The 72,089-nt window shown below is 33.2% G+C and overlaps 1 pseudogene; it reads right to left on the reverse strand.

Moving 5' to 3' along the window:
- Positions 1–25,876: 25,876 nt before the first annotated feature.
- On the reverse strand, positions 25,877–26,795 carry LOC147800834 (small subunit ribosomal RNA; annotated as a pseudogene; the record flags this gene model as incomplete).
- Between the last annotated feature and the right edge of the window lie 45,294 nt (positions 26,796–72,089).

The raw sequence follows: 72,089 nt of genomic DNA on the forward strand, positions 1-72,089 counted from the left end.
CTAAGTACCGAAATCGACAGAATTTTTCTAAGTACCGAAATCATCAGAATTTTTCTAAGTACCGTAAAGGTCAGAAATTTTCTAAGTACCGAAAAGGTCAGAAATTTTCCAAGTACCGAAAAGGTCAGAAATTTTCTAAGTACCGAAATCGTCAGAATTTTTCTAAGTACTTAGAAACCTTCTGACTACTAAGTACTAAGTACTGACTTCTTAGTACTAAGTACCTTCTCGGTACTTAGAAATATTCAGAGGATTTCGGTACTTAGAAAATTTCTGACCTTTTCGGAACTTAGAAACTTTCTGACGTTTTCGGTACTTAGAAAAATTCAGACGATTTCGGTACTTAGAATATTTCTGAAGTTATCGGTACTTAAAAATTTCGGACCTTTTCGATACTTAGAAAATTTCTGACGATTTCGGTACTTAGAAAAATTCTGTTGATTTCGTTACTTAGAAAATTTTTGTCGTTTTCGGTACTTAAAAAAATTCTGCCGATTTCGATACTTATTAAACATTCAGAAGTTTTCGGTACTTAGAAAAATTCTGTCGATTTCGGTACTTAGAAAAATTCTGTTGATTTTGGTACTTAGAAAATTTCTGACGATTTCGGTACTTAGAAAAATTCTGAAAATTTCGGTACTTAGAAAATTTCTGACCTTTTCGGTATTTTGAAAATTTCAGACGCTTTCAGTACTTAAAAAAATTCAGACGATTTCGATACTTAGAAAAATTCTGTTGTATTTGGTACTTAGAAAAATTCCGTCGATTTCGGTACTTTGAAAAGACTCAAAAGTTTTCGGTACTTAGAAAATTTGTGACGTTTTCAGTACTTAGAAAAATTCTGATGATTTCAGTACTTAGAAAAATTCTGACGATTTCGGTACTTAAAAAAATTCTGCCGATTTCGATACTTATTAAACATTCAGAAGTTTTCGGTACTTAGAAAAATTCTGCCGATTTCGGTACTTAGAAAAATTCTGTTGATTTCGGTACTTAGAAAAATTCTGTCGATTTCGGTACTTAGAAAAATTCTGTTGATTTTGGTACTTAGAAAATTTCTGACGTTTTCGGTACTTAGAAAAATTCTGCCGATTTCGGTACTTAGAAAAATTCTGTTGATTTCGGTACTTAGAAAAATTCTGTCGATTTCGGTACTTAGAAAAATTCTGTTGATTTTGGTACTTAGAAAATTTCTGACCTTTTCGGTACTTAGAAAATATCTGACGTTTTCGGTACTTAGAAAAATTCTGTCGATTTCGGTACTTTGAAAACATTCAGAAGTCTTCGGTACTTAGAAAATTTCTGACGTTTTCGGTACTTAGAAAAATTCCGACGATTTCGGTACTTAGAAAAATTCTGAAAATTTCGATACTTAGAAAATTTCTGACCTTTTCGGAACTTAGAAACTTTCTGACGTTTTCGGTACTTAGAAAAATTCAGACGATTTCGGTACTCAGAATATTTCTGAAGTTATCGGTACTTAGAAAATTTCGGACCTTTTCGATACTTAGAAAATTTCTGTCGATTTCGGTACTTAGAAAAATTCTGTTGATTTTTATACTTAGAAAATTTCTGACCTTTTCGGTACTTAGAAAATTTCTGACGTTCTCGGTACTTAGAAAAATTCTTACGATTTCGATACTTATTAAACATTCAGAAGTTTTCGGTACTTAGAAAAATTCTGCCGATTTCGTTACTTATTAAACATTCAGAAGTTTTTGGTACTTAGAAAAATTCTGCCGATTTCGGTACTTAGAAAAATTCTGTTGATTTCGGTACTTAGAAAAATTCTGTCGATTTCGGTACTTAGAAAAATTCTGTTGATTTTGGTACTTAGAAAATTTCTGACCTTTTCGGCACTTAGAAAATATCTGACGTTTTCGGTACTTAGAAAAATTCCGACGATTTCGGTACTTAGAAAAATTCTGAAAATTTCGGTACTTAGAAAATTTCTGACCTTCTCGGTACTTAGAAATATTCAGAGGATTTCGGTACTTAGAATATTTCTGACGTTATCGGTACTTAAAAAAATTCTGCCGATTTCGATACTTATTAAACATTCAGAAGTTTTCGGTACTTAGAAAAATTCTGTTGATTTCTGTACTTAGAAAAATTCTGTCGATTTCGGTACTTCGAAAAATTCTGTTGATTTTGGTACTTAGAAAATTTCTGAACTTTTCGGTACTTAGAAAATATCTGACGTTTTCGATACTTAGAAAATTTCTGACGTTTTCGGTACTTAGAAAAATTCTGTTGATTTTGGTACTTAGAAAATTTCTGACCTTTTCGGTACTTAGAAAATATCTGACGTTTTCGATACTTAGAAAATTTCTGACGTTTTCGGTACTTAGAAAAATTCTGCCGATTTCGGTACTTAGAAAAATTCTGTCGATTTCGGTACTTAGAAAACATTCAGAAGTCTTCGGTACTTAGAAAATTTCTGACGTTCTCGGTACTTAGAAAAATTCTGCCGATTTCGTTACTTATTAAACATTCAGAAGTTTTTGGTACTTAGAAAAATTCTGCCGATTTCGGTACTTAGAAAAATTCTGTTGATTTCGGTACTTAGAAAAATTCTGTCGATTTCGGTACTTAGAAAAATTCTGTTGATTTTGGTACTTAGAAAATTTCTGACCTTTTGGGAACTTAGAAACTTTCTGACGTTTTCGGTACTTAGAAAAATTCCGACGATTTCGGTACTTAGAAAAATTCTGAAAATTTCGATACTTAGAAAATTTCTGACCTTTTCGGAACTTAGAAACTTTCTGACGTTTTCGGTACTTAGAAAAATTCAGACGATTTCGGTACTCAGAATATTTCTGAAGTTATCGGTGCTTAGAAAATTTCGGACCTTTTCGATACTTAGAAAATTTCTGACGATTTCGGTACTTAGAAAAATTCTGTTGATTTCGTTACTTGGAAAATTTTTGTCGTTTTCGGTGCTTAGAAAAATTCTGATGATTTCGATACTTAGAAAAGACTCGGAAGTTTTCGGTACTTAGAAAATTTCTGTTGTTTTCGGTACTTAGACAAATTCAGACGATTTCGGTACTTAGAATATTTCTGACGTTATCGGTACTTAAAAAAATTCTGCCGATTTCGATACTTATTAAACATTCAGAAGTTTTCGGTACTTAGAAAAATTCTGTTGATTTTGGTACTTAGAAAATTTCTGACCTTTTCGGTACTTAGAAAATATCAGACGTTTTCGGTACTTAGAAAAATTCTGTTGATTTCGGTACTTAGAAAAATTCTGTCGATTTCGGTACTTAGAAAAATTCTGTTGATTTTTATACTTAGAAAATTTCTGACCCTTTCGGTACTTAGAAAATATCTGACGTTTTCGGTACTTAGAAAAATTCTGTCGATTTCGGTACTTAGAAAACATTCAGAAGTCTTCGGTACTTAGAAAATTTCTGACGTTCTCGGTACTTAGAAAAATTCTTACGATTTCGATAGTTATTAAACATTCAGAAGTTTTCGGTACTTAGAAAAATTCTGCCGATTTCGTTACTTATTAAACATTCAGAAGTTTTTGGTACTTAGAAAAATTCTGCCGATTTCGGTACTTAGAAAAATTCTGTTGATTTCGGTACTTAGAAAAATTCAGTCGATTTCGGTACTTAAAAAAATTCTGTTGATTTTGGTACTTAGAAAATTTCTGACCTTTTCGGTACTTAGAAAATATCTGACGTTTTCGGTACTTAGAAAAATTCTGTCGATTTCGGTACTTTGAAAACATTCAGAAGTCTTCGGTACTTAGAAAATTCCTGACGTTTTCGGTACTTAGAAAAATTCCGACGATTTCGGTACTTAGAAAAATTCTGAAAATTTCGGTACTTAGAAAATTTCTGACCTTCTCGGTACTTAGAAATATTCAGAGGATTTCGGTACTTAGAATATTTCTGACGTTATCGGTACTTAAAAAAATTCTGCCGATTTCGATACTTATTAAACATTCAGAAGTTTTCGGTACTTAGAAAAATTCTGTTGATTTCTGTACTTAGAAAAATTCTGATGATTTCGGTACTTAGAAAAATTCTGACAATTTCGGTACTTAGAAAAATTCCGACGATTTCGGTACTTAGAAAAATTCTGAAAATTTCTGTACTTAGAAAATTTCTGACCTTTTCGGTATTTTGAAAATTTCAGACGCTTTCGGTACTTAAAAAAATTCAGACGATTTCGATACTTAGAAAAATTCTGTTGAATTTTGTATTTAGAAAAATTCCGTCGATTTCGGTACTTTGAAAAGACTCAGAAGTTTTCGGTACTTAGAAAATTTGTGACGTTTTCAGTACTTAGAAAAATTCTGATGATTTCAGTACTTAGAAAAATTCTGACGATTTCGGTACTTAAAAAAATTCTGCCGATTTCGATACTTATTAAACATTCAGAAGTTCTCGGTACTTAGAAAAATTCTGCCGATTTCGGTACTTAGAAAAATTCTGTTGATTTCGGTACTTAGAAAAATTCTGTCGATTTCGGTACTTAGAAAAATTGTGTTGATTTTGGTACTTAGAAAATTTCTGACCTTTTCGGTACTTAGAAAATATCTGACGTTTTCGGTACTTAGAAAAATTCTGTCGATTTCGGTACTTAGAAAACATTCAGAAGTCTTCGGTACTTAGAAAAATTCTGCCGATTTCGTTACTTATTAAACATTCAGAAGTTTTTTGTACTTAGAAAAATTCTGCCGATTTCGGTACTCAGAAAAATTCTGTTGATTTCGGTACTTAGAAAATTTCTGACCTTTTCGGTACTTAGAAAATATCTGACGTTTTCGGTACTTAGAAAAATTCTGTCGATTTCGGTATTTTGAAAACATTCAGAAGTCTTCGGTACTTAGAAAATTTCTGACGTTTTCGGAACTTAGAAAAATTCCGACGATTTCGGTACTTAGAAAAATTCTGAAAATTTCGGTACTTAGAAAATTTCTGACCTTCTCGGTACTTAGAAATATTCAGAGGATTTCGGTACTTAGAAAATTTCTGACCTTTTCGGAACTTAGATACTTTCTGACGTTTTCGGTACTTAGAAAAATTCAGACGATTTCGGTACTTAGAATATTTCTGAAGTTATCGGTATTTAGAAAATTTCGGACCTTTTCGATACTTAGAAAATTTCTGACGATTTCGGTACTTAGAATAATTCTGTTGATTTCGTTACTTAGAAAATTTTTGTCGTTTTCGGTACTTAGAAAAATTCTGATGATTTCGATACTTAGAAAAGACTTGGAAGTTTTCGGTACTTAGAAAATTTCTGACGTTTTCGGTACTTAGACAAATTCAGACGATTTCGGTACTTGGAATATTTCTGACGTTATCGGTACTTAAAAAAATTCTGCCGATTTTGATACTTATTAAACATTCAGAAGTTTTCGGTACTTAGAAAAATTCTGTTGATTTCGGCACTTAGAAAAATTCTGTCGATTTCGGTACTTAGAAAAATTCTGCTGATTTTGGTACTTAGAAAATTTCTGACCTTTTCGGTACCTAGAAAATATCTGACGTTTTCGATACTTAGAAAATTTCTGACGTTTTCGGTACTTAGAAAAATTCTGCCGATTTCGGTACTTAGAAAAATTCTGTTGATTTCGGTACTTAGAAAAATTCTGTCGATTTCGGTACTTAGAAAACTTCTGTTGATTTTTATACTTAGAAAATTTCTGACCTTTTCGGTACTTAGAAAATATCTGACGTTTTCGGTACTTAGAAAAATTCTGTCGATTTCGGTACTTAGAAAACATTCAGAAGTCTTCGGTACTTAGAAAATTTCTGACGTTTTCGGTACTTGGAAAAATTCTTACGATTTCGATACTTATTAAACATTCAGAAGTTTTCGGTACTTAGAAAAATTCTGCCGATTTCGTTACTTATTAAACATTCAGAAGTTTATGGTACTTAGAAAAATTCTGCCGATTTCGGTACTTAGAAAAATTCTGTTGATTTCGGTACTTAGAAAAATTCTGTCGATTTCGGTACTTAGAAAAATTCTGTTGATTTTGGTACTTAGAAAATTTCTGACCTTTTCGGTACTTAGAAAATATCTGACGTTTTCGGTACTTAGAAAAATTCTGTCGATTTCGGTACTTTGAAAACATTCAGAAGTCTTCGGTACTTAGAAAATTTCTGACGTTTTCGATACTTAGAAAAATTCCGACGATTTCGGTACTTAGAAAAATTCTGTCGATTTCGGTACTTTGAAAACATTCAGAAGTCTTCGGTACTTAGAAAATTTCTGACGTTTTCGGTACTTAGAAAAATTCCGACGATTTCGGTACTTAGAAAAATTCTGAAAATTTCGATACTTAGAAAATTTCTGACCTTTTCGGAACTTAGAAACTTTCTGACGTTTTCGGTACTTAGAAAAATTCAGACGATTTCGGTACTCAGAATATTTCTGAAGTTATCGGTACTTAGAAAATTTCGGACCTTTTCGATACTTAGAAAATTTCTGTCGATTTCGGTACTTAGAAAAATTCTGTTGATTTTTATATTTAGAAAATTTCTGACCTTTTCGGTACTTAGAAAATATCTGACGTTTTCGGTACTTAGAAAAATTCTGTCGATTTCGGTACTTAGAAAACATTCAGAAGTGTTCGGTACTTAGAAAATTTCTGACGTTCTCGGTACTTAGAAAAATTCTTACGATTTCGATACTTATTAAACATTCAGAAGTTTTCGGTACTTAGAAAAATTCTGCCGATTTCGTTACTTATTAAACATTCAGAAGTTTTTGGTACTTAGAAAAATTCTGCCGATTTCGGTACTTAGAAAAATTCTGTTGATTTCGGTACTTAGAAAAATTCTGTCGATTTCGGTACTTAGAAAAATTCTGTTGATTTTGGTACTTAGAAAATTTCTGACCTTTTCGGCACTTAGAAAATATCTGACGTTTTCGGTACTTAGAAAAATTCTGTCGATTTCGGTACTTTGAAAACATTCAGAAGTCTTCGGTACTTAGAAAATTTCTGACGTTTTCGGTACTTAGAAAAATTCCGACGATTTCGGTACTTAGAAAAATTCTGAAAATTTCGGTACTTAGAAAATTTCTGACCTTCTCGGTACTTAGAAATATTCAGAGGATTTCGGTACTTAGAATATTTCTGACGTTATCGGTACTTAAAAAAATTCTGCCGATTTCGATACTTATTAAACATTCAGAAGTTTTCGGTACTTAGAAAAATTCTGTTGATTTCTGTACTTAGAAAAATTCTGTCGATTTCGGTACTTAGAAAAATTCTGTTGATTTTGGTACTTAGAAAATTTCTGAACTTTTCGGTACTTAGAAAATATCTGACGTTTTCGATACTTAGAAAATTTCTGACGTTTTCGGTACTTAGAAAAATTCTGTTGATTTTGGTACTTAGAAAATTTCTGACCTTTTCGGTACTTAGAAAATATCTGACGTTTTCGATACTTAGAAAATTTCTGACGTTTTCGGTACTTAGAAAAATTCTGCCGATTTCGGTACTTAGAAAAATTCTGTTGATTTCGGTACTTAGAAAAATTCTGTCGATTTCGGTACTTAGAAAACATTCAGAAGTCTTCGGTACTTAGAAAATTTCTGACGTTCTCGGTACTTAGAAAAATTCTTACGATTTCGATACTTATTAAACATTCAGAAGTTTTCGGTACTTAGAAAAATTCTGTTGATTTCGGTACTTAGAAAAATTCTGTCGATTTCGGTACTTAGAAAAATTCTGTTGATTTTGGTACTTAGAAAATTTCTGACCTTTTGGGAACTTAGAAACTTTCTGACGTTTTCGGTACTTAGAAAAATTCAGACGATTTCGGTACTCAGAATATTTCTGAAGTTATCGGTACTTAGAAAATTTCGGACCTTTTCGATACTTAGAAAATTTCTGACGATTTCGGTACTTAGAAAAATTCTGTTGATTTCGTGACTTAGAAAATTTTTGTCGTTTTCGGTGCTTAGAAAAATTCTGATGATTTCGATACTTAGAAAAGACTCGGAAGTTTTCGGTACTTAGAAAATTTCTGTTGTTTTCGGTACTTAGACAAATTCAGACGATTTCGGTACTTAGAATATTTCTGACGTTATCGGTACTTAAAAAAATTCTGCCGATTTCGATACTTATTAAACATTCAGAAGTTTTCGGTACTTAGAAAAATTCTGTTGATTTTGGTACTTAGAAAATTTCTGACCTTTTCGGTACTTAGAAAATATCAGACGTTTTCGATACTTAGAAAATTTCTGACGTTTTCGGTACTTAGAAAAATTCTGCCGATTTCGGTACTTAGAAAAATTCTGTTGATTTCGGTACTTAGAAAAATTCTGTCGATTTCGGTACTTAGAAAAATTCTGTTGATTTTTATACTTAGAAAATTTCTGACCTTTTCGGTACTTAGAAAATATCTGACGTTTTCGGTACTTAGAAAAATTCTGTCGATTTCGGTACTTAGAAAACATTCAGAAGTCTTCGGTACTTAGAAAATTTCTGACGTTCTCGGTACTTAGAAAAATTCTTACGATTTCGATACTTATTAAACATTCAGAAGTTTTCGGTACTTAGAAAAATTCTGCCGATTTCGTTACTTATTAAACATTCAGAAGTTTTTGGTACTTAGAAAAATTCTGCCGATTTCGGTACTTAGAAAAATTCTGTTGATTTCGGTACTTAGAAAAATTCTGTCGATTTCGGTACTTAGAAAAATTCTGTTGATTTTGGTACTTAGAAAATTTCTGACCTTTTCGGTACTTAGAAAATATCTGACGTTTTCGATACTTAGAAAATTTCTGACGTTTTCGGTACTTAGAAAAATTCTGCCGATTTCGGTACTTAGAAAAATTCTGTTGATTTCGGTACTTAGAAAAATTCTGTCGATTTCGGTACTTAGAAAACATTCAGAAGTCTTCGGTACTTAGAAAATTTCTGACGTTCTCGGTACTTAGAAAAATTCTTACGATTTCGATACTTATTAAACATTCAGAAGTTTTCGGTACTTAGAAAAATTCTGTTGATTTCGGTACTTAGAAAAATTCTGTCGATTTCGGTACTTAGAAAAATTCTGTTGATTTTGGTACTTAGAAAATTTCTGACCTTTTGGGAACTTAGAAACTTTCTGACGTTTTCGGTACTTAGAAAAATTCCGACGATTTCGGTACTTAGAAAAATTCTGAAAATTTCGATACTTAGAAAATTTCTGACCTTTTCGGAACTTAGAAACTTTCTGACGTTTTCGGTACTTAGAAAAATTCAGACGATTTCGGTACTCAGAATATTTCTGAAGTTATCGGTACTTAGAAAATTTCGGACCTTTTCGATACTTAGAAAATTTCTGACGATTTCGGTACTTAGAAAAATTCTGTTGATTTCGTGACTTAGAAAATTTTTGTCGTTTTCGGTGCTTAGAAAAATTCTGATGATTTCGATACTTAGAAAAGACTCGGAAGTTTTCGGTACTTAGAAAATTTCTGTTGTTTTCGGTACTTAGACAAATTCAGACGATTTCGGTACTTAGAATATTTCTGACGTTATCGGTACTTAAAAAAATTCTGCCGATTTCGATACTTATTAAACATTCAGAAGTTTTCGGTACTTAGAAAAATTCTGTTGATTTTGGTACTTAGAAAATTTCTGACCTTTTCGGTACTTAGAAAATATCAGACGTTTTCGATACTTAGAAAATTTCTGACGTTTTCGGTACTTAGAAAAATTCTGCCGATTTCGGTACTTAGAAAAATTCTGTTGATTTCGGTACTTAGAAAAATTCTGTCGATTTCGGTACTTAGAAAAATTCTGTTGATTTTTATACTTAGAAAATTTCTGACCTTTTCGGTACTTAGAAAATATCTGACGTTTTCGGTACTTAGAAAAATTCTGTCGATTTCGGTACTTAGAAAACATTCAGAAGTCTTCGGTACTTAGAAAATTTCTGACGTTTTCGGTACTTGGAAAAATTCTTACGATTTCGATACTTATTAAACATTCAGAAGTTTTCGGTACTTAGAAAAATTCTGCCGATTTCGTTACTTATTAAACATTCAGAAGTTTATGGTACTTAGAAAAATTCTGCCGATTTCGGTACTTAGAAAAATTCTGTTGATTTCGGTACTAAGAAAAATTCTGTCGATTTCGGTACTTAGAAAAATTCTGTTGATTTTGGTACTTAGAAAATTTCTGACCTTTTCGGTACTTAGAAAATATCTGACGTTTTCGGTACTTAGAAAAATTCTGTCGATTTCGGTACTTTGAAAACATTCAGAAGTCTTCGGTACTTAGAAAATTTCTGACGTTTTCGATACTTAGAAAAATTCCGACGATTTCGGTACTTAGAAAAATTCTGTCGATTTCGGTACTTTGAAAACATTCAGAAGTCTTCGGTACTTAGAAAATTTCTGACGTTTTCGGTACTTAGAAAAATTCCGACGATTTCGGTACTTAGAAAAATTCTGAAAATTTCGATACTTAGAAAATTTCTGACCTTTTCGGAACTTAGAAACTTTCTGACGTTTTCGGTACTTAGAAAAATTCAGACGATTTCGGTACTCAGAATATTTCTGAAGTTATCGGTACTTAGAAAATTTCGGACCTTTTCGATACTTAGAAAATTTCTGTCGATTTCGGTACTTAGAAAAATTCTGTTGATTTTTATACTTAGAAAATTTCTGACCTTTTCGGTACTTAGAAAATATCTGACGTTTTCGGTACTTAGAAAAATTCTGTCGATTTCGGTACTTAGAAAACATTCAGAAGTCTTCGGTACTTAGAAAATTTCTGACGTTCTCGGTACTTAGAAAAATTCTTACGATTTCGATACTTATTAAACATTCAGAAGTTTTCGGTACTTAGAAAAATTCTGCCGATTTCGTTACTTATTAAACATTCAGAAGTTTTTGGTACTTAGAAAAATTCTGCCGATTTCGGTACTTAGAAAAATTCTGTTGATTTCGGTACTTAGAAAAATTCTGTCGATTTCGGTACTTAGAAAAATTCTGTTGATTTTGGTACTTAGAAAATTTCTGACCTTTTCGGCACTTAGAAAATATCTGACGTTTTCGGTACTTAGAAAAATTCTGTCGATTTCGGTACTTTGAAAACATTCAGAAGTCTTCGGTACTTAGAAAATTTCTGACGTTTTCGGTACTTAGAAAAATTCCGACGATTTCGGTACTTAGAAAAATTCTGAAAATTTCGGTACTTAGAAAATTTCTGACCTTCTCGGTACTTAGAAATATTCAGAGGATTTCGGTACTTAGAATATTTCTGACGTTATCGGTACTTAAAAAAATTCTGCCGATTTCGATACTTATTAAACATTCAGAAGTTTTCGGTACTTAGAAAAATTCTGTTGATTTCTGTACTTAGAAAAATTCTGTCGATTTCGGTACTTAGAAAAATTCTGTTGATTTTGGTACTTAGAAAATTTCTGAACTTTTCGGTACTTAGAAAATATCTGACGTTTTCGATACTTAGAAAATTTCTGACGTTTTCGGTACTTAGAAAAATTCTGTTGATTTTGGTACTTAGAAAAATTCTGTCGATTTCGGTACTTAGAAAAATTCTGTTGATTTTTATACTTAGAAAATTTCTGACCTTTTCGGTACTTAGAAAATATCTGACGTTTTCGGTACTTAGAAAAATTCTGTCGATTTCGGTACTTAGAAAACATTCAGAAGTCTTCGGTACTTAGAAAATTTCTGACGTTTTCGGTACTTGGAAAAATTCTTACGATTTCGATACTTATTAAACATTCAGAAGTTTTCGGTACTTAGAAAAATTCTGCCGATTTCGTTACTTATTAAACATTCAGAAGTTTATGGTACTTAGAAAAATTCTGCCGATTTCGGTACTTAGAAAAATTCTGTTGATTTCGGTACTTAGAAAAATTCTGTCGATTTCGGTACTTAGAAAAATTCTGTTGATTTTGGTACTTAGAAAATTTCTGACCTTTTCGGTACTTAGAAAATATCTGACGTTTTCGGTACTTAGAAAAATTCTGTCGATTTCGGTACTTTGAAAACATTCAGAAGTCTTCGGTACTTAGAAAATTTCTGACGTTTTCGATACTTAGAAAAATTCCGACGATTTCGGTACTTAGAAAAATTCTGTCGATTTCGGTACTTTGAAAACATTCAGAAGTCTTCGGTACTTAGAAAATTTCTGACGTTTTCGGTACTTAGAAAAATTCCGACGATTTCGGTACTTAGAAAAATTCTGAAAATTTCGATACTTAGAAAATTTCTGACCTTTTCGGAACTTAGAAACTTTCTGACGTTTTCGGTACTTAGAAAAATTCAGACGATTTCGGTACTCAGAATATTTCTGAAGTTATCGGTACTTAGAAAATTTCGGACCTTTTCGATACTTAGAAAATTTCTGTCGATTTCGGTACTTAGAAAAATTCTGTTGATTTTTATACTTAGAAAATTTCTGACCTTTTCGGTACTTAGAAAATATCTGACGTTTTCGGTACTTAGAAAAATTCTGTCGATTTCGGTACTTAGAAAACATTCAGAAGTCTTCGGTACTTAGAAAATTTCTGACGTTCTCGGTACTTAGAAAAATTCTTACGATTTCGATACTTATTAAACATTCAGAAGTTTTCGGTACTTAGAAAAATTCTGCCGATTTCGTTACTTATTAAACATTCAGAAGTTTTTGGTACTTAGAAAAATTCTGCCGATTTCGGTACTTAGAAAAATTCTGTTGATTTCGGTACTTAGAAAAATTCTGTCGATTTCGGTACTTAGAAAAATTCTGTTGATTTTGGTACTTAGAAAATTTCTGACCTTTTCGGCACTTAGAAAATATCTGACGTTTTCGGTACTTAGAAAAATTCTGTCGATTTCGGTACTTTGAAAACATTCAGAAGTCTTCGGTACTTAGAAAATTTCTGACGTTTTCGGTACTTAGAAAAATTCCGACGATTTCGGTACTTAGAAAAATTCTGAAAATTTCGGTACTTAGAAAATTTCTGACCTTCTCGGTACTTAGAAATATTCAGAGGATTTCGGTACTTAGAATATTTCTGACGTTATCGGTACTTAAAAAAATTCTGCCGATTTCGATACTTATTAAACATTCAGAAGTTTTCGGTACTTAGAAAAATTCTGTTGATTTCTGTACTTAGAAAAATTCTGTCGATTTCGGTACTTAGAAAAATTCTGTTGATTTTGGTACTTAGAAAATTTCTGAACTTTTCGGTACTTAGAAAATATCTGACGTTTTCGATACTTAGAAAATTTCTGACGTTTTCGGTACTTAGAAAAATTCTGTTGATTTTGGTACTTAGAAAATTTCTGACCTTTTCGGTACTTAGAAAATATCTGACGTTTTCGATACTTAGAAAATTTCTGACGTTTTCGGTACTTAGAAAAATTCTGCCGATTTCGGTACTTAGAAAAATTCTGTTGATTTCGGTACTTAGAAAAATTCTGTCGATTTCGGTACTTAGAAAACATTCAGAAGTCTTCGGTACTTAGAAAATTTCTGACGTTCTCGGTACTTAGAAAAATTCTTACGATTTCGATACTTATTAAACATTCAGAAGTTTTCGGTACTTAGAAAAATTCTGTTGATTTCGGTACTTAGAAAAATTCTGTCGATTTCGGTACTTAGAAAAATTCTGTTGATTTTGGTACTTAGAAAATTTCTGACCTTTTCGGAACTTAGAAACTTTCTGACGTTTTCGGTACTTAGAAAAATTCAGACGATTTCGGTACTCAGAATATTTCTGAAGTTATCGGTACTTAGAAAATTTCGGACCTTTTCGATACTTAGAAAATTTCTGACGATTTCGGTACTTAGAAAAATTCTGTTGATTTCGTTACTTAGAAAATTTTTGTCGTTTTCGGTGCTTAGAAAAATTCTGATGATTTCGATACTTAGAAAAGACTCGGAAGTTTTCGGTACTTAGAAAATTTCTGTTGTTTTCGGTACTTAGACAAATTCAGACGATTTCGGTACTTAGAATATTTCTGACGTTATCGGTACTTAAAAAAATTCTGCCGATTTCGATACTTATTAAACATTCAGAAGTTTTCGGTACTTAGAAAAATTCTGTTGATTTTGGTACTTAGAAAATTTCTGACCTTTTCGGTACTTAGAAAATATCAGACGTTTTCGATACTTAGAAAATTTCTGACGTTTTCGGTACTTAGAAAAATTCTGCTGATTTCGGTACTTAGAAAATTCTGTTGATTTCGGTACTTAGAAAAATTCTGTCGATTTCGGTACTTAGAAAAATTTTGTTGATTTTTATACTTAGAAAATTTCTGACCCTTTCGGTACTTAGAAAATATCTGACGTTTTCGGTACTTAGAAAAATTCTGTCGATTTCGGTACTTAGAAAACATTCAGAAGTCTTCGGTACTTAGAAAATTTCTGACGTTCTCGGTACTTAGAAAAATTCTTACGATTTCGATAGTTATTAAACATTCAGAAGTTTTCGGTACTTAGAAAAATTCTGCCGATTTCGTTACTTATTAAACATTCAGAAGTTTTTGGTACTTAGAAAAATTCTGCCGATTTCGGTACTTAGAAAAATTCTGTTGATTTCGGTACTTAGAAAAATTCAGTCGATTTCGGTACTTAGAAAAATTCTGTTGATTTTGGTACTTAGAAAATTTCTGACCTTTTCGGTACTTAGAAAATATCTGACGTTTTCGGTACTTAGAAAAATTCTGTCGATTTCGGTACTTTGAAAACATTCAGAAGTCTTCGGTACTTAGAAAATTCCTGACGTTTTCGGTACTTAGAAAAATTCCGACGATTTCGGTACTTAGAAAAATTCTGAAAATTTCGGTACTTAGAAAATTTCTGACCTTCTCGGTACTTAGAAATATTCAGAGGATTTCGGTACTTAGAATATTTCTGACGTTATCGGTACTTAAAAAAATTCTGCCGATTTCGATACTTATTAAACATTCAGAAGTTTTCGGTACTTAGAAAAATTCTGTTGATTTCTGTACTTAGAAAAATTCTGATGATTTCGGTACTTAGAAAAATTCTGACAATTTCGGTACTTAGAAAAATTCCGACGATTTCGGTACTTAGAAAAATTCTGAAAATTTCGGTACTTAGAAAATTTCTGACCTTTTCGGTATTTTGAAAATTTCAGACGCTTTCGGTACTTAAAAAAATTCAGACGATTTCGATACTTAGAAAAATTCTGTTGAATTTTGTATTTAGAAAAATTCCGTCGATTTCGGTACTTTGAAAAGACTCAGAAGTTTTCGGTACTTAGAAAATTTGTGACGTTTTCAGTACTTAGAAAAATTCTGATGATTTCAGTACTTAGAAAAATTCTGACGATTTCGGTACTTAAAAAAATTCTGCCGATTTCGATACTTATTAAACATTCAGAAGTTCTCGGTACTTAGAAAAATTCTGCCGATTTCGGTACTTAGAAAAATTCTGTTGATTTCGGTACTTAGAAAAATTCTGTCGATTTCGGTACTTAGAAAAATTCTGTTGATTTTGGTACTTAGAAAATTTCTGACCTTTTCGGTACTTAGAAAATATCTGACGTTTTCGGTACTTAGAAAAATTCTGTCGATTTCGGTACTTAGAAAACATTCAGAAGTCTTCGGTACTTAGAAAAATTCTGCCGATTTCGTTACTTATTAAACATTCAGAAGTTTTTTGTACTTAGAAAAATTCTGCCGATTTCGGTACTCAGAAAAATTCTGTTGATTTCGGTACTTAGAAAAATTCTGTCGATTTGGGTACTTAGAAAATTTCTGACCTTTTCGGTACTTAGAAAATATCTGACGTTTTCGGTACTTAGAAAAATCCTGTCGATTTCGGTATTTTGAAAACATTCAGAAGTCTTCGGTACTTAGAAAATTTCTGACGTTTTCGGAACTTAGAAAAATTCCGACGATTTCGGTACTTAGAAAAATTCTGAAAATTTCGGTACTTAGAAAATTTCTGACCTTCTCGGTACTTAGAAATATTCAGAGGATTTCGGTACTTAGAAAATTTCTGACCTTTTCGGAACTTAGATACTTTCTGACGTTTTCGGTACTTAGAAAAATTCAGACGATTTCGGTACTTAGAATATTTCTGAAGTTATCGGTATTTAGAAAATTTCGGACCTTTTCGATACTTAGAAAATTTCTGACGATTTCGGTACTTAGAATAATTCTGTTGATTTCGTTACTTAGAAAATTTTTGTCGTTTTCGGTACTTAGAAAAATTCTGATGATTTCGATACTTAGAAAAGACTTGGAAGTTTTCGGTACTTAGAAAATTTCTGACGTTTTCGGTACTTAGACAAATTCAGACGATTTCGGTACTTGGAATATTTCTGACGTTATCGGTACTTAAAAAAATTCTGCCGATTTTGATACTTATTAAACATTCAGAAGTTTTCGGTACTTAGAAAAATTCTGTTGATTTCGGTACTTAGAAAAATTCTGTCGATTTCGGTACTTAGAAAAATTCTGCTGATTTTGGTACTTAGAAAATTTCTGACCTTTTCGGTACCTAGAAAATATCTGACGTTTTCGATACTTAGAAAATTTCTGACGTTTTCGGTACTTAGAAAAATTCTGCCGATTTCGGTACTTAGAAAAATTCTGTTGATTTCGGTACTTAGAAAAATTCTGTCGATTTCGGTACTTAGAAAAATTCTGTTGATTTTTATACTTAGAAAATTTCTGACCTTTTCGGTACTTAGAAAATATCTGACGTTTTCGGTACTTAGAAAAATTCTGTCGATTTCGGTACTTAGAAAACATTCAGAAGTCTTCGGTACTTAGAAAATTTCTGACGTTTTCGGTACTTGGAAAAATTCTTACGATTTCGATACTTATTAAACATTCAGAAGTTTTCGGTACTTAGAAAAATTCTGCCGATTTCGTTACTTATTAAACATTCAGAAGTTTATGGTACTTAGAAAAATTCTGCCGATTTCGGTACTTAGAAAAATTCTGTTGATTTCGGTACTTAGAAAAATTCTGTCGATTTCGGTACTTAGAAAAATTCTGTTGATTTTGGTACTTAGAAAAATTCTGTCGATTTCGGTACTTTGAAAACATTCAGAAGTCTTCGGTACTTAGAAAATTTCTGACGTTTTCGATACTTAGAAAAATTCCGACGATTTCGGTACTTAGAAAAATTCTGAAAATTTCGGTACTTAGAAAATTTCTGACCTTCTCGGTACTTAGAAATATTCAGAGGATTTCGGTACTTAGAATATTTCTGACGTTATCGGTACTTAAAAAAATTCTGCCGATTTCGATACTTATTAAACATTCAGAAGTTTTCGGTACTTAGAAAAATTCTGTTGATTTCTGTACTTAGAAAAATTCTGTCGATTTCGGTACTTAGAAAAATTCTGTTGATTTTGGTACTTAGAAAATTTCTGACCTTTTCGGTACTTAGAAAATATCTGACGTTTTCGATACTTAGAAAATTTCTGACGCTTTCAGTACTTAGAAAAATTCTGCCGAATTCGGTACTTAGAAAAATTCTGTTGATTTCGGTACTTAGAAAAATTCTGTCGATTTCGGTACTTAGAAAAATTCTGTTGATTTTGGTACTTAGAAAATTTCTGACCTTTTCGGTACTTAGAAAATATCTGACGTTTTCGGTACTTAGAAAAATTCTGTCGATTTCGGTACTTAGAAAACATTCAGAAGTCTTCGGTACTTAGAAAATTTCTGACGTTTTCGGTACTTAGAAAAATTCTTACGATTTCGATACTTATTAAACATTCAGAAGTTTTCGGTACTTAGAAAAATTCTGCCGATTTCGTTACTTATTAAACATGCAGAAGTTTTTGGTACTTAGAAAAATTCTGCCGATTTCGGTACTTAAAAAAATTCTGTTGATTTCGGTACTTAGAAAAATTCTGTCGATTTCGGTACTTAGAAAAATTCTGTTGATTTTGGTACTTAGAAAATTTCTGACCTTTTCGGTACTTAGAAAATATCTGACGTTTTCGGTACTTAGAAAAATTCTGTCGATTTCGGTACTTTGAAAACATTCAGAAGTCTTCGGTACTTAGAAAATTTCTGACGTTTTCGGTATTTAGAAAACTTCCGACGATTTCGGTACTTAGAAAAATTCTGACAATTTCGGTACTTAGAAAATTTCTGACCTTCTCGGTACTTAGAAATATTCAGAGGATTTCGGTACTTAGAATATTTCTGACGTTATCGGTACTTAAAAAAATTCTGCCGATTTCGATACTTATTAAACATTCAGAAGTTTTCGGTACTTAGAAAAATTCTGTTGATTTCTGTACTTAGAAAAATTCTGTCGATTTCGGTACTTAGAAAAATTCTGTTGATTTTGGTACTTAGAAAATTTCTGACCTTTTCGGAACTTAGAAAATATGTGACGTTTTCGATACTTAGAAAATTTCTGACGTTTTCGGTACTTAGAAAAATTCTGCCGAATTTGGTACATAGAAAAATTCTGTTGATTTCGGTACTTCGAAAAATTCTGTCGATTTCGGTATTTAGAAAATTTCTCACCTTTTCAGTACTTTGAAAATATCTGACGTTTTCGGTACTTAGAAAAATTCTGTCGATTTCGGTACTTAGAAAACATTCAGAAGTCTTCGGTACTTAGAAAATTTCTGACGTTTTCGGTACTTAGAAAAATTCTTACGATTTCGATACTTATTAAACATTCAGAAGTTTTCGGTACTTAGAAAAATTCTGCCGATTTCGGTACTTAGAAAAATTCTGTTGATTTCGGTACTTAGAAAAATTCTGTCGATTTCGGTACTTAGAAAAATTCTGTTGATTTTGGTACTTAGAAAATTTCTGACGTTTTCGGTACTTAGAAAAATTCTTACGATTTCGATACTTATTAAACATTCAGAAGTCTTCGGTACTTAGAAAATTTCTGACGTTTTCGGTACTTAGAAAAATTCCGACGATTTCGGTACTTAGAAAAATTCTGAAAATTTCGATACTTAGAAAATTTCTGACCTTTTCGGAACTTAGAAACTTTCTGACGTTTTCGGTACTTAGAAAAATTCAGACGATTTCGGTATTCAGAATATTTCTGAAGTTATCGGTACTTAGAAAATTTCGGACCTTTTCGATACTTAGAAAATTTCTGACGATTTCGGTACTTAGAAAAATTCTGTTGATTTCGGTACTTAGAAAAATTCTGTCGATTTCGGTACTTAGAAAAATTCTGTTGATTTCGTTACTTAGAAAATTTTTGTCGTTTTCGGTGCTTAGAAAAATTCTGATGATTTCGATACTTAGAAAAGACTCGGAAGTTTTCGGTACTTAGAAAATTTCTGTTGTTTTCGGTACTTAGACAAATTCAGACGATTTCGGTACTTGGAATATTTCTGACGTTATCGGTACTTAAAAAAATTCTGCCGATTTTGATACTTATTAAACATTCAGAAGCTTTCGGTACTTAGAAAAATTCTGTTGATTTCGGTACTTAGAAAAATTCTGTCGATTTCGGTACTTAGAAAAATTCTGCTGATTTTGGTACTTAGAAAATTTCTGACCTTTTCGGTACCTAGAAAATATCTGACGTTTTCGATACTTAGAAAATTTCTGACGTTTTCGGTACTTAGAAAAATTCTGCCGATTTCGGTACTTAGAAAAATTCTGTTGATTTCGGTACTTAGAAAAATTCTGTCGATTTCGGTACTTAGAAAAATTCTGTTGATTTTTATACTTAGAAAATTTCTGACCTTTTCGGTACTTAGAAAATATCTGACGTTTTCGGTACTTAGAAAAATTCTGTCGATTTCGGAACTTAGAAAACATTCAGAAGTCTTCGGTACTCAGAAAATTTCTGACGTTTTCGGTACTTGGAAAAATTCTTACGATTTCGATACTTATTAAACATTCAGAAGTTTTCGGTACTTAGAAAAATTCTGCCGATTTCGTTACTTATTAAACATTCAGAAGTTTATGGTACTTAGAAAAATTCTGCCGATTTCGGTACTTAGAAAAATTCTGTTGATTTCGGTACTTAGAAAAATTCTGTCGATTTCGGTACTTAGAAAAATTCTGTTGATTTTGGTACTTAGAAAATTTCTGACCTTTTCGGTACTTAGAAAATATCTGACGTTTTCGGTACTTAGAAAAATTCTGTCGATTTCGGTACTTTGAAAACATTCAGAAGTCTTCGGTACTTAGAAAATTTCTGACGTTTTCGATACTTAGAAAAATTCCGACGATTTCGGTACTTAGAAAAATTCTGAAAATTTCGGTACTTAGAAAATTTCTGACCTTCTCGGTACTTAGAAATATTCAGAGGATTTCGGTACTTAGAATATTTCTGACGTTATCGGTACTTAAAAAAATTCTGCCGATTTCGATACTTATTAAACATTCAGAAGTTTTCGGTACTTAGAAAAATTCTGTTGATTTCTGTACTTAGAAAAATTCTGTCGATTTCGGTACTTAGAAAAATTCTGTTGATTTTGGTACTTAGAAAATTTCTGACCTTTTCGGTACTTAGAAAATATCTGACGTTTTCGATACTTAGAAAATTTCTGACGCTTTCAGTACTTAGAAAAATTCTGCCGAATTCGGTACTTAGAAAAATTCTGTTGATTTCGGTACTTAGAAAAATTCTGTCGATTTCGGTACTTAGAAAAATTCTGTTGATTTTGGTACTTAGAAAATTTCTGACCTTTTCGGTACTTAGAAAATATCTGACGTTTTCGGTACTTAGAAAAATTCTGTCGATTTCGGTACTTAGAAAACATTCAGAAGTCTTCGGTACTTAGAAAATTTCTGACGTTTTCGGTACTTAGAAAAATTCTTACGATTTCGATACTTATTAAACATTCAGAAGTTTTCGGTACTTAGAAAAATTCTGCCGATTTCGTTACTTATTAAACATGCAGAAGTTTTTGGTACTTAGAAAAATTCTGCCGATTTCGGTACTTAAAAAAATTCTGTTGATTTCGGTACTTAGAAAAATTCTGTCGATTTCGGTACTTAGAAAAATTCTGTTGATTTTGGTACTTAGAAAATTTCTGACCTTTTCGGTACTTAGAAAATATCTGACGTTTTCGGTACTTAGAAAAATTCTGTCGATTTCGGTTCTTTGAAAACATTCAGAAGTCTTCGGTACTTAGAAAATTTCTGACGTTTTCGGTACTTAGAAAAATTCTTACGATTTCGATACTTATTAAACATTCAGAAGTTTTCGGTACTTAGAAAAATTCTGCCGATTTCGGTACTTAGAAAAATTCTGTTGATTTCGGTACTTAGAAAAATTCTGTCGATTTCGGTACTTAGAAAAATTCTGTTGATTTTGGTACTTAGAAAATTTCTGACGTTTTCGGTACTTAGAAAAATTCTTACGATTTCGATACTTATTAAACATTCAGAAGTCTTCGGTACTTAGAAAATTTCTGACGTTTTCGGTACTTAGAAAAATTCCGACGATTTCGGTACTTAGAAAAATTCTGAAAATTTCGATACTTAGAAAATTTCTGACCTTTTCGGAACTTAGAAACTTTCTGACGTTTTCGGTACTTAGAAAAATTCAGACGATTTCGGTATTCAGAATATTTCTGAAGTTATCGGTACTTAGAAAATTTCGGACCTTTTCGATACTTAGAAAATTTCTGACGATTTCGGTACTTAGAATATTTCTGACGTTATCGGTACTTAAAAAAATTCTGCCGATTTCGATACTTATTAAACATTCAGAAGTTTTCGGTACTTAGAAAAATTCTGTTGATTTCTGTACTTAGAAAAATTCTGTCGATTTCGGTACTTAGAAAAATTCTGTTGATTTTGGTACTTAGAAAATTTCTGACCTTTTCGGAACTTAGAAAATATGTGACGTTTTCGATACTTAGAAAATTTCTGACGTTTTCGGTACTTAGAAAAATTCTGCCGAATTCGGTACATAGAAAAATTCTGTTGATTTCGGTACTTAGAAAAATTCTGTCGATTTCGGTATTTAGAAAATTTCTCACCTTTTCAGTACTTTGAAAATATCTGACGTTTTCGGTACTTAGAAAAATTCTGTCGATTTCGGTACTTAGAAAACATTCAGAAGTCTTCGGTACTTAGAAAATTTCTGACGTTTTCGGTACTTAGAAAAATTCTTACGATTTCGATACTTATTAAACATTCAGAAGTTTTCGGTACTTAGAAAAATTCTGCCGATTTCGGTACTTAGAAAAATTCTGTTGATTTCGGTACTTAGAAAAATTCTGTCGATTTCGGTACTTAGAAAAATTCTGTTGATTTTGGTACTTAGAAAATTTCTGACGTTTTCGGTACTTAGAAAAATTCTTACGATTTCGATACTTATTAAACATTCAGAAGTCTTCGGTACTTAGAAAATTTCTGACGTTTTCGGTACTTAGAAAAATTCAGACGATTTCGGTATTCAGAATATTTCTGAAGTTATCGGTACTTAGAAAATTTCGGACCTTTTCGATACTTAGAAAATTTCTGACGATTTCGGTACTTAGAAAAATTCTGTTGATTTCGTTACTTAGAAAATTTTTGTCGTTTTCGGTGCTTAGAAAAATTCTGATGATTTCGATACTTAGAAAATACTCGGAAGTTTTCGGTACTTAGAAAATTTCTGTTGTTTTCGGTACTTAGACAAATTCAGACGATTTCGGTACTTAGAATATTTCTGACGTTATCGGTACTTAAAAAATTCTGCCGATTTCGATACTTATTAAACATTCAGAAGTTTTCGGTACTTAGAAAAATTCTGTCGATTTCGGTACTTAGAAAAATTCTGTTGATTTTGGTACTTAGAAAATTTCTGACCTTTTCGGTACTTAGAAAATATCTGACGTTTTCGATACTTAGAAAATTTCTGACGTTTTCAGTACTTAGAAAAATTCTGCCGAATTCGGTACTTAGAAAAATTCTGTTGATTTCGGTACTTAGAAAAATTCTGTCGATTTCGGTACTTAGAAAAATTCTGTCGATTTCGGTACTTAGAAAACATTCAGAAGTCTTCGGTACTTAGAAAATTTCTGACGTTTTCGGTACTTAGAAAAATTCTTACGATTTCGATACTTATTAAACATTCAGAAGTTTTCGGTACTTAGAAAAATTCTGCCGATTTCGTTACTTATTAAACATTCAGAAGTTTTTGGTACTTAGAAAAATTCTGCCGATTTCGGTACTTAGAAAAATTCTGTTGATTTCGGTACTTAGAAAAATTCTGTCGATTTCGGTACTTAGAAAAATTCTGTTGATTTTGGTACTTAGAAAATTTCTGACCTTTTCGGTACTTAGAAAATATCTGACGTTTTCGGTACTTAGAAAAATTCTGTCGATTTCGGTACTTTGAAAACATTCAGAATCCTTCGGTACTTAGAAAATTTCTGACGTTTTCGGTACTTAGAAAAATTCCGACGATTTCGGTACTTAGAAAAATTCTGAAAATTTCGGTACTTAGAAAATTTCTGACCTTCTCGGTACTTAGAAATATTCAGAGGATTTCGGTACTTAGAATATTTCTGACGTTATCGGTACTTAAAAAAATTCTGCCGATTTCGATACTTATTAAACAATCAGAAGTTTTCGGTACTTAGAAAAATTCTGTTGATTTCTGTACTTAGAAAAATTCTGTCGATTTCGGTACTTAGAAAAATTCTGTTGATTTCGGTACTTAGAAAATTTCTGACCTTTTCGGTATTTTGAAAATTTCAGACGCTTTCGGTACTTAAAAAAATTCAGACGATTTCGATACTTAGAAAAATTCTGTTGAATTTGGTACTTAGAAAAATTCCGTCGATTTCGGTACTTTGAAAAGACTCAGAAGTTTTCGGTACTTAGAAAATTTGTGACGTTTTCAGTACTTAGAAAAATTCTGATGATTTCAGTACTTAGAAAAATTCTGACGATTTCGGTACTTAAAAAAATTCTGCCGATTTCGATACTTATTAAACATTCAGAAGTTTTCGGTACTTAGAAAAATTCACCGATTTCGGTACTTAGAAAAATTCTGTTGATTTCGGTACTTAGAAAAATTCTGTCGATTTCGGTACTTAGAAAAATTCTGTTGATTTTGGTACTTAGAAAATTTCTGACCTTTTCGGTACTTAGAAAATATCTGACGTTTTGGGTACTTAGAAAAATTCTGTCGATTTCGGTACTTAGAAAACATTCAGAAGTCTTCGGTACTTAGAAAAATTCTGCCGATTTCGTTACTTATTAAACATTCAGAAGTTTTTTGTACTTAGAAAAATTCTGCCGATTTCGGTACTCAGAAAAATTCTGTTGATTTCGGTACTTAGAAAAATTCTGTCGATTTTGGTACTTAGAAAATTTCTGACCTTTTCGGTACTTAGAAAATATCTGACGTTTTCGGTACTTAGAAAAATTCTGTCGATTTCGGTATTTTGAAAACATTCAGAAGTCTTCGGTACTTAGAAAATTTCTGACGTTTTCGGTACTTAGAAAAATTCCGACGATTTCGGTACTTAGAAAAATTCTGAAAATTTCGGTACTTAGAAAATTTCTGACCTTCTCGGTACTTAGAAATATTCAGAGGATTTCGGTACTTAGAAAATTTCTGACCTTTTCGGAACTTAGATACTTTCTGACGTTTTCGGTACTTAGAAAAATTCAGACGATTTCGGTACTTAGAATATTTCTGAAGTTATCGGTATTTAGAAAATTTCGGACCTTTTCGATACTTAGAAAATTTCTGACGATTTCGGTACTTAGAAAAATTCTGTTGATTTCGTTACTTAGAAAATTTTTGTCGTTTTCGGTACTTAGAAAAATTCTGATGATTTCGATACTTAGAAAAGACTCGGAAGTTTTCGGTACTTAGAAAATTTCTGACGTTTTCGGTACTTAGACAAATTCAGACGATTTCGGTACTTGGAATATTTCTGACGTTATCGGTACTTTGAAAATTTCTGTCGATTTCGGTACTTAGAAAAATTCTGTTGAAATTCGCACACACGATCAAGGAAAGACAGGAAGAAAAAAAAACAATTGAGAAATTCGCACACACGATCAAATATGACATGAAGAAAAAAAAAATTGAGAAATTCGCACACACGATCAACGAAACACATGAAAGAAACAAAAATTAAGAAATTCGCACACACGATCAAGGAAAGACATGAAGAAAAAAAAATTTGTGAAATTCGCACACACGATCAACGGAAGACTTAGGAAGAAAGAAAAAAAAATTTGAAATTCGCACACACGATCAAGGAAAGACAGGATGAAAAAAAAAACAATTGAGAAATTCGCACACACGATCAACGGAAGACTTATGAAGAAAGAAAAAAATATTATGAAATTCGCACACACGATCAACGGAAAACTTATAAAGAAAGAAAAAATAATTTTGAAATTCGCACACACGATCAAATAAAAAACTTACAAGAAAAATTTTTTCAAAGGTTTTAAAGCTTGAAAAAAGCTTTACAAACCTTCTGGTAAGAGGATGGGTCTCAATAGATCGCAGTATGGTAGCTGCTCTACTACGTACAACACCCAGTCTAGTACCTAAGTCGTCTACAGACGATTTGGCACCCGTGCATCACACCCACAGGGTTTGGACTCAGAGCCGAGAGCGCGCGGTCTAGGCGCCCCCTTGAGTGCTCCAAATCGAACAGGCCTCGTCGCCGGGGTAGTACTTCCGCAAGGAGCGGATGTACGCCCCGGCTAACTTTGCCCATCGACGCGACTAGAGCCGTTTTGCGTTCGAGAGTTTTGAATCAAGAGTTTTCCTCCGAGAAGCGGGAAAGTGCGCCGGCATCAACGGGGCGGGGAGCTCTCTCACGTCGAGCACCCTCTTCAAGCCTAGCCCTGCAAAGGACCTCCCTCTTGCCCAAGTCGAAGGGCCGGGAAACAGGCACGCCCACACGGCACTGACAGTTGCGTTCGAGGCGGGGATCTCCAGTGAAGGATCCCCGGGTGTAGGCCAATGTCGGAGCCTACTGGCACCCATCTTTAATTGTCCTTCCGCAGGTTCACTACGGAAACCTTGTTGCGCGTTAACTTCCTCATAATGACCAAGTTTGATCAACTTTCCGACACGCCGGCTCGACCCGGAGGTCAGTCCGAGCGCCAGTTCGAAGACCTCACTAAATCATTCCATCGGATGTTGCGACGGGCGGTTTGCACAAAGGGCAGGGACGTAATCAACACGACCTGATGACTCGTGCTTACTGGGAATTCCTCGTTCAAGGCAGATATGTACCCTTGCTCCTGGTAGTGCCCTTCCGTCAATTCCTTTAAGTTTCAGCTTTGCAACCATACTTCCCCCGGAACCCAAAAGCTTTGGTTTCCCGGAAGTTGCCCGGCGTGTCATTTGAGGAACACAGCCGGATCGGTGGCTGGCATCGTTTATGGTTAGAACTAGGGCGGTAATTGATCGCCTTCGAACCTCTAACTTTCGTTCTTGATTAATGGAAACATTCTTGGCAAATGCTTTCGCAGTAGTTCGTCTTGCGACGGTCCAAGAATTTCACCTCTAGCGTCGCAATACGAATGCCCCCGTCTGTCCCTCTTAATCATTACCTCGTGTTCCGAAAACCAACAAAATAGAACCGAGGTCCTATTCCATTATTCCATGCACCATTATTCATGCGTCATGCATACTTTGAGCACTCTAATTTTTTCAAAGTAAAATTGCCGAAACCGAACGACAACCGGTAAAGATCATCGGACAATTTCGGCGGCAATGCTCAGAACTGGCAGTGACCACCGGTGGGCGGACCACCCGTCTGGAACTAAGATCCAACTATGAGCTTTTTAACAGCAACAACTTCAATATACGCTTTTGGAGCTGGAGTTACCGCTGCGGCCGCAGCAGACTTTCCCTCCTTCTTTGATACAAGCATTTGACTACTGGCAGGACCAACCAGGTTACTTTCACGTTCAGCGAGCGTTCGAAGCGGCGCTTCGAATCTCAGGGGTGGTGGTGCCCCCGGCTGGCGAGGGCGCCGGACCCGGCATGACGGCCGGGTCCCCGTTCGCACAGATCGAACTAGAGCCTTCTTCCTCTAGTCGGTTCGAGACTCACTGCGTCCCCCTTGGCGTCAACGCCTGGACGCGAGAGTGCTCTGCCGTCGAGAGTCGTGCTCGCGCCGGAACAAACTGCAGAAAACCTCGTAAATGCTTCCATCACTGTTCAGTCTCCACGCGGCTACAAACTACTGTCCGAGCTGCTACTGAATAGCCGAGGCCGTCGCTTTCAGTGAGGCAACCCCCGTCTGTGTCGAGACGAGAGCACTGCGTATCTTAAACGCTCACTATGCCGCACAAAGGTCAAAGCTGGCGCGGCTACGGAACGACGTCCGAGCCACTCGCTGAAAAGCCGAGACCTTTTGTTTCCGTGAGGCGAGCCCTCGCCCTTGTCGAGACGAGAGCGTTACGTTTCTTGAGACACGCTCACTGTGCCTCACATGTATAGTCCCGCACAAAGTTCATGTTCCAAGCGAAAGATTTTTCTCCCGGGCTGTGGCCGTCGATGTCCGCATCCCCGGCCGCTCGCCGAGGAAATTTAAATTTGAACGGAAAACGCATATCAGCCTTTCCGGCCTCGCTCGGACTTCGTCTCAGACTTCCAGTCGCCGGACTTAGAAGAATTTCCACAATTTTCGAGACTTAGAAAAATTTCGGAAAAATTGGACTTTGACAAAAAAACACTCTAAAACTAATTAAAAAAATATGAAAATTATTATTACATAATTATAATTGAAAATATTATTTATATACATTTATCATATTATATAAATTTCATATTAAAATAATTTAAAATAATTAAAAAAAAAACATAAAATTATTATTATTATATAATTATATTATCAAATTTGAATTATATAACTATTATTAAAAATTATATTTTTATACATTATATTATATACATTTTTTATTAAAATATTTTAAAATTTAACTATTATTATACATCTTTTAAAACCAATTTTGATAATAATCACATTGTTGCGAACGACATTATATTTATATTATATTATAAAGTTTCTTCATTAGTACAATGTCAATAACTAATGTTTTTAGGCAACAATGTTACGATATTTGAAGTGTTTACGTCTGGTCTAACAGATCTTTCGAGTTTCTTTGCATAAGTGCTTTTAATTGCTTAATTTGCTTTTTTTTTTATTTAAATTATCTAAATGCAATTTTTTTTAAGAATAATGTCTTTTTCAATAAATATTCAATTAAAAACCAAAAAAAAATTTTTTTTTGAATTTTTCGGCAAATGAGTGCCAGCGTAATCGGGAACTTTAAATAATTAAATATAATACAAAATATGAGTTTTGACACGATCTGAGCATCGCACGGTGACCAGAGAGAGCTGTTATACCAGTTTAGACACGTCAAAAATTTTTCCCGTTTTCGAAAGTTAGCGATAAAATTCATTTGCATTAAATTGCATGCTAAAATGGGAATCTCGTTACCCCATTCTTGCGCATCACTAATTAGTTCAGGAGACATCTGGAATCCTTAAGACAGTCATAGTATCTCCCGCCGTTAACAAAATTACACGTCCATGCAATCCAACTAGAGGCGAAACGGAGTCTCGTAACTTTTTTTTAAATTAGCCAATAAATGCAATTTTTTTGGGAGCTAGTGAAAGAAATAATCTCTGTTTATTTAATATATATTAAATTAAAAACTAAACAAAAAAAAATTTTTTCTCGAGATTTTTGGCAAATGAGGGCCAGCGTAGTCGAGAACTTTAAATTATTAAATATAAGACAAAATATACAGATTTCCATGATTTGAGCATCGTTTGGTAACCAGAGAGATTCCTTATTAGGTTTTTTCATTCCTTATTATTTTTTATTTCATTTTCAAAAGCTAAAAATAAGAATCTAAAATTTATTATGATTTAAATAATTGTGTGATATTTGCCTCAAAATAATAAATTTAAAATGAAATGAATGAAGAAAGAAAAAAATTTAGAAATTGTCACACACGATCTCAAAACCGTTTAAAAATATTACTAAGTCTGAAATACTATGAAATATTTCTTAGTACGAAAAGCTTCTGAATTTTTCAAAACATTCAGAAGTTTTCGGTACTTAGAAAAATTCTGCCGAATTCGGTACATAGACAAATTCTGCCGATTTCGGTACTTAGAAAAATTCTGACGATTTCGGTTTTTAGAAAAATTCTGGTGATTTCGGATCTTAGAAAATTTCTGACCTTTTCGGTACTTAGAAACTATCTGACGTTTTCGGTACTTAGAAAAATTCTGTCGATTTCGGTACTTAGAAAACATTTAGAAGTCTTCGGTACTTAGAAAAATTCTGCCGATTTCAGTACTTAGAAAAATTCTATTGATTTCGGAACTTAGAAAATTTCTGCCTTTTTCGGTACTTTGAAAAGACTCGGAAGTTTTCGGTACTTAGTAAATTTCTGACGTTCTGCTTTTTTCGGTACTTTGAAAAGACTCAGAAGTTTTCGGTACTTAGAAAATTTCTGACGTTTTCGGTACTTAGAAAAATTCTGATGATTTCGGTACTTAGAAAAATGCTGACGATTTCGGTACTTAGAAAAATTCTGCCTTTTTCGGTACTCTGAAAACGCTCAGAAGTTTTCGGTACTTAGAAAATTCCTGACGTTTTCGGTACTTAGAAAAATTCTTACGATTTCGATACTTATTAAACATTCAGAAGTTTTCGGTACTTAGAAAAATTCTGCCGATTTCGGTACTTAGAAAAATTCTGTTGATTTCGGTACTTAGAAAAATTCTGTCGATTTCGGTACTTAGAAAAATTCTGTTGATTTTGGTACTTAGAAAATTTCTGACCTTTTCGGTACTTAGAAAATATCTGACGTTTTCGATACTTAGAAAATTTCTGACGTTTTCAGTACTTAGAAAAATTCTGCCGAATTCGGTACATAGACAAATTCTGCCGATTTCGGTACTTAGAAAAATTCTGACGATTTCGGTTTTTAGAAAAATTCTGGTGATTTCGGATCTTAGAAAATTTCTGACCTTTTCGGTACTTAGAAAATATCTGACGTTTTCGGTACTTAGAAAAATTCTGTCGATTTCGGTACTTAGAAAACATTCAGAAGTCTTCGGTACTTAGAAAAATTCTGCCGATTTCAGTACTTAGAAAAATTCTATTGATTTCGGAACTTAGAAAATTTCTGCCTTTTTCGGTACTTTGAAAAGACTCGGAAGTTTTCGGTACTTAGTAAATTTCTGACGTTCTGCTTTTTTCGGTACTTTGAAAAGACTCAGAAGTTTTCGGTACTTAGAAAATTTCTGACGTTTTCGGTACTTAGAAAAATTCTGATGATTTCGGTACTTAGAAAAATTCTGACGATTTCGGTACTTAGAAAAATTCTGCCTTTTTCGGTACTCTGAAAACGCTCAGAAGTTTTCGGTACTTAGAAAATTCCTGACGTTTTCGGTACTTAGAAAAATTCTTACGATTTCGATACTTATTAAACATTCAGAAGTTTTCGGTACTTAGAAAAATTCTGCCGATTTCGGTACTTAGAAAAATTCTGTTGATTTCGGTACTTAGAAAAATTCTGTCGATTTCGGTACTTAGAAAAATTCTGTTGATTTCGGTACTTAGAAAATTTCTGCCTTTTTCGGTACTTTGAAAAGACTCAGAAGTTTTCGGTACTTAGAAAATTTCTGACGATTTCGGTACTTAGAAAAATTCTGATGATTTCGGATCTTAGAAAATTCTGACCTTTTCGGTACTTAGAAAATTTCTGACGTTTTCGGTACTTAGAAAAATTCTGTCGATTTCAGTACTTAGAAAACATTCAGAAGTTTTCGGTACTTAGAAAAATTCTGTCGAATTCGGTTCTTAGAAAAATTCTGTTGATTTCGGTACTGAGAAAATTTCTGCCTTTTTCGGTACCTCTAAAAGACTCAGAAGTTTTCGGTACTTAGAAAATTTCGGACGTTTTCGGTACTTAGAAAAATTCTTACGATTTCGATACTTATTAAACATTCAGATGCTCTTCTGAATTTTTCAAATTTAAAACCGTTTGAAAATATTACTAAGTTTGAAATACCATGAAATATTTCTAAGTACGAAAATCTTCTGAATTTTTCAAAGTCAAAACCGTTTGAAAATATTACTAATTTTGATATACCATGAAATATTTCTTAGTACGAAAAGCTTCTGAATAAGTCAAAACCGTTTGAAAATATTTCTAAGTTTGAAATACCATGAAATATTTCTAAGTACGAAAATCTTCTGAAATTTTCAAAGTCAAAACCGTTTGAAAATATTACTAAGTTTGAAATACCATGAAATATTTCTAAGTACGAAAACCTTCTGAATTTTTCAAATTAAAAAACGGTTTGAAAATATTACTGAATTTGAAATACCATGAAATATTTCTAAGTGGAAAAAGCTTCAGAATTTTTTGAAGTCCAAAACGTTTTGAAAATATTTCAAAGTCAAAAAAAAAAATCTTTTTTGAAATTCGAACACACGATCATCAAAAGACATGAAGAAAAAAACAATTGTGAAATTCGCACACACGATCAACGGAAGACTTATAAAGAAGAGTTATTTTCAAAGTCAAAACCATTTGAAAATATTACTAAGTTTGAAATACCATGAAATATTTCTAAGTTCGAAAATCTTCTGAATTTTTCCAAGTCAAAACCGTTTGAAAATATTACTAAGTTTGAACAACCATGAAATATTTCTAAGTACGAAAATCTTCTGAATTTTTCAAAGTCAAAACCGTTTGAAAATATTACTAACTTTGAAATACCATGAAATATTTCTAAGTACGAAAATCTTCTGAATTTTTCAAAGTCAATACCGCTTGAAAATATTTCTATGTTTGAAATACCATGAAATATTTCTAATTACGAAAATCTTCGGAATTTTTCAAAGTTAAAACCGTTAGAAAATATTACTAAGTTTGAAATACCATGAAATATTTCTAAGTACGAAAATCTTCTGAATTTTTCAATGTCAAGACCGTTTGAAAATATTACTAAGTTTGAAATACCATAAAATATTTCTAAGTACGAAAATCTTCTGAATTTTTCAAAGTTAAAACCGTTTGAAAATATTACTAAGTTTGAAATACCATGAAATATTTCTAAGTACGAAAATCTTCTGAATTTTTCAAAGTCAAAATCGTTTAAAAATATTACTAAGTTTGAAATACCATGAAATATTTCTAAGTACGAAAATCTTCTGAATTTTTCAAAGTCAATACCGCTTGAAAATATTTCTAAGTTTGAAATACCATGAAATATTTCTAAGTACGAAAATCTTCGGAATTTTTCAAAGTTAAAACCGTTTGAAAATATTGCTAAGTTTGAAATACCATGAAATATTTCTAAGTACGAAAATCTTCTGAATTTTTCAAAGTCAAGACCGTTTGAAAATATTACTAAGTTTGAAATACCATAAAATATTTCTAAGTACGAAAATCTTCTGAATTTTTCAAAGTCAAAATCGTTTAAAAATATTACTAAGTTTGAAATACCATGAAATATTTCTAAGTACGAAAATCTGAATTTTTCAAAGTCAAAACCGTTTGAAAATATTACTAAGTTTGAAATACCATGAAATATTTCTAAGTACGAAAATCTTCATAATTTTTCAAAGTCAAAACCGTTTGAAAATATTACTAAGTTTGACATACCATGAAATATTTCTAAGTACGAAAATCTTCTGAATTCCCGCACAAAGTTCATTTTCCAAGCGAAGAATTTTTCTCCCGGGCTGTGGCCGTCGACGTCCGCATCCCCGGCCTCTCGCCGAGGAAATTTAAATTTGAACGGCAAACGCATATTGGCCTTTCCGGCCTCGCTCGGGCTTCGTCTCAGACTTCCCGTCGCCGGACTTAGAAGAATTTCCACAATTTTCGAGACTTTGACAAAACTTTGGACTTTGACAAAATTGGACTTTGACAAAAAAACACTCTAAAACTAATTTTAAAAAAAACAATATTACCCTGTAATATAATACGTGGTCCAATTTAAAAATTATAGGTCAATATTAATGTCCGATACCGTGCCGTTAGTTAACATAGAAAAGTGTCTTTGAATTTTTAAAGCATTTTAGAACGCTTATTTCCTCATTTTAAGCTTCTCAGAACACTTTATTTCGCATAGGCATACATAGTAAGTTTTAGGGTCAAGCTGTGTACCCCCTAATTCACCTATAATTATTTCCTGTGGTAGGGTACACTATAACCCTGTAATATAATACGTGGTCCAATTAAAAAATTATAGGTCAATATTAAGGTCCGATACCGTGCCGTTAGTTAACATAGAAAAGTGTCTTCGAATTTCCTTGTTTTAATGCACTATTTAAAATATACATAGTGTACCCCCTAATTGACCTATAATTATTTCCTGTGGTAGGGTACACTATTACCCTTTAATATAATACCTGGTCCAATTTAAATATTATGGGTCAATATTAAGGTCTGATATTGCGCCTTGCGTTAGTTAAACATCGAAAGATGTCTTCGAATTTTTAAAGCATTTTAGAACGCTTATTTCTTCATTTTAAGCTTCTCAGAACACTTTATTTCGCATAGGCATACATAGTAAACTTTAGGGTCACGCTGTGTATGCCTATGCGAAATAAAGTGTTCTGAGAAGCTTAAAATGAGGAAATAAGCGTTCTAAAATGCTTTAAAAATTCAAAGACACTTTTCTATGTTAACTAACGGCACGGTATCGGACATTAATATTGACCTATAAGTTTTAAATTGGACCACGTATTATATTACAGGGTAATATTGTTCCCTACCACGGGAAATAATTATAGGTCACTTAGGGGGTACACAGCGTGACCCTAAAGTTTACTATGTATGCCTATGCGAAATAAAGTGTTCTGAGAAGCTTAAAATGAAGAAATAAGCGTTCTAAAATGCTTTAAAAATTCAAAGACATCTTTCGATGTTTAACTAACGCAAGGCGCAATATCAGACCTTAATATTGACCCATAATATTTAAATTGGACCAGATATTATATTAAAGGGTAATAGTGTACCCTACCACAGGAAATAATTATAGGTCAATTAGGGGGTACACTATGTATATTTTAAATAGTGCATTAAAACAAGGAAATTCGAAGACACTTTTCTATGTTAACTAACGGCACGGTATCGGACCTTAATATTGACCTATAATTTTTAAATTGGACCACGTATTATATTACAGGGTTATAGTGTACCCTACCACAGGAAATAATTATAGGTCAATTAGGGGGTACACAGCGTGACCCTAAAACTTACTATGTATGCCTATGCGAAATAAAGTGTTCTGAGAAGCTTAAAATGAGGAAATAAGCGTTCTAAAATGCTTTAAAAATTCAAAGACACTTTTCTATGTTAACTAACGGCACGGTATCGGACATTAATATTGACCTATAATTTTTAAATTGGACCACGTATTATATTACAGGGTAATATTGTTCCCTACCACGGGAAATAATTATAGGTCACTTAGGGGGTACACAGCATGACCCTAAAGATTACTATGTATGCCTATGCGAAATAAAGTTTTCTGAGAAGCTTAAAATGAAGAAATAAGCGTTCTAAAATGCTTCAAAAATTCAAAGACATCTTTCAATGGTTAACTAACGCAGGGCGCGATATCAGACCTTAATATTGACCCATAATATTTAAATTGGACCAGGTATTATATTAAAGGGTAATAGTGTACCCTACCACAGGAAATAATTATAGGTCAATTAGGGGGTACACTATGTATATTTTAAATAGTGCATTAAAACAAGGAAATTCGAAGACACTTTTCTATGTTAACTAACGGCACGGTATCGGACCTTAATATTGACCTATAATTTTTAAATTGGACCACGTATTATATTACAGGGTTATAGTGTACCCTACCACAGGAAATAATTATAGGTCAATTAGGGGGTACACAGCGTGACCCTAAAACTTACTATGTATGCCTATGCGAAATAAAGTGTTCTGAGAAGCTTAAAATGAGGAAATAAGCGTTCTAAAATGCTTTAAAAATTCAAAGACACTTTTCTATGTTAACTAACGGCACGGTATCGGACCTTAATATTGACCTATAATTTTTAAATTGGACCACGTATTATATTACAGGGTAATAGTGTACCCTACCACAGGAAATAATTATAGGTCAATTAGGGGGTACACAGCGTGACCCTAAAGTTTACTATATATGCCTATGCGAAATAGAGTGTTCTGAGAAGCTTAAAATTAAGAAATAAGCGTTCTAAAATGCTTTAAAAATTCAAAGACATCTTTTAATGGTTAACTAACGCAAGGCGCAATATCAGACCGTAATATTGACCCATGATATTTAAATTGGACCAGGTATTATATTACAGGGTAATAGTGTACCCTACCACAGGAAATAATTATAGGTCAATTAGGGGGTACACTATGTATATTTTAATAAGTGCATTAAAGCAAGGAAATACGAAGACACTTTTCTATGTTAACTAACGGCACGGTTTCGGACCTTAATATTGACCTATAATTTTTAAATTGGACCACGTATTATATTACAGGGTAATAGTGTACCCTACCACAGGAAATAATTATAGGTCAATTAGGGGGTACACAGCGTGACCCTAAAGTTTACTATGTATGCCTATGCGAAATAGAGTGTTCTGAGAAGCTTAAAATGAAGAAATATGCGTTCTAAAATGCTTTAAAAATTCAAAGACATCTTTCAATGGTTAACTAACGCAAGGCGCAATATCAGACCTTAATATTGACCCATATTATTTAAATTGGACCAGGTATTATATTACAGGGTAATAGTGTACCCTACCACAGGAAATAATTATAGGTCAATTAGGGGGTACACTATGTATATTTTAAATAGTGCATTAAAACAAGGAAATACGAAGACACTTTTCTATGTTAGCTAACGGCACGGTATCGGACCTTAATATTGACCTATAATTTTTAAATTGGACCACGTATTATATTACAGGGTAATAGTGTACCCTACCACAGGAAATAATTATAGGTCATTTAGGGAGTACACAGCGTGACCCTAAATTTTTATTATGTATGCCTATGCGAAATAGAGTGTTCTGAGAAGCTTAAAATGAAGAAATAAGCGTTCTAAAATGCTTTAAAAATTCAAAGACATCTTTCAATGGTTAACTAACGCAAGGCGCAATATCAGACCTTAATATTGACCCATAATATTTAAATTGGACCAGGTATTATATTACAGGGTAATAGTGTACCCTACCACAGGAAATAATTATAGGTCAATTAGGGGGTACACTATGTATGTTTTAAATAGTGCATTAAAACAAGGAAATACAAAGACACTTTTCTATGTTAACTAACGGCACGGTATCGGACCTTAATATTGACCTATAATTTTTAAATTGGACCACGTATTATATTACAGGGAAATAGTGTACCCCACCACAGGAAATAGTTATAGGTCAATTAGGGGGTACACAGCGTGACCCTAAAGTTTACTATGTATGCCTATGCGAAATAAAGTGTTCTGAGAAGCTTAAAATGAGGAAATAAGCGTTCTAAAATGCTTTAAAAATTCAAAGACACTTTTCTATGTTAACTAACGGCACGGTATCGGACCTTAATATTGACCTATAATTTTTAAATTGGACCACGTATTATATTACAGCGTAATAGTGTACCCTACCACAGGAAATAATTATAGGTAAATTAGGGGGTACACAGCGTGACCCTAAAGTTTACTATATATGCCTATGCGAAATAGAGTGTTCTGAGAAGCTTAAAATTAAGAAATAAGCGTTCTAAAATGCTTTAAAAATTCAAAGACATCTTTTAATGGTTAACTAACGCAAGGCGCAATATCAGACCGTAATATTGACCCATGATATTTAAATTGGACCAGGTATTATATTACAGGGTAATAGTGTACCCTACCACAGGAAATAATTATAGGTCAATTAGGGGGTACACTATGTATATTTTAATAAGTGCATTAAAGCAAGGAAATACGAAGACACTTTTCTATGTTAACTAACGGCACGGTTTCGGACCTTAATATTGACCTATAATTTTTAAATTGGACCACGTATTATATTACAGGGTAATAGTGTACCCTACCACAGGAAATAATTATAGGTCAATTAGGGGGTACACAGCGTGACCCTAGAGTTTACTATGTATGCCTATGCGAAATAGAGTGTTCTGAGAAGCTTAAAATGAAGAAATATGCGTTCTAAAATGCTTTAAAAATTCAAAGACATCTTTCAATGGTTAACTAACGCAAGGCGCAATATCAGACCTTAATATTGACCCATATTATTTAAATTGGACCAGGTATTATATTACAGGGTAATAGTGTACCCTACCACAGGAAATAATTATAGGTCAATTAGGGGGTACACTATGTATATTTTAAATAGTGCATTAAAACAAGGAAATACGAAGACACTTTTCTATGTTAACTAACGGCACGGTATCGGACCTTAATATTGACCTATAATTTTTAAATTGGACCACGTATTATATTACAGGGTAATAGTGTATCCTACCACAGGAAATAATTATAGGTCATTTAGGGGGCACACAGCGTGACCCTAAATTTTACTATGTATGCCTATGCGAAATAGAGTGTTCTGAGAAGCTTGAAATTAAGAAATAAGCGTTCTAAAATGCTTTAAAAATTCCAAGACATCTTTCAATGGTTAACTAACGCAAGGCGCAATATCAGACCTTAATATTGACCCATATTATTTAAATTAGACCAGGTATTATAATACAGGGTAATTGTGTACCCTACCACAGGAAATAATTATAGGTCAATTAGGGGGTACACTATGTATATTTTAAATAGTGCATTAAAACAAGGAAATTCGAAGACACTTTTCTATGTTAACTAACGGCACGGTATCGGACCTTAATATTGACCTATAATTTTTAAATTGGACCACGTATTATATTATAGGGTTATAGTGTACCCTACCACAGGAAATAATTATAGGTCAATTAGGGGGTACACAGCGTGACCCTAAAGTTTACTATGTATGCCTATGCGAAATAAAGTGTTCTGAGAAGCTTAAAATGAGGAAATAAGCGTTCTAAAATGCTTTAAAAATTCAGACGTTTTTCAACGGTTAACTAACGCAAGGTGCAATATCAGACCTTAATATTGACCCATAATATTTAAATTGGACCAGGTATTATATTACAGGGTAATAGTGTACCCTACCCTAGGAAATAATTATAGGTCAATTAGGGGGTACACTATGTATATTTTAAATAGTACATTAAAACAAGGAAATACGAAGACTCTTTTCTATGTTAACTAACGGCACGGTATCGGACCTTAATATTGACCAAAAATTTTTAAATTGGACCACGTATTATATTACAGGGTGATAGTGTACCCTACCACGGAAAATAATTATAGGTCACTTAGGGGTTACACAGCGTGACCCTAAAGTTTACTATGTATGCCTATGCGAAATAAAGTGTTCTGAGAAGCTTAAAATGAAGAAATAAGCGTTCTAAAATGCTTTAAAAATTCAAAGACATCTTTCGATGTTTAACTAACGCAAGGCGCAATATCAGACCTTAATATTGATTCATAATATTTAAATTGGACCAGGTATTATATTAAAGGGTAATAGTGTACCCTACCACAGGAAATAATTATAGGTCAAATAGGGGGTACACTATGTATATTTTAAATAGTGCATTAAAACAAGGAAATTCGAAGACACTTTTCTATGTTAACTAACGGCACGGTATCGGACCTTAATATTGACCTATAATTTTTAAATTGGACCACGTATTATATTACAGGGTTATAGTGTACCCTACCACAGGAAATAATTATAGGTCAATTAGGGGGTACACAGCGTGACCCTAAAACTTACTATGTATGCCTATGCGAAATAAAGTGTTCTGAGAAGCTTAAAATGAGGAAATAAGCGTTCTAAAATGCTTTAAAAATTCAAAGACATTTTTTAATGTTAACTAACGGCACGGTATCGGACCTTAATATTGACCTATAATTTTTAAATTGGACCACGTACTATATTACAGGGTAATAGTGTACCCTACCACAGGAAATAATTATAGGTCATTTAGGGAGTACACAGCGTGACCCTAAATTTTTATTATGTATGCCTATGCGAAATAGAGTGTTCTGAGAAGCTTAAAATGAAGAAATAAGCGTTCTAAAATGCTTTAAAAATTCAAAGACATCTTTCAATGGTTAACTAACGCAAGGCGCAATATCAGACCTTAATATTGACCCATAATATTTAAATTGGACCAGGTATTATATTACAGGGTAATAGTGTACCCTACCACAGGAAATAATTATAGGTCAATTAGGGGGTACACTATGTATGTTTTAAATAGTGCATTAAAACAAGGAAATACAAAGACACTTTTCTATGTTAACTAACGGCACGGTATCGGACCTTAATATTGACCTATAATTTTTAAATTGGACCACGTATTATATTACAGGGAAATAGTGTACCCTACCACAGGAAATAATTATAGGTCAATTAGGGGGTACACAGCGTGACCCTAAAGTTTACTATGTATGCCTATGCGAAATAGAGTGTTCTGAGAAGCTTAAAATGAAGAAATATGCGTTCTAAAATGCTTTAAAAATTCAAAGACATCTTTCAATGGTTAACTAACGCAAGGCGCAATATCAGACCTTAATATTGACCCATATTATTTAAATTGGACCAGGTATTATATTACAGGGTAATAGTGTACCCTACCACAGGAAATAATTATAGGTCAATTAGGGGGTACACTATGTATATTTTAAATAGTGCATTAAAACAAGGAAATACGAAGACACTTTTCTATGTTAACTAACGGCACGGTATCGGACCTTAATATTGACCTATAATTTTTAAATTGGACCACGTATTATATTACAGGGTAATAGTGTATCCTACCACAGGAAATAATTATAGGTCATTTAGGGGGCACACAGCGTGACCCTAAATTTTACTATGTATGCCTATGCGAAATAGAGTGTTCTGAGAAGCTTGAAATTAAGAAATAAGCGTTCTAAAATGTTTTAAAAATTCAAAGACATCTTTCGATGTTTAACTAACGCAAGGCGCAATATCAGACCTTAATATTGACCCATAATATTTAAATTGGACCAGGTATTATATTAAAGGGTAATAGTGTACCCTACCACAGGAAATAATTATAGGTCAATTAGGGGGTACACTATGTATATTTTAAATAGTGCATTAAAACAAGGAAATTCGAAGACACTTTTCTATGTTAACTAACGGCACGGTATCGGACCTTAATATTGACCTATAATTTTTAAATTGGACCACGTATTATATTACAGGGTTATAGTGTACCCTACCACAGGAAATAATTATAGGTCAATTAGGGGGTACACAGCGTGACCCTAAAACTTACTATGTATGCCTATGCGAAATAAAGTGTTCTGAGAAGCTTAAAATGAGGAAATAAGCGTTCTAAAATGCTTTAAAAATTCAAAGGCATTTTTTAATGTTAACTAACGGCACGGTATCGGACCTTAATATTGACCTATAATTTTTAAATTGGACCACGTACTATATTATAGGGTAATAGTGTACCCTACCACAGGAAATAATTATAGGTCTTTAGGGAGTACACAGCGTGACCCTAAATTTTTATTATGTATGCCTATGCGAAATAGAGTGTTCTGAGAAGCTTAAAATGAAGAAATAAGCGTTCTAAAATGCTTTAAAAATTCAAAGACATCTTTCAATGGTTAACTAACGCAAGGCGCAATATCAGACCTTAATATTGACCCATAATATTTAAATTGGACCAGGTATTATATTACAGGGTAATAGTGTACCCTACCACAGGAAATAATTATAGGTCAATTAGGGGGTACACTATGTATGTTTTAAATAGTGCATTAAAACAAGGAAATACAAAGACACTTTTCTATGTTAACTAACGGCACGGTATCGGACCTTAATATTGACCTATAATTTTTAAATTGGACCACGTATTATATTACAGGGAAATAGTGTACCCCACCACAGGAAATAGTTATAGGTCAATTAGGGGGTACACAGCGTGACCCTAAAGTTTACTATGTATGCCTATGCGAAATAAAGTGTTCTGAGAAGCTTAAAATGAGGAAATAAGCGTTCTAAAATGCTTTAAAAATTCAAAGACATTTTTTAATGTTAACTAACGGCACGGTATCGGACCTTAATATTGACCTATAATTTTTAAATTGGACCACGTACTATATTACAGGGTAATAGTGTACCCTACCACAGGAAATAATTATAGGTCATTTAGGGAGTACACAGCGTGACCCTAAATTTTTATTATGTATGCCTATGCGAAATAGAGTGTTCTGAGAAGCTTAAAATGAAGAAATAAGCGTTCTAAAATGCTTTAAAAATTCAAAGACATCTTTCAATGGTTAACTAACGCAAGGCGCAATATCAGACCTTAATATTGACCCATAATATTTAAATTGGACCAGGTATTATATTACAGGGTAATAGTGTACCCTACCACAGGAAATAATTATAGGTCAATTAGGGGGTACACTATGTATGTTTTAAATAGTGCATTAAAACAAGGAAATACAAAGACACTTTTCTATGTTAACTAACGGCACGGTATCGGACCTTAATATTGACCTATAATTTTTAAATTGGACCACGTATTATATTACAGGGAAATAGTGTACCCCACCACAGGAAATAGTTATAGGTCAATTAGGGGGTACACAGCGTGACCCTAAAGTTTACTATGTATGCCTATGCGAAATAAAGTGTTCTGAGAAGCTTAAAATGAGGAAAAAAGCGTTCTAAAATGCTTTAAAAATTCAAAGACACTTTTCTATGTTAACTAACGGCACGGTATCGGACCTTAATATTGACCTATAATTTTTAAATTGGACCACGTATTATATTACAGGGTAATAGTGTACCCTACCACAGGAAATAATTATAGGTCAATTAGGGGGTACACAACGTGACCCTAAAGTTTACTATATATGCCTATGCGAAATAGAGTGTTCTGAGAAGCTTAAAATTAAGAAATAAGCGTTCTAAAATGCTTTAAAAATTCAAAGACATCTTTTAATGGTTAACTAACGCAAGGCGCAATATCAGACCGTAATATTGACCCATGATATTTAAATTGGACCAGGTATTATATTACAGGGTAATAGTGTACCCTACCACAGGAAATAATTATAGGTCAATTAGGGGGTACACTATGTATATTTTAATAAGTGCATTAAAGCAAGGAAATACGAAGACACTTTTCTATGTTAACTAACGGCACGGTTTCGGACCTTAATATTGACCTATAATTTTTAAATTGGACCACGTATTATATTACAGGGTAATAGTGTACCCTACCACAGGAAATAATTATAGGTCAATTAGGGGGTACACAGCGTGACCCTAAAGTTTACTATGTATGCCTATGCGAAATAGAGTGTTCTGAGAAGCTTAAAATGAAGAAATATGCGTTCTAAAATGCTTTAAAAATTCAAAGACATCTTTCAATGGTTAACTAACGCAAGGCGCAATATCAGACCTTAATATTGACCCATATTATTTAAATTGGACCAGGTATTATATTACAGGGTAATAGTGTACCCTACCACAGGAAATAATTATAGGTCAATTAGGGGGTACACTATGTATATTTTAAATAGTGCATTAAAACAAGGAAATACGAAGACACTTTTCTATGTTAACTAACGGCACGGTATCGGACCTTAATATTGACCTATAATTTTACAATTGGACCACGTATTATATTACAGGGTAATAGTGTATCCTACCACAGGAAATAATTATAGGTCATTTAGGGGGCACACAGCGTGACCCTAAATTTTACTATGTATGCCTATGCGAAATAGAGTGTTCTGAGAAGCTTGAAATTAAGAAATAAGCATTCTAAAATGCTTTAAAAATTCCAAGACATCTTTCAATGGTTAACTAACGCAAGGCGCAATATCAGACCTTAATATTGACCCATATTATTTAAATTAGACCAGGTATTATAATACAGGGTAATTGTGTACCCTACCACAGGAAATAATTATAGGTCAATTAGGGGGTACACTATGTATATTTTAAATAGTGCATTAAAACAAGGAAATTCGAAGACACTTTTCTATGTTAACTAACGGCACGGTATCGGACCTTAATATTGACCTATAATTTTTAAATTGGACCACGTATTATATTACAGGGTTATAGTGTACCCTACCACAGGAAATAATTATAGGTCTTTAGGGAGTACACAGCGTGACCCTAAATTTTTATTATGTATGCCTATGCGAAATAGAGTGTTCTGAGAAGCTTAAAATGAAGAAATAAGCGTTCTAAAATGCTTTAAAAATTCAAAGACATCTTTCAATGGTTAACTAACGCAAGGCGCAATATCAGACCTTAATATTGACCCATAATATTTAAATTGGACCAGGTATTATATTACAGGGTAATAGTGTACCCTACCACAGGAAATAATTATAGGTCAATTAGGGGGTACACTATGTATGTTTTAAATAGTGCATTAAAACAAGGAAATACAAAGACACTTTTCTATGTTAACTAACGGCACGGTATCGGACCTTAATATTGACCTATAATTTTTAAATTGGACCACGTATTATATTACAGGGAAATAGTGTACCCCACCACAGGAAATAGTTATAGGTCAATTAGGGGGTACACAGCGTGACCCTAAAGTTTACTATGTATGCCTATGCGAAATAAAGTGTTCTGAGAAGCTTAAAATGAGGAAATAAGCGTTCTAAAATGCTTTAAAAATTCAAAGACATTTTTTAATGTTAACTAACGGCACGGTATCGGACCTTAATATTGACCTATAATTTTTAAATTGGACCACGTACTATATTACAGGGTAATAGTGTACCCTACCACAGGAAATAATTATAGGTCATTTAGGGAGTACACAGCGTGACCCTAAATTTTTATTATGTATGCCTATGCGAAATAGAGTGTTCTGAGAAGCTTAAAATGAAGAAATAAGCGTTCTAAAATGCTTTAAAAATTCAAAGACATCTTTCAATGGTTAACTAACGCAAGGCGCAATATCAGACCTTAATATTGACCCATAATATTTAAATTGGACCAGGTATTATATTACAGGGTAATAGTGTACCCTACCACAGGAAATAATTATAGGTCAATTAGGGGGTACACTATGTATGTTTTAAATAGTGCATTAAAACAAGGAAATACAAAGACACTTTTCTATGTTAACTAACGGCACGGTATCGGACCTTAATATTGACCTATAATTTTTAAATTGGACCACGTATTATATTACAGGGAAATAGTGTACCCCACCACAGGAAATAGTTATAGGTCAATTAGGGGGTACACAGCGTGACCCTAAAGTTTACTATGTATGCCTGTGCGAAATAAAGTGTTCTGAGAAGCTTAAAATGAGGAAATAAGCGTTCTAAAATGCTTTAAAAATTCAAAGACACTTTTCTATGTTAACTAACGGCACGGTATCGGACCTTAATATTGACCTATAATTTTTAAATTGGACCACGTATTATATTACAGGGTAATAGTGTACCCTACCACAGGAAATAATTATAGGTCAATTAGGGGGTACACAACGTGACCCTAAAGTTTACTATATATGCCTATGCGAAATAGAGTGTTCTGAGAAGCTTAAAATTAAGAAATAAGCGTTCTAAAATGCTTTAAAAATTCAAAGACATCTTTTAATGGTTAACTAACGCAAGGCGCAATATCAGACCGTAATATTGACCCATGATATTTAAATTGGACCAGGTATTATATTACAGGGTAATAGTGTACCCTACCACAGGAAATAATTATAGGTCAATTAGGGGGTACACTATGTATATTTTAATAAGTGCATTAAAGCAAGGAAATACGAAGACACTTTTCTATGTTAACTAACGGCACGGTTTCGGACCTTAATATTGACCTATAATTTTTAAATTGGACCACGTATTATATTACAGGGTAATAGTGTACCCTACCACAGGAAATAATTATAGGTCAATTAGGGGGTACACAGCGTGACCCTAAAGTTTACTATGTATGCCTATGCGAAATAGAGTGTTCTGAGAAGCTTAAAATGAAGAAATATGCGTTCTAAAATGCTTTAAAAATTCAAAGACATCTTTCAATGGTTAACTAACGCAAGGCGCAATATCAGACCTTAATATTGACCCATATTATTTAAATTGGACCAGGTATTATATTACAGGGTAATAGTGTACCCTACCACAGGAAATAATTATAGGTCAATTAGGGGGTACACTATGTATATTTTAAATAGTGCATTAAAACAAGGAAATACGAAGACACTTTTCTATGTTAACTAACGGCACGGTATCGGACCTTAATATTGACCTATAATTTTACAATTGGACCACGTATTATATTACAGGGTAATAGTGTATCCTACCACAGGAAATAATTATAGGTCATTTAGGGGGCACACAGCGTGACCCTAAATTTTACTATGTATGCCTATGCGAAATAGAGTGTTCTGAGAAGCTTGAAATTAAGAAATAAGCGTTCTAAAATGCTTTAAAAATTCCAAGACATCTTTCAATGGTTAACTAACGCAAGGCGCAATATCAGACCTTAATATTGACCCATATTATTTAAATTAGACCAGGTATTATAATACAGGGTAATTGTGTACCCTACCACAGGAAATAATTATAGGTCAATTAGGGGGTACACTATGTATATTTTAAATAGTGCATTAAAACAAGGAAATTCGAAGACACTTTTCTATGTTAACTAACGGCACGGTATCGGACCTTAATATTGACCTATAATTTTTAAATTGGACCACGTATTATATTACAGGGTTATAGTGTACCCTACCACAGGAAATAATTATAGGTCAATTAGGGGGTACACAGCGTGACCCTAAAGTTTAGTATGTATGCCTATGCGAAATAAAGTGTTCTGAGAAGCTTAAAATGAGGAAATAAGCGTTCTAAAATGCTTTAAAAATTCAAAGACATTTTTCAATGTTAACTAACGGCACGGTATCGGACCTTAATATTGACCTATAATTTTTAAATTGGACCACGTATTATATTACAGGGTAATAGTGTACCCTACCACAGGAAATAATTATAGGTCAATTAGGGGGTACACAGCGTGACCCTAAAGTTTAGTATGTATGCCTATGCGAAATAAAGTGTTCTGAGAAGCTTAAAATGAGGAAATAAGCGTTCTAAAATGCTTTAAAAATTCAGACGTTTTTCAACGGTTAACTAACGCAAGGCGCAATATCAGACCTTAATATTGACAAATATTATTTAAATTAGACAAGGTATTATAATACAGGGTAATTGTGTACCCTACCACAGGAAATAATTATAGGTCAATTAGGGGGTACACTATGTATATTTTAAATAGTGCATTAAAACAAGGAAATTCGAAGACACTTTTCTATGTTAACTAACGGCACGGTATCGGACCTTAATATTGACCTATAATTTTTAAATTGGACCACGTATTATATTACAGGGTAATAGTGTACCCTACCACAGGAAATAATTATAGGTCAATTAGGGGGTACACAGCGTGACCCTAAAGTTTACTATATATGCCTATGCGAAATAGAGTGTTCTGAGAAGCTTAAAATTAAGAAATAAGCGTTCTAAAATGCTTTAAAAATTCAAAGACATCTTTTAATGGTTAACTAACGCAAGGCGCAATATCAGACCTTAATATTGACCCATGATATTTAAATTGGACCAGGTATTATATTACAGGGTAATAGTGTACCCTACCACAGGAAATAATTATAGGTCATTTAGGGGGTACACAGCGTGACCCTAAATTTTACTATGTATGCCTATGCGAAATAGAGTGTTCTGAGAAGCTTAAAATGAAGAAATAAGCGTTCTAAAATGCTTTAAAAATTCAAAGACATCTTTCAATGGTTAACTAACGCAAGGCGCAATATCAGACCTTAATATTGACCCATAATATTTAAATTGGACCAGGTATTATATTACAGGGTAATAGTGTACGCTACCACAGGAAATAATTACAGGTCAATTAGGGGGTACACTATGTATATTTTAAATAGTGCATTAAAACAAGGAAATACGAAGACACTTTTCTATGTTAACTAACGGCACGGTATCGGACCTTAATATTGACCTATAATTTTTAAATTGGACCACCTATTATATTACAGGGTAATAGTGTACCCTACCACAGGAAATAATTATAGGTCAATTAGGGGGTACACAGCGTGACCCTAAAGTTTACTATGTATGCCTATGCGAAATAAAGTGTTCTGAGAAGCTTAAAATGAAGAAATAAGCTTTCTAAAATGCTTTAAAAATTCAAAGACATCTTTCAATGGTTAACTAACGCAAGGCGCAATATCAAACCTTAATATTGACCCATAATATTTAAATTGAACCAGGTATTGTATTACAGGGTAATAGTGTACCCTACCACAGGAAATAATTATAGGTCAATTAAGGGGTACACTATGTATATTTTAAATAGTGCATTAAAACAAGGAAATACGAAGACATTTTTCAATGTTAACTAACGGCACGGTATCGTAACTTAATATTGACCTATAATTTTTAAATTGGACCACGTATTATATTACAGGGTAATAGTGTACCCTACCACAGGAAATAATTATAGGTCTTTTAGGGGGTACACAGCGTGACCCTAAATTTTACTATGTATGCCTATGCGAAATAGAGTGTTCTGAGATGCTTAAAATGAAGAAATAAGCGTTCTAAAATGCTTTAAAATTCAAAGACATCTTCCAATGGTTAACTAACGCAAGGCGCAATATCAGACCTTAATATTGACCCATAATATTTAAATTGGACCAGGTATTATATTACAGGGTAATAGTGTACCCTACCACAGGATATAATTATAGGTCAATTAGGGGGTACACTATGTATATTTTAAATAGTGCATTAAAACAAGGAAATACGAAGACACTTTTCTATGTTAACTAACGGCACGGTATCGGACCTTAATATTGACCTATAATTTTTAAATTGGACCACGTATTATATTACAGGGTTATAGTGTACCCTACCAAAGGAAATAATTATAGGTCAATTAGGGGGTACACAGAGTGACCCTAAAGTTTACTATATATGCCTATGCGAAATAGAGTGTTCTGAGATGCTTAAAATGAAGAAATAAGCGTTCTAAAATGCTTTAAAAATTCAAAGACATCTTTCAATGGTTAACTAACGCAAGGCGCAATATCAGACCTTAATATTGACCCATAATATTTAAATTGGACCAGGTATTATATTACAGGGTAATAGTGTACCCTACCACAGGAAATAATTATAGGTCAATTAGGGGGTACACTATGTATATTTTAAATAGTGCATTAAAACAAGGAAATACGAAGACACTTTTCTATGTTAACTAACGGCACGGTATCGGACCTTAATATTGACCTATAATTTTTAAATTGGACCACGTATTATATTACAGGGTTATAGTGTACCCTACCAAAGGAAATAATTATAGGTCAATTAGGGGGTACACAGAGTGACCCTAAAGTTTACTATATATGCCTATGCGAAATAGAGTGTTCTGAGATTCTTAAAATGAAGAAATAAGCGTTCTAAAATGCTTTAAAAATTCAAAGACATCTTTCAATGGTTAACTAACGCAAGGCGCAATATCAGACCTTAATATTGACCCATAATATTTAAATTGGACCAGGTATTATATTACAGGGTAATAGTGTACCCTACCACAGGAAATAATTATAGGTCAATTAAGGGGTACACTATGTATATTTTAAATAGTGCATTAAAACAAGGAAATACGAAGACATTTTTCAATGTTAACTAACGGCACGGTATCGGACCTTAATATTGACCTATAATTTTTAAATTGGACCACGTATTATATTACAGGGTTATAGTGTACCCTACCAAAGGAAATAATTATAGGTCAATTAGGGGGTACACAGAGTGACCCTAAAGTTTACTATATATGCCTATGCGAAATAGAGTGTTCTGAGATGCTTAAAATGAATAAATAAGCGTTCTAAAATGCTTTAAAAATTCAAAGACATCTTTCAATGGTTAACTAACGCAAGGCGCAATATCAGACCTTAATATTGACCCATAATATTTAAATTGGACCAGGTATTATATTACAGGGTAATAGTGTACCCTACCACAGGAAATAATTATAGGTCAATTAGGGGGTACACTATGTATATTTTAAATAGTGCATTAAAACAAGGAAATACGAAGACACTTTTCTATGTTAACTAACGGCACGGTATCGGACCTTAATATTGACCTATAATTTTTAAACTGGAATACGTATTATATTACAGGGCTATAGTGTACCCTACCACAGGAAATAATTATAGGTCAATTAGGGGGTACACAGAGTGACCCTAAAGTTTACTATGTATGCCTATGCGAAATAAAGTGTTCTGAGAAGCTTAAAATGAGGAAATAAGCGTTCTAAAATGCTTTAAAAATTCAAAGACATTTTTCCATGTTAACTAACGGCACGGTATCGAACCTTAATATTGACCTATAATTTTTAAATTGGACCACCTATTATATTACAGGGTAATAGTGTACCCTACCACAGGAAATAATTATAGGTCAATTAGGGGGTACACTATGTATATTTTAAATAGTGCATTAAAACAAGGAAATACGAAGACACTTTTCTATGTTAAGTAACGGCACGGTATCGGACCTTAATATTGACCTATAATTTTTAAATTGTACCACGTATTATATTACAGGGTAATAGTGTACCTTACCACAGTAAATAATTATAGGTCAATTAGGTGGTACACAGCGTGACCCTAAAATTTACTATGTATGCCTATGCGAAATAGAGTGTTCTGAGAAGCTTAAAATGAAGAAATAAGCGTTCTAAAATGCTTTAAAAATTCAAAGACATCTTTCAATGGTTAACTAACGCAAGGCGCGATATCAGACCTTAATATGGAACCAAAATATTTCAATTGGAACAGGTATTATATTACAGGGTAATAGTGTACCCTACAACAGGAAATAATTATAGGTCAATTAGGGGGTACACTATGTATGTTTTAAATAGTGCATTAAAACAAGAAAATACGAAGACACTTTTCTATGTTAACTAACGACACGGTATCGGACCTTAATATTGACCTATAATTTTTAAATTGGACCACGTATTATATTACAGGGTTATAGTGTACCCTACCACAGGAAATAATTATAGGTCAATTAGGGGGTACACAGCGTGACCCTAAAGTTTACTATGTATGCCTATGCGAAATAAAGTGTTCTGAGAAGCTTAAAATGAGGAAATAAGCGTTCTAAAATGCTTTAAAAATTCAAAGACATTTTTCTATGTTAACTAACGGCACGGTATCGGACCTTAATATTGACCTATAATTTTTTAATTGGACCACGTATTATATTACAGGGTAATAGTGTACCCTACCACAGGAAATAATTATAGGTCAATTAGGGGGTACACAGCGTGACCCTAAAGTTTACTATGTATGCCTATGCGAAATAAAGTGTTCTGAGAAGCTTAAAATGAAGAAATAAGCGTTCTAAAATGCTTTAAAAATTCAAAGACATCTTTCAATGGTTAACTAACGCAAGGCGCAATATCAAACCTTAATATTGACCCATAATATTTAAATTGAACCAGGTATTGTATTACAGGGTAATAGTGTACCCTACCACAGGAAATAATTATAGGTCAATTAGGGGGTACACTATGTATATTTTAAATAGTGCATTAAAACAAGGAAATACGAAGACATTTTTCAATGTTAACTAACGGCACGGTATCGTAACTTAATATTGACCTATAATTTTTAAATTGGACCACGTATTATATTACAGGGTAATAGTGTACCCTACCACAGGAAATAATTATAGGTCATTTAGGGGGTACACAGCGTGACCCTAAATTTTACTATGTATGCCTATGCAAAATAGAGTGTTCTGAGAAGCTTAAAATGAAGAAATAAGCGTTCTAAAATGCTTTAAAAATTCAAAGACATCTTTCAATGGTTAACTAACGCAAGGCGCAATATCAGACCTTAATATTGACCCATAAAATTTAAATTGGACCAGGTATTATATTACAGGGTAATAGCGTACCCTACGAAAGGAAATAATTATAGGTCAATTAGGGGGTACACAGCGTGACCCTAAAGTTGACTATGTATGCCTATGCGAAATAAAGTGTTCTGAGAAGCTTAAAATGAGGAAATAAGCGTTCTAAAATGCTTTAAAAATTCAAAGACATTTTTCTATGTTAACTAACGGCACGGTATCGGACCTTAATATTGACCTATAATTTTTAAATTGGACCACGTATTATATTACAGGGTAATAGTGTACCCTACCACAGGAAATAATTATAGGTCATTTAGGGGGTACACAGCGTGACCCTAAATTTTACTATGTATGCCTATGCGAAATAGAGTGTTCTGAGATGCTTAAAATGAAGAAATAAGCGTTCTAAAATGCTTTAAAAATTCAAAGACATCTTCCAATGGTTAACTAATGCAAGGCGCAATATCAAACCTTAATATTGACCCATAATTTTTAAATTGTACCACGTATTATATTACAGGGTAATAGTGTACCTTACCACAGGAAATAATTATAGGTCAATTAGGTGGTACACAGCGTGACCCTAAAATTTACTATGTATGCCTATGCGAAATAGAGTGTTCTGAGAAGCTTAAAATGAAGAAATAAGCGTTCTAAAATGCTTTAAAAATTCAAAGACATCTTTCAATGGTTAACTAACGCAAGGCGCGATATCAGACCTTAATATGGAACCATAATATTTCAATTGGAACAGGTATTATATTACAGGGTAATAGTGTACCCTACAACAGGAAATAATTATAGGTCAATTAGGGGGTACACTATGTATGTTTTAAATAGTGCATTAAAACAAGAAAATACGAAGACACTTTTCTATGTTAACTAACGACACGGTATCGGACCTTAATATTGACCTATAATTTTTAAATTGGACCAGGTATTATATTACAGGGTTATAGTGTACCCTACCACAGGAAATAATTATAGGTCAATTAGGGGGTACACAGCGTGACCCTAAAGTTTACTATGTATGCCTATGCGAAATAAAGTATTCTGAGAAGCTTAAAATGAGGAAATAAGCGTTCTAAAATGCTTTAAAAATTCAAAGACATTTTTCTATGTTAACTAACGGCACGGTATCGGACCTTAATATTGACCTATAATTTTTAAATTGGACCACGTATTATATTACAGGGTAATAGTGTACCCTACCACAGGAAATAATTATAGGTCAATTAGGGGGTACACAGCGTGACCCTAAAGTTTACTATGCATGCCTATGCGAAATAAAGTGTTCTGAGAAGCTTAAAATGAAGAAATAAGCGTTCTAAAATGCTTTAAAAATTCAAAGACATCTTTCAATGGTTAACTAACGCAAGGCGCAATATCAAACCTTAATATTGACCCATAATATTTAAATTGAACCAATTATTGTATTACAGGGTAATAGTGTACCCTACCACAGGAAATAATTATAGGTCAATTAGGGGGTACACTATGTATATTTTAAATAGTGCATTAAAACAAGGAAATACGAAGACATTTTTCAATGTTAACTAACGGCACGGTATCGTAACTTAATATTGACCTATAATTTTTAAATTGGACCACGTATTATATTACAGGGTAATAGTGTACCCTACCACAGGAAATAATTATAGGTCATTTAGGGGGTACACAGCGTGACCCTAAATTTTACTATGTATGCCTATGCGAAATAGAGTGTTCTGAGAAGCTTAAAATGAAGAAATAAGCGTTCTAAAATGCTTTAAAAATTCAAAGACATCTTTCAATGGTTAACTAACGCAAGGCGCAATATCAGACCTTAATATTGACCCATAAAATTTAAATTGGACCAGGTATTATATTACAGGGTAATAGCGTACCCTACGAAAGGAAATAATTATAGGTCAATTAGGGGGTACACAGCGTGACCCTAAAGTTTACTATGTATGCCTATGCGAAATAAAGTGTTCTGAGAAGCTTAAAATGAGGAAATAAGCGTTCTAAAATGCTTTAAAAATTCAAAGACATTTTTCTATGTTAACTAACGGCACGGTATCGGACCTTAATATTGACCTATAATTTTTAAATTGGACCACGTATTATATTACAGGGTAATAGTGTACCCTACCACAGGAAATAATTATAGGTCATTTAGGGGGTACACAGCGTGACCCTAAATTTTACTATGTATGCCTGTGCGAAATAGAGTGTTCTGAGATGCTTAAAATGAAGAAATAAGCATTCTAAAATGCTTTAAAAATTCAAAGACATCTTCCAATGGTTAACTAATGCAAGGCGCAATATCAAACCTTAATATTGACCCATAATATTTAAATTGGACCAGGTATTATATTACAGGGTAATAGTGTACCCTACCACAGGATATAATTATAGGTCAATTAGGGGGTACACTATGTATATTTTAAATAGTGCATTAAAACAAGGAAATACGAAGACACTTTTCTATGTTAACTAATGGCACGGTATCGGACCTTAATATTGACCTATAATTTTTAAATTGGACCACGTATTATATTACAGGGTTATAGTGTACCCTACCACAGGAAATAATTATAGGTCAATTAGGGGGTACACAGAGTGACCCTAAAGTTTACTATATATGCCTATGCGAAATAGAGTGTTCTGAGATGCTTAAAATGAAGAAATAAGCGTTCTAAAATGCTTTAAAAATTCAAAGACATCTTTCAATGGTTAACTAACGCAAGGCGCAATATCAGACCTTAATATTGACCCATAATATTTAAATTGGACCAGGTATTATATTACAGGGTAATAGTGTACCCTACCACAGGAAATAATTATAGGTCAATTAGGGGGTACACTATGTATATTTTAAATAGTGCATTAAAACAAGGAAATACGAAGACATTTTTCAATGTTAACTAACGGCACGGTATCGGAACTTAATATTGACCTATAATTTTTAAATTGGACCACGTATTATATTACAGGGTAATAGTGTACCCTACCACAGGAAATAATTATAGGTCATTTAGGGGGTACACAGCGTGACCCTAAATTTTACTATGTATGCCTATGCGAAATAGAGTGTTCTGAGAAGCTTAAAATGAAGAAATAAGCGTTCTAAAATGCTTTAAAAATTCAAAGACATCTTTCAATGGTTAACTAACGCAAGGCGCAATATCAGACCTTAATATTGACCCATAAAATTTAAATTGGACCAGGTATTATATTACAGGGTAATAGTGTACCCTACCAAAGGAAATAATTATAGGTCAATTAGGGGGTACACAGCGTGACCCTAAAGTTTACTATGTATGCCTATGCAAAATAAAGTGTTCTGAGAAGCTTAAAATGAGGAAATAAGCGTTCTAAAATGCTTTAAAAATTCAAAGACATTTTTCTATGTTAACTAACGGCACGGTATCGGACCTTAATATTGACCTATAATTTTTAAATTGGACCACGTATTATATTACAGGGTAATAGTGTACCCTACCACAGGAAATAATTATAGGTCATTTAGGGGGTACACAGCGTGACCCTAAATTTTGCTATGTATGCCTAGGCGAAATAGAGTGTTCTGAGATGCTTAAAATGAAGAAATAAGCGATCTAAAATGCTTTAAAAATTCAAAGACATCTTCCAATGGTTAACTAACGCAAGGCGCAATATCAGACCTTAATATTGACCCATAATATTTAAATTGGACCAGGTATTATATTACAGGGCAATAGTGTACCCTACCACAGGAAATAATTATAGGTAAATTAGGGGGTACACTATGTATATTTTAAATAGTGTATTAAAACAAGGAAATACGAAGACACTTTTCTATGTTAACTAACGGCACGGTATCGGACCTTAATATTGACCTATAATTTTTAAATTGGACCACGTATTATATTACAGGGTTATAGTGTACCCTACCACAGGAAATAATTATAGGTCAAATAGGGGGTACACAGAGTGACCCTAAAGTTTACTATATATGCCTATGCGAAATAGAGTGTTCTGAGATGCTTAAAATGAAGAAATAAGCGTTCTAAAATGCTTTAAAAATTGAAAAACATCTTTCAATGGTTAACTAACGCAAGGCGCAATATCAGACCTTAATATTGACCCATAATATTTAAATTGGACCAGGTATTATATTACAGGGTAATAGTGTACCCTACCACAGGAAATAATTATAGGTCAATTAGGGGGTACACTATGTATATTTTAAATAGTGCATTAAAACAAGGAAATACGAAGACACTTTTCTATGTTAACTAACGGCACGGTATCGGACCTTAATATTGACCTATAATTTTTAAACTGGACCACGTATTATATTACAGGGTTATAGTGTACCCTACCACAGGAAATAATTATAGGTCAATTAGGGGGTACACAGAGTGACCCTAAAGTTTACTATGTATGCCTAAGCGAAATAAAGTGTTCTGAGAAGCTTAAAATGAGGAAATAAGCGTTCTAAAATGCTTTAAAAATTCAAAGACATTTTTCTATGTTAACTAACGGCACGGTATTGGACCTTAATATTGACCTATAATTTTTAAATTGGACCACCTATTATATTACAGGGTAATAGTGTACCCTACCACAGGAAATAATTATAGGTCATTTAGTTGGTACACTATGTATATTTTAAATAGTGCATTAAAACAAGGAAATACGAAGACACTTTTCTATGTTAATTAACGGCACGGTATCGGACCTTAATATTGACCTATAATTTTTAAATTGTACCACGTATTATATTACACGGTAATAGTGTACCTTACCACAGGAAATAATTATAGGTCAATTAGGTGGTACACAGCGTGACCCTAAAATTTACTATGTATGCCTATGCGAAATAGAGTGTTCTGAGAAGCTTAAAATGAAGAAATAAGCGTTCTAAAATGCTTTAAAAATTCAAAGACATCTTTCAATGGTTAACTAACGCAAGGCGCGATATCAGACCTTAATATGGAACCATAATATTTCAATTGGACCAGGTATTATATTACAGGGTAATAGTGTACCCTACAACAGGAAATAATTATAGGTCAATTAGGGGGTACACTATGTATGTTTTAAATAGTGCATTAAAACAAGAAAATACGAAGACACTTTTCTATGTTAACTAACGGCACGGTATCGGACCTTAATATTGACCTATAATTTTTAAATTGGACCACGTATTATATTACAGGGTTATAGTGTACCCTACCACAGGAAATAATTATAGGTCAATTAGGGGGTACACAGAGTGACCCTAAAGTTTACTATGTATGCCTATGCGAAATAAAGTGTTCTGAGAAGCTTAAAATGAGGAAATAAGCGTTCTAAAATGCTTTAAAAATTCAAAGACATTTTTCTATGTTAACTAACGGCACGGTATCGGACCTTAATATTGACCTATAATTTTTAAATTGGACCACGTATTATATTACAGGGTAATAGTGTACCCTACCACAGGAAATAATTATAGGTCATTTAGGGGGTACACAGCGTGACCCTAAATTTTACTATGTATGCCTATACGAAATAGAGTGTTCTGAGATGCTTAAAATGAAGAAATAAGCGTTCTAAAATGCTTTAAAAATTCAAAGACATCTTTCAATGGTTAACTAACGCAAGGCGCAATATCAGACCTTAATATTGACCCATAATAATTAAATTGGACCAGGTATTATATCACAGGGTAATAGTGTACCCTACCACAGGAAATAATTATAGGTCAATTAGGGGGTACACTATGTATATTTTAAATAGTGCATTAAAACAAGGAAATACGAAGACACTTTTCTATGTTAACTAACGGCACGGTATCGGACCTTAATATTGACCTATAATTTTTAAATTGGACCACGTATTATATTACAGGGTTATAGTGTACCCTACCACAGGAAATAATTATAGGTCAATTAGGGGGTACGCAGAGTTACCCTAAATTTTACTATGTATGCCTATGCAAAATAAAGTGTTCTGAGAAGCTTAAAATGAGGAAATAAGCGTTCTAAAATGCTTTAAAAATTCAAAGACATTTTTCTATGTTAACTAACGGCACGGTATCGGACCTTAATATTGACCTATAATTTTTAAATTGGACCACGTATTATATTACAGGGTAATAGTGTACCCTACCACAGGAAATAATTATAGGTCAATTATGGGGTACACAGCGTGACCCTAAAGTTTACTATGTATGCCTATGCGAAATAAAGTGTTCTGAGAAGCTTAAAATGAAGAAATAAGCGTTCTAAAATGCTTTAAAAATTCAAAGACATCTTTCAATGGTTAACTAACGCAAGGCGCAATATCAAACCTTAATATTGACCCATAATATTTAAATTGAACCAGGTATTGTATTACAGGGTAATAGTGTACCCTACCACAGGAAATAATTATAGGTCAATTAGGGGGTACACTATGTGTATTTTAAATAGTGCATTAAAACAAGGAAATACGAAGACATTTTTCAATGTTAACTAACGGCACGGTATCGGAACTTAATATTGACCTATAATTTTTAAATTGGACCACGTATTATATTACAGGGTAATAGTGTACCCTATCACAGGAAATAATTATAGGTCATTTAGGGGGTACACAGCGTGACCCTAAATTTTACTATGTATGCCTATGCGAAATAGAGTGTTCTGAGAAGCTTAAAATGAAGAAATAAGCGTTCTAAAATGCTTTAAAAATTCAAAGACATCTTTCAATGGTTAACTAACGCAAGGCGCAATATCAGACCTTAATATTGACCCATAATATTTAAATTGGACCAGGTATTATATTACAGGGTAATAGTGTACCATTCCAAAGGAAATAATTATAGGTCAATTAGGGGGTACACAGCGTGACCCTAAAGTTTACTATGTATGCCTATGCGAAATAAAGTGTTCTGAGAAGCTTAAAATGAGGAAATAAGCGTTGTAAAATGCTTTAAAAATTCAAAGACATTTTTCTATGTTAACTAACGGCACGGTATCGGACCTTAATATTGACCTATAATTTTTAAATTGGACCACGTATTATATTACAGGGTAATAGTGTACCCTACCACAGGATATAATTATAGGTCATTTAGGGGGTTCACAGCGTGACCCTAAATTTTACTATGTATGCCTATGCGAAATAGAGTGTTCTGAGATGATTAAAATTAAGAAATAAGCGTTCTAAAATACTTTAAAAATTCAAAGACATCTTTCAATGGTTAACTAACGCAAGGCGCAATATCAGACCTTAATATTGACCCATAATATTTAAATTGGACCAGGTATTATATTACAGGGTAATAGTGTACCCTACCACAGGAAATAATTATAGGTCAATTAGGGGGTACACTATGTATATTTTAAATAGTGCATTAAAACAAGGAAATACGAAGACATTTTTCAATGTTAACTAACGGCACGGTATCGGAACTTAATATTGACCTATAATTTTTAAATTGGACCACGTATTATATTACAGGGTAATAGTGTACCCTATCACAGGAAATAATTATAGGTCATTTAGGGGGTACACAGCGTGACCCTAAATTTTACTATGTATGCCTATGCGAAATAGAGTGTTCTGAGAAGCTTAAAATGAAGAAATAAGCGTTCTAAAATGCTTTAAAAATTCAAAGACATCTTTCAATGGTTAACTAACGCAAGGCGCAATATCAGACCTTAATATTGACCCATAATATTTAAATTGGACCAGGTATTATATTACAGGGTAATAGTGTACCCTACCACAGGAAATAATTATAGGTCAATTAGGGGGTACACTATGTATATTTTAAATAGTGCATTAAAACAAGGAAATACGAAGACATTTTTCAATGTTAACTAACGGCACGGTATCGGAACTTAATATTGACCTATAATTTTTAAATTGGACCACGTATTATATTACAGGGTAATAGTGTACCCTACCACAGGATATAATTATAGGTCATTTAGGCGGTTCACAGCGTGACCCTAAATTTTACTATGTATGCCTATGCGAAATAGAGTGTTCTGAGATGCTTAAAATTAAGAAATAAGCGTTCTAAAATACTTTAAAAATTCAAAGACATCTTTCAATGGTTAACTAACGCAAGGCGCAATATCAGACCTTAATATTGACCCATAATATTTAAATTGGACCAGGTATTATATTACAGGGTAATAGTGTACCCTACCACAGGAAATAATTATAGGTCAATTAGGGGGTACACTATGTATATTTTAAATAGTGCATTAAAACAAGGAAATACGAAGACACTTTTCTATGTTAACTAACGGCACGGTATCGGACCTTAATATTGACCTATAATTTTTAAATTGGACCACGTATTATATTACAGGGTTATAGTGTACCCTACCACAGGAAATAATTATAGGTCAATTAGGGGGTACAAAGAGTGACCCTAAAGTTTACTATGTATGCCTATGCGAAATAAAGTGTTCTGAGAAGCTTAAAATGAGGAAATAAGCGTTCTAAAATGCTTTAAAAATTCAAAGACATTTTTCTATGTTAACTAACGGCACGGTATCGGACCTTAATGTTGACCTATAATTTTTAAATTGGACCACGTATTATATTACAGGGTAATAGTGTACCCTACCACAGGAAATAATTATAGGTCATTTAGGGGGTACACAGCGTGAACCTAAATTTTACTATGTATGCCTATGCGAAATAGAGTGTTCTGAGATGCTTAAAATGAAGAAATAAGCGTTCTAAAATGCTTCAAAAATTCAAAGACATCTTTCAATGGTTAACTAACGCAAGGCGCAATATCAGACCTTAATATTGACCCATAATATTTAACTTGAACCAGGTATTATATCAGAGGGTAATAGTGTACCCTACCACAGGAAATAATTATAGGTCAATTAGGGGGTACACTATGTATATTTTAAATAGTGCATTAAAACAAGGAAATTCGAAGACACTTTTCTATGTTAACTAACGGCACGGTATCGGACCTTAATATTGACCTATAATTTTTAAATTGGACCACGTATTATATTACAGGGTAATAGTGTACCCTACCACAGGATATAATTATAGGTCATTTAGGGGGTTCACAGCGTGACCCTAAATTTTACTATGTATGCCTATGCGAAATAGAGTGTTCTGAGATGATTAAAATTAAGAAATAAGCGTTCTAAAATACTTTAAAAATTCAAAGACATCTTTCAATGGTTAACTAACGCAAGGCGCAATATCAGACCTTAATATTGACCCATAATATTTAAATTGGACCAGGTATTATATTACAGGGTAATAGTGTACCCTACCACAGGAAATAATTATAGGTCAATTAGGGGGTACACTATGTATATTTTAAATAGTGCATTAAAACAAGGAAATACGAAGACATTTTTCAATGTTAACTAACGGCACGGTATCGGAACTTAATATTGACCTATAATTTTTAAATTGGACCACGTATTATATTACAGGGTAATAGTGTACCCTATCACAGGAAATAATTATAGGTCATTTAGGGGGTACACAGCGTGACCCTAAATTTTACTATGTATGCCTATGCGAAATAGAGTGTTCTGAGAAGCTTAAAATGAAGAAATAAGCGTTCTAAAATGCTTTAAAAATTCAAAGACATCTTTCAATGGTTAACTAACGCAAGGCGCAATATCAGACCTTAATATTGACCCATAATATTAAAATTGGACCAGGTATTATATTACAGGGTAATAGTGTACCCTTCCAAAGGAAATAATTATAGGTCAATTAGGGGGTACACAGCGTGACCCTAAAGTTTACAATGTATGCCTATGCGAAATAAAGTGTTCTGAGAAGCTTAAAATGAGGAAATAAGCGTTGTAAAATGCTTTAAAAATTCAAAGACATTTTTCTATGTTAACTAACGGCACGGTATCGGACCTTAATATTGACCTATAATTTTTAAATTGGACCACGTATTATATTACAGGGTAATAGTGTACCCTACCACAGGATATAATTATAGGTCATTTAGGCGGTTCACAGCGTGACCCTAAATTTTACTATGTATGCCTATGCGAAATAGAGTGTTCTGAGATGCTTAAAATTAAGAAATAAGCGTTCTAAAATACTTTAAAAATTCAAAGACATCTTTCAATGGTTAACTAACGCAAGGCGCAATATCAGACCTTAATATTGACCCATAATATTTAAATTGGACCAGGTATTATATTACAGGGTAATAGTGTACCCTACCACAGGAAATAATTATAGGTCAATTAGGGGGTACACTATGTATATTTTAAATAGTGCATTAAAACAAGGAAATACGAAGACACTTTTCTATGTTAACTAACGGCACGGTATCGGACCTTAATATTGACCTATAATTTTTAAATTGGACCACGTATTATATTACAGGGTTATAGTGTACCCTACCACAGGAAATAATTATAGGTCAATTAGGGGGTACAAAGAGTGACCCTAAAGTTTACTATGTATGCCTATGCGAAATAAAGTGTTCTGAGAAGCTTAAAATGAGGAAATAAGCGTTCTAAAATGCTTTAAAAATTCAAAGACATTTTTCTATGTTAACTAACGGCACGGTATCGGACCTTAATGTTGACCTATAATTTTTAAATTGGACCACGTATTATATTACAGGGTAATAGTGTACCCTACCACAGGAAATAATTATAGGTCATTTAGGGGGTACACAGCGTGACCCTAAATTTTACTATGTATGCCTATGCGAAATAGAGTGTTCTGAGATGCTTAAAATGAAGAAATAAGCGTTCTAAAATGCTTCAAAAATTCAAAGACATCTTTCAATGGTTAACTAACGCAAGGCGCAATATCAGACCTTAATATTGACCCATAATATTTAACTTGAACCAGGTATTATATCAGAGGGTAATAGTGTACCCTACCACAGGAAATAATTATAGGTCAATTAGGGGGTACACTATGTATATTTTAAATAGTGCATTAAAACAAGGAAATTCGAAGACACTTTTCTATGTTAACTAACGGCACGGTATCGGACCTTGATATTGACCTATAATTTTTAAATTGGACCACGTATTATATTACAGGGTTATAGTGTATCCTACCACAGGAAATAATTATAGGTCAATTAGGGGGTACACAGCGTGACCCTAAAGTTTACTATGTATGCCTATGCGAAATAAAGTGTTCTGAGAAGCTTAAAATGAGGAAATAAGCGTTCTAAAATGCTTTAAAAATTCAAAGACATTTTTCAATGTTAAGTAACGGCACGGTATCGGACCTTAATATTGACCTATAATTTTTAAATTGGACCACGTATTATATTAAAGGGTAATAGTGCACCCTACCACAGGAAATAATTATAGGTCAATTAGGGGGTACACTATGTATATTTTAAATAGTGCATTAAAACAAGGAAATACGAAGACACTTTTCTATGTTAACTAACGGCACGGTATCGGACCTTAATATTGACCTATAATTTTTAAATTGGACCACGTATTATATTACATGGTAATAGTGTACCCTACCACAGGAAATAATTATAGGTCAATTAGGGGGTACACAGTGTGACCCTAAAGTTTACTATGTATGCCTATGCGAAATAAAGTGTTCTGAGAAGCTTAAAATGAGGAAATAAGCGTTCTAAAATGCTTTAAAAATTCAAAGACACTTTTCTATGTTAACTAACGGCACGGTATCGGACCTTAATATTGACCTATAATTTTTAAATTGGACCACGTATTATATTATAGGGTAATAGTGTACCCTACCACAAGAAATAATTATAGGTCAATTAGGGGGTACACAGCGTGACCCTAAAGTTTACTATGTATGCCTATGCGAAATAGAGTATTCTGAGAATCTTAAAATGAAGAAATAAACGTTCTAAAATGCTTTAAAAATTCAAAGACATCTTTCAATGGTTAACTAGCGCAAGGCGCAATATCAGACCTTAATATTGACCCATAATATTTAAATTGGACCAGGTATTATCTTACAGGGTAATAGTGTACCCTAAACCAGGAAATATATATAGGTCAATTAGGGGATACACTATGTATATTTTAAATAGTGCATTAAAACAAGGAAATACGAAGGCACTTTTCTATGTTAACTAACGGCACGGTATCGGACCTTAATATTGACCTATATTTTTTAAATTGGACCACGTATTATATTATAGAGTAATAGTGTACCCTACCACAGGAAATAATTATAGGTCAATTAGAGGGTACACAGCGGGGCCCTAAAATTTACTATGTATGCCTATGCGAAATAGAGTGTTCTGAGAAGCTTAAAATGAAGAAATTAGCGTTCTAAAATGCTTTAAAAATTCAAAGACATCTTTCAATGGTTAACTAACGCAAGGCGCAATATCAGACCTTAATATTGACCCATAATATTTGAATTGGACCAGGTATTATATTACGGGGTAATAGTGTACCCTACCACAGGAAATAATTATAGGTCAATTAGGGGGTACACTATGTATATTTTAAATAGTGCATTAAAACAAGGAAATACGAAGACACTTTTCTATGTTAACTAACGGCCCGGTATCGGACCTTAATATTGACCTATAACTTTTAAATTGGACCACGTATTATATTACATGATAATAGTGTACCCTACCACAGGAAATAATTATAGGTCAACTAGGGGGTACACAGTGTGACCCTAAAGTTTACTATGTATGCCTATGCGAAATAAAGTGTTCTGAGATGCTTAAAATGAAGAAATAAGCGTTCTAAAATGGTTTAAAAATTCAAAGACATCTTTCAATGGTTAACTAACGCTAGGCGCAATATCAGACCTTAATATTGACCCATAATATTTGAATTGGACCAGGTATTATATTACAGGGTAATAGTGTACCCTGCCACAGGAAATAATTATAGGTCAATTAGGGGGTACACTATGTATATTTTAAATAGTGCATTAAAACAAGGAAATACGAAGACACTTTTCTATGTTAACTAACGGCCCGGTGTCGGACCTTAATATTGACCTATAATTTTTAAATTGGACCACGTATTATATTATAGGGTAATAGTGTACCCTACCACAAGAAATAATTATAGGTCAATTAGGGAGTACACAGCGTGACCCTAAAGTTCTCTATGTATGCCTCAGCTAAATAGAGTGTTCTGAGAAGCTTAAAATGAAGAAATAAGCGTTCTAAAATGCTTTAAAAATTCAAAGACATCTTTCAATGTTTAACTAACGCTAGGCGCAATATCAGACCTTAATATTGACCCATAATATTTAAATTGGACCAGGTATTATATTACAGGGTAATAGTGTACCCTACCACAGGAAATAATTATAGGTCATTTAGGGGGTACACTATGTATATTTTAAATAGTGCATCAAAACAAGGAAATACGAAGACACTTTTCTATGTTAACTAACGGCACGGTATCGGACCTTAATATTGACCTATAATTTTTAAATTGTACCACGTATTATATTACATGATAATAGTGTACCCTACCACAGGAAATAATTATAGGTCAACTAGGGGGTACACAGTGTGACCCTAAAGTTTACTATGTATGCCTATGCGAAATAAAGTGTTCTGAGAAGCTTAAAATGAAGAAATAAGCGCTCTAAAATGCTTTAAAAATTCAAAGACATCTTTCAATGGTTAACTAACGCTAGGCGCAATATCAGACCTTAATATTGACCCATAATATTTGAATTGGACCAGGTATTATATTACAGGGTAATAGTGTACCCTGCCACAGGAAATAATTATAGGTCAATTAGGGGGTACACTATGTATATTTTAAATAGTGCATTAAAACAAGGAAATACGAAGACACTTTTCTATGTTAACTAACGGCCCGGTATCGGAACTTAATATTGACCTATAATTTTTAAATTGGACCACGTATTATATTATAGGGTAATAGTGTACCCTACCACAAGAAATAATTATAGGTCAATTAGGGAGTACACAGCGTGACCCTAAAGTTCTCTATGTATGCCTCAGCGAAATAGAGTGTTCTTAAAAGCTTAAAATGAAGAAATAAGCGTTCTAAAATGCTTTAAAAATTCAAAGACATCTTTCAATGTTTAACTAACGCTAGGCGCAATATCAGACCTTAATATTGACCCATAATATTTAAATTGGACCAGGTATTATATTACAGGGTAATAGTGTACCCTACCACAGGAAATAATTATAGGTCATTTAGGGGGTACACTATGTATATTTTAAATAGTGCATTAAAACAAGGAAATACGAAGACACTTTTCTATGTTAACTAACGGCACGGTATCGGACCTTAATATTGACCTATAATTTTTAAATTGTACCACGTATTATATTACAGGGTAATAGTGTACCTTACCACAGGAAATAATTATAGGTCAATTAGGTGGTACACAGCGTGACCCTAAAGTCTACTATGTATGCCTATGCGAAATAGAGTGTTCTGAGAAGCTTAAAATGAAGAAATAAGCGTTCTAAAATGCTTTAAAAATTCAAAGACATTTTTCTATGTTAACTAACGGCACGGTATCGGACCTTAATATTGACCTATAATTTTTAAATTGGACCACCTATTATATTACAGGGTAATAGTGTACCCTACCACTGGAAATAATTATAGGGCATTTAGGGGGTACACAGCGTGACCCTAAATTTTACTATGTATGCCTATGCGAAATAGAGTGTTCTGAGAAGCTTAAAATGAAGAAATAAGCGTTCTAAAATGCTTTAAAAATTCAAAGACATCTTTCAATGGTTAACTAACGCAAGGCGCAATATCAGACCTTAATATTGACCCATAATATTTAAATTGGACCAGGTATTATATTACAGGGTAATAGTTTACCCTACCACAGGAAATAATTATAGGTCATTTAGGGGGTACACTATGTATATTTTAAATAGTGCATCAAAACAAGGAAATACGAAGACACTTTTCTATGTTAACTAACGGCACGGTATCGGACCTTAATATTGACCTATAATATTTAAATTGTACCACGTATTATATTACATGATAATAGTGTACCCTACCACAGGAAATAATTATAGGTCAATTAGGGAGTACACAGCGTGACCCTAAAGTTCTCTATGTATGCCTCAGCGAAATAGAGTGTTCTGAGAAGCTTAAAATGAAGAAATAAGCGTTCTAAAATGCTTTAAAAATTCAAAGACATCTTTCAATGTTTAACTAACGCTAGGCGCAATATCAGACCTTAATATTGGCCCATAATATTTAAATTGGACCAGGTATTATATTACAGGGTAATAGTGTACCCTACCACAGGAAATAATTATAGGTCATTTAGGGGGTACACTATGTATATTTTAAATAGTGCATTAAAACAAGGAAATACGAAGACACTTTTCTATGTTAACTAACGGCACGGTATCGGACCTTAATATTGACCTATAATTTTTAAATTGTACCACGTATTATATTACAGGGTAATAGTGTACCTTACCACAGGAAATAATTATAGGTCAATTAGGTGGTACACAGCGTGACCCTAAAGTCTACTATGTATGCCTATGCGAAATAGAGTGTTCTGAGAAGCTTAAAATGAAGAAATAAGCGTTCTAAAATGCTTTAAAAATTCAAAGACATTTTTCTATGTTAACTAACGGCACGGTATCGGACCTTAATATTGACCTATAATTTTTAAATTGGACCACCTATTATATTACAGGGTAATAGTGTACCCTACCACAGGAAATAATTATAGGTCATTTAGGGGGTACACAGCGTGACCCTAAATTTTACTATGTATGCCTATGCGAAATAGAGTGTTCTGAGAAGCTTAAAATGAAGAAATAAGCGTTCTAAAATGCTTTAAAAATTCAAAGACATCTTTCAATGGTTAACTAACGCAAGGCGCAATATCAGACCTTAATATTGACCCATAATATTTAAATTGGACCAGGTATTATATTACAGGGTAATAGTGTACCCTACCACAGGAAATAATTATAGGTCAATTAGGGGGTACACTATGTATATTTTAAATAGTGCATTAAAACAAGGAAATACGAAGACACTTTTCTATGTTAACTAACGGCACGGTATCGGACCTTAATATTGACCTATAATTTTTAAATTGTACCACGTATTATATTACAGGGTAATAGTGTACCTTACCACAGGAAATAATTATAGGTCAATTAGGTGGTACACAGCGTGACCCTAAAGTCTACTATGTATGCCTATGCGAAATAGAGTGTTCTGAGAAGCTTAAAATGAAGAAATAAGCGTTCTAAAATGCTTTAAAAATTTCAAAGACATTTTTCTATGTTAACTAACGGCACGGTATCGGACCTTAATATTGACCTATAATTTTTAAATTGGACCACCTATTATATTACAGGGTAATAGTGTACCCTACCACAGGAAATAATTATAGGTCATTTAGGGGGTACACAGCGTGACCCTAAATTTTACTATGTATGCCTATGCGAAATAGAGTGTTCTGAGAAGCTTAAAATGAAGAAATAAGCGTTCTAAAATGCTTTAAAAATTCAAAGACATCTTTCAATGGTTAACTAACGCAAGGCGCAATATCAGACCTTAATATTGACCCATAATATTTAAATTGGACCAGGTATTTTATTACAGGGTAATAGTGTACCCTACCACAGGAAATAATTATAGGTCAATTAGGGGGTACACTATGTATATTTTAAATAGTGCATTAAAACAAGGAAATACGAAGACACTTTTCTATGTTAACTAACGGCACGGTATCGGACCTTAATATTGACCTATAATTTTTAAATTGGACCACGTATTATATTACAGGGTTATAGTGTACCCTACCACAGGAAATAATTATAGGTCAATTAGGGGGTACACAGAGTGACCCTAAAGTTTACTATGTATGCCTATGCGAAATAAAGTGTTCTGAGAAGCTTAAAATGAGGAAATAAGCGTTCTAAAATGCTTTAAAAATTCAAAGACATTTTTCTATGTTAACTAACGGCACGGTATCGGACCTTAATATTGACCTATAATTTTTAAATTGGACCACGTATTATATTACAGGGTAAAAGTGTACCCTACCACAGGAAATAATTATAGGTCATTTAGGGGGTACACAGCGTGACCCTAAATTTTACTATGTATGCCTATGCGAAATAGAGTGTTCTGAGATGCTTAAAATGAAGAAATAAGCGTTCTAAAATGCTTTAAAAATTCAAAGACATCTTTCAATGGTTAACTAACGCAAGGCGCAATATCAGACCTTAATATTGACCCATAATATTTAACTTGAACCAGGTATTATATCACAGGGTAATAGTGTACCCTACCACAGGAAATAATTCTAGGTCAATTAGGGGGTACACTATGTATATTTTAAATAGTGCATTAAAACAAGGAAATTCGAAGACACTTTTCTATGTTAACTAACGGCACGGTATCGGACCTTAATATTGACCTATAATTTTTAAATTGGACCACGTATTATATTACAGGGTTATAGTGTATCCTACCACAGGAAATAATTATAGGTCAATTAGCGGGTACACAGCGTGACCCTAAAGTTTACTATGTATGCCTATGCGAAATAAAGTGTTCTGAGAAGCTTAAAATGAGGAAATAAGCGTTCTAAAATGCTTTAAAAATTCAAAGACATTTTTCAATGTTAACTAACGGCACGGTATCGGACCTTAATATTGACCTATAATTTTTAAATTGGACCACGTATTATATTACAGGGTAATAGTGTACCCTACCACAGGAAATAATTATAGGTCAATTAGGGGGTACACTATGTATATTTTAAATAGTGCATTAAAACAAGGAAATACGAAGACACTTTTCTATGTTAACTAACGGCCCGGTATCGGACCTTAATATTGACCTATAATTTTTAAATTGGACCTCGTATTATATTACAGGGTAATAGTGTACCCTACCACAGGAAATAATTATAGGTCAATTAGGGGGTACACTATGTATATTTAAAATAGTGCATTAAAACAAGGAAATACGAAGACACTTTTCTATGTTAACTAACGGCACGGTATCGGACCTTAATATTGACCTATAATTTTTCAATTGAACCACGTATTATATTACAGGGTAATAGTGTGCCCTACCACAGGAAATAATTGTAGGTCAATTAGGGTTTACACAGCGTGACCCTAAAGTTTACTATGTATGCCTATGCGAAATAGAGTGTTCTGAGAAGCTTAAAATGAAGAAATAAGCGTTCTAAAATGCTTTAAAAACTCAAAGACATCTTTCAATGGTTAACTAACGCAAGGCGCGATATCAGACCTTAATATGGAACCATAATATTTAAATTGGACCAGGTATTATATTACAGGGTAATAGTGTACCCTAATACAGGAATTAAATATAGGTCAATTAGGGGGTACACTATGTATATTTTAAATAGTACATTAAAACAAGGAAATTCGAAGACTCTTTTCTATGTTAACTAACGGCCCGTTATCGGACCTTAATATTGACCTCTAATTTTTAAATTAGACCACGTATTATATTACATGGTAATAGTGTACCCTAATACAGGAAATAATTATAGGTCAATTAGGGGGTACACAGTGTGACCCTAAAGTTTACTATGTATGCCTATGCGAAATAAAGTGTTCTGAGAAGCTTAAAATGAAGAAATAAGCGTTCTAAAATGCTTTAGAATTTCAGACACCTTTCAATGGTTAACTAACGCTAGGCGCAATATCAGACCTTAATATTGACCCATAATATTTAAATTGGACCAGGTATTATATTACAGGGTAATAGTGTACCCTAAAACAGGAATTAAATATAGGTCAATTAGGGGGTACACTATGTATATTTTAAATAGTACATTAAAACAAGGAAATTCGAAGACTCTTTTCTATGTTAACTAACGGCACGGTATCGGACCTTAATATTGACATAAAATTTTTAAATTGGACCACGTATTATATTACAGGGTGATAGTGTACCCTACCACAGGAAATAATTATAGGTCATTTAGGGGGTACACAGCGTGACCCTAAATTTTACTATGTATGCCTATGCGAAATAGAGTGTTCTGAGAAGCTTAAAATGAAGAAATAAGCGTTCTAAAATGCTTTAAAAATTCAAAGACATCTTTCAATGGTTAACTAGCGCAAGGCGCAATATCAGACCTTAATATTGACCCATAATATTTAAGTTGGACCAGGTATTATATTACAGGGTAATAGTGTACCCTACCGCAGGAAATAATTATAGGTCAATTAGGGGGTACACTATGTATATTTTAAATAGTGCATTAAAACAAGGAAATACGAAGACACTTTCCTATGTTAACTAACGGCACGGTTTCGGACCTTAATATTGACCTATAATTTTTAAATTTGACCACGTATTATATTACAGGGTAATAGTGTACCCTACCACAGGAAATAATTATAGGTCAATTAGGGGATACACAGTGTGACCCTAAAGTTTACTATGTATGCCTATGGGAAATAAACTGTTCTGAGAAGCTTAAAATGAGGAAATAAGCGTTCTAAAATGCTTTAAAAATTCAAAGACACTTTTCTATATTAACTAACGGCACGGTATCGGACCTTAATATTGACCTATAATTTTTAAATTGGACCACGTATTATATTATAGGGTAATAGTGTACCCTACCACAGGAAATAATTATAGGTCAATCAGGGGGTACACAGCGTGACCCTAAAGTTTACTATGTATGCCTATGCGAAATAGAGTGTTCTGAGAATCTTAAAATGAAGAAATAAGCGTTCTAAAATGCTTTAAAAATTCAAAGACATCTTTCAAAGGTTAACTAACGCTAGGCGCAATATCAGACCTTAATATTGACCCATAATATTTAAATTGGACCAGGTATTATATTACAGGGTAATAGTGTACCCTACCACAGGAAATAATTATAGGTCAATTAGGGGGTACACTATGTATATTTTAAATAGTGCATTAAAACAAGGAAATACGAAGACTCTTTTCTATGTTAACTAACGGCACGCTATCGGACCTTAATATTGACCTATACTTTTTAAATTGGACCTCGTATTATATTACAGGGTAATAGTGTACCCTAAGACAGGAAATAATTATAGGTCAATTAGGGGGTACACAGCGTGACCCTAAAGTTTACTATGTATGCCTATGCGAAATAGAGTGTTCTGAGAAGCTTAAAATGAAGAAATAAGCGTTCTAAAATGCTTTAAAAATTCAAAGACATCTTTCAATGGTTAACTAACGCAAGGCGCGATATCAGACCTTAATATGGAACCATAATATTTAAATTTGACCAGGTATTATATTACAGGGTAATAGTGTACCCTACCACAGGAAATAATTATAGGTCAATTAGGGGGTACACTATGTATATTTTAAATAGTGCATTAAAACAAGGAAATACGAAGACACTTTTCTATGTTAACTAACGGCACGGAATCGGACCTTAATATTGACCTATAATTTTTAAATTGGACCACGTAATATATTACAGGGTAATAGTGTGCCCTACCACAGGAAATAATTATAGGTCAATTAGAGGGTACACAGCGTGACCCTAAAGTTTACTATGTATGCCTATGCGAAATAGAGTGTTCTGAGAAACTTAAAATGAAGAAATAAGTGTTCTAAAATGCTTTAAAAACACAAAGACATCTTTCAATGGTTAACTAACGCAAGGCGCGATATCAGACCTTAATATGGAACCATAATATTTAAATTGGTCCAGGTATTATATTACTGGGTAATAGTGTACCCTACCACAGGAAACAAATATAGGTCAATTAGGGGGTACACTATGTGTATTTTAAATAGTACATTAAAACAAGGAAATTCGAAGACTCTTTTCTATGTTAACTAACGGCACGGTATCGGACCTTAATATTGACCTAAAATTTTTAAATTGGACCACGTATTATATTACAGGGTGATAGTGTACCCTACCACAGAAAATAATTATAGGTCAGATAGGGGGTTCACAGCGGGACCCTAAAGTTTACTATGTATGCCTAAGCGAAATAAAGTGTTCTGAGAAGCTTAAAATGAAGAAATAAGCGTTCTAAAATGCTTTAAAAATTCAAAGACATCTTTCAATGGTTAACTAACGCAAGGCGCAATTTCAGACCTTAATATTGACCCATAATATTTAAATTGGACCAGGTATTATATTACAGGGT

Source organism: Parasteatoda tepidariorum, unplaced genomic scaffold (genome assembly GCF_982258835.1).
Source record: "Parasteatoda tepidariorum strain Cologne lab strain unplaced genomic scaffold, Ptep-v5.0 scaffold_16, whole genome shotgun sequence".
Taxonomy (NCBI): Eukaryota; Metazoa; Arthropoda; class Arachnida; order Araneae; family Theridiidae; genus Parasteatoda; species Parasteatoda tepidariorum.